We start from the raw sequence: 72,089 nt of genomic DNA, 5'->3' as shown, positions 1-72,089 counted from the left end.
AGTCCTCCTAGACTGCAGGGGAGCAGGAGCGGTCCTCCAGGAGACACAGAACAGGAACAGGAGCGGCCCTCCAGGAAAACCAGGAATAGGAGCGGCCCTCCAAGGCAACAGGAACACAGGAACAGGAGCCAACACCAAGGAACCCAAACAAGCTCCCACACTAGACCAACAAACAGACTCCCAACACGAACAGACACCCTGGCCCTGACAGGCAGGCACAACCTGCTTAAATAGGCAGCAAGATGTAAATTGCCTACAGGTGCGCCCGCCTGCAGTGCCAGCTGCACCCAATTGTGCTCAACACCACACCCTGCAGGCCAAAGACAGACACAACCCAGAAATCCCAACATAAATTGTAAGGCTGTAAGAATAAAGACCACCGCATCAACCTTTGATTGGAGTTTTGCAATGAGTTTAGGAACGTCAGGGGATTATGGTCCGAGTAGACCACTACTTGGGAACCCCCGCCCACATAAACATCAAAGTGCATCAACGCCCAAACCAATGCTAATGCTTCTTTTTCAATAACCGAATAGTTCAGCTGATGGTTCTTGAACTTTCGGGAAAAATAGCATACTGGACGATCGATTCCATTTCCATCTGCCTGTAAAAGCACCGCACCGGCCCCGACATGACTCGCGTCCACCTGCAGCTGAAATGGGTCATTCAATCGCGGCGCAGCCAAAACCGGTGCTGAGCTCAACAGTAATTTTGCATTCTCAAATGCACGCTGACATTCCGGAGACCAGACAAACACGGATTTAGCTTTTAACAAATCTGTTAATGGTGAAACCACCGTCGAGAAATTTACGCAAAACCCCCGGTAATACCCAACCATTCCCAAAAACCTCATTAACTCCTTTTTGGTGGTAGGAGGAGGAAAGGAATGGATAGCCTCAACCTTGGCACTGACAGGCCGAACTGCCCCCTGCCCCACGATTTTGCCTAGGTAGGTTACCGTAGCTTTTGCGAATTCGCACTTAGCCAAGTTGAGAGTGAGGTTCGCCGATGCCAATCTCTCAAAGAGCGCGCGCGTGCGCGCAATGTGATCGTCCCACTATGGACAATTACATCATCCAAATAAACAGCGCATCCCTCCAACCCAGCGACCACTCGGTTCATGAGCCGTTGGAATGTGCTAGGGGCATTCCGAAGACCGAACCCCATAACCCGATATGAATAGAGCCCAGATGGTGTAACGAATGCGGAGATTTCTTGTGCGCGTGGAGTAAGCCTTATCTGATAATAACCCTTTAAAAGATCAAATTTACTCCCGAATTGTACAGCACCAACCCGATCAACACAGTCATCGATCCTAGGCAAAGGGAATGAGTCTGGCTTAGTCACTGCGTTTACCTTCCGGTAATCGGTGCAAAACCGATAGGTGTTATCAGCCTTCCGTACGAGCAAACACGGTGACGCCCAGCTAGAAAATGAAGGCTGAGCCAGATTATTCTTTACTAAATACTCCACACAATCATCTAAAGCTTTGCTTTTCTCAGGTGCCACGCGGTAAAAATGCTGTTTTATTGGGCTTGTTTCACCCACATCAATATCGTGTGTAATTAAATGGGTGCAAGAAGGTGTGTCAGAAAATAAAGATTTAAACTCCAGAATCAAATCTTTTAATTCTTCAGCGCGATCTTCACCCAGATGTCCCACAAGTTTGTCTAACTCCGCCAATTTAACAGAATTATCCAACCTCCCCAGCAGCACCGCATCATCAGGACCGACCCCGTCATCTCCACCTGCCACCTGAAGAGACGGCGCCCCGCCCCCACCCAGAGCTACTGCTTTCGCTCCCCCCGAAGCATTGGAAGAGGTGTAATAAGGTTTTAGGAGATTAACGTGACAAAGCTGCGTAGCCCGCTTGCGATCAGGAGTAGACACCACGTAATTCGTCTCAGAGATTTTCATCTTGATCATATAAGGACCCGAAAACTTTGCAGCAAACGGAGACCCAGGGAGAGATAGTAACGCGAGCACTTGGTCTCCTGGACTGAACACACGGAGTTTTGATTTTTCGTCAAATCGTTTTTTCATTTGTTTTTGTGCTTCAGTTAAATTGTCACTGGCCATCTTCCATGCCAAAAATAGCTTCCGCCGAAAACCATGTACATAATCAACCAAGTTATCCGGTGAATCGGATATTTTGGTATCACCTCGTAAAACATCCAAGGGACAGCGAACTTGGTGCGCAAACACTAATTGGTTAGGGCTAAACCCAGTGCTCTCCTGCACTACACTCCTGGCTGCGAGTAACAACCAGGGTAGGCCCTCTTCCCAATCCCGGTTAAGATCAATACAGTAAACTCTCAATAGAGACTTCAGTGACGTGTGAAAACGCTCAAGAGCACCCTGGCTCTGAGGATGGTACGCACTACTAATATTGTGCTGAATACGTAACTGGCGGAGTGCATCCGCAAAAGCAGCCGACGTAAAATTTGACCCCCTGTGACTCTGGACGACCCGGGGAATACCAATATATCGCCGATATGTTTTATTGACTCCAAAATGCCCAGACGCCTCTCCGTGCGCAGTTTCCAACACTACGTCGCGATACCCTATAGGGATCACCACTTGGGTCACCGGACCTGCCACATCCGACTTCTCTGGGGGCGAATACTTGCGTAGCAGGAGACCTTGATCGATAGCGTACTCTGCACTAGAGCCTAAGGACACTCGCTCAAACAGAAAGGACAAAGATGTCTTCTTTTTGCGCCAGGCTCACTTTCTCACGCGACAGTGATGGAGGAAGAACTGGAACATATTTCCCGTTAGAGGAGCTAGATCGTGTCGACAGATTTTTAGACATAGCCCTCGTCATTGCGCACGCTGTAAAGACCTCAGGAAACGCTGTAGAACAATCGTTCTGCTGTGTGTTTGGTACTGGATTAGTTTTAACCATAGGAGGCACAGGCTCGGGCCACACTCGACCGCCTGCTAGATTGTTGCCCAAAAGGACATCCACGCCATCAATTGGCAATGTAGGACGGACACCTACATTTACAACTCCATCAACCAACCCCGAGCTTAAGTGAATTTTATGTATTGGGACTGAAAATGAATTTAGACCAATTCCACGAATTAGCACACTCGTTCCCGTGTCTGACACATCATCAAAAGGCAAAACCTTTTCACTAATGAAACTAACGCAAGCTCCAGTGTCCCTCAAAATACGGACACGGACTTTCTTCGCATCGCCCACAATTGACACGAACCCCTCCGTAATAAATGGACTGTAGTCGATATGTTGAGTTGTAGTTGCGACATCTTTGCCATTTATGTTTAGGATCGGGCGCACCGACTCACGTTCAGTTTGGGGGGCATCAATTTGAGCTGGAGCCGCACATCCCACTGGTTTAGTGCTCCCAGAACGAATTTTATTTCGAGCTGCGAGTAAAGGACATTCCTTTTTCCAATGGCCTGGCTCAAAACAATAGCGACACTTTTCACCCGAATCGTCCTGATAGCGGGCTGCATTACCATGCCTGCTCGAAGGCCTCTTTGCGCGTCATTGCCCGAAAAGAAACGGCGACCGAAACGGCTATACTCTGGTTGAGAACGATCTGGACGGCTATACTCCAATTGTGACCGAACACGGGAGGGTTTGTGAGTTAACACAAATTCGTCCGCAAGGACGGCGGCTTGAGCAGCGGATGTTACTTTATTCTCCTGCACATAGGTTGCAATCCTCTCAGGCAATATGTTCCTAAACTGCTCCAGGATTAATAAATCAGTCAATGTCTCGTAAGTATTTGCGCCCACAGACACACACCATCGATTGAAAAGGCTCACAAGTTCCCTGGCCACGTCCGTATAAGTTTGTTTGTCCGTTTTTCGCCAATTCCTAAATTTCTGTCGATAGTGTTCAGGAATTCTTTCATATGCTTTTAATACAGCATTTTTCACCGTTTCATACTCCCTTCTCTCCGCAGGTGACAACGCAATGAACGCCTCCTGGCCCTTGCCCGTTAAGACAGTTTGGAGCTGTTTATTTGGATGATGTAATTGTCCATAGTGAGACGTGGGGCGATCACATTGCGCGCACGCGCGCGCTTTTTGAGAGATTGGCATCGGCGAACCTCACTCTCAACTTGGCTAAGTGCGAATTCGCAAAAGCTACGGTAACCTACCTAGGCAAAATCGTGGGGCAGGGGGCAGTATTACCTGATCCGAAACGCCCCAGCCATGTTCAGTCGCGAAATGCTCAAATAAAGAGAAAAAAATCTCTGGATCGCGCTCATTAAAGTTAGGCAGTAACTTAACCATATTATTCACATTGCCCTGCTCACTGCGATGATTACGCATCCGTTCCATTTCCAACAAGCGCTCCTCTTCTTTAGTTCTCAACTCTAGTCTCTTCAGTATTCTTTAATTCATAAAAGAATGAAAGTGAATCTGTTGACATGAAACCAATGTGGGTTCCCTTCATCACAAGACTAAAATCATTTTAACAAAGAGCTATGTCAAACAGGATGCTGTTTAATCTAATTTTGTTACAGAATGATACCAGATCCTCCTGGTGTGAACAAACCATTAAACATGAATGTAGATTCTTAAAAGCTGTGTAATGGCTAAAGTACAAAAGCCACAAAATACGGTGCATTCATCCAGGTCATTGCGATCAGCCATTTATTTAATGCTCTTTTCTATACAGCTGTGACTCAGATCTGCACAAATAAACCTCAATGTGAGCACAACTTTTGAAAAAAGTTATCCTGAAACATTCGACATTTTTTCCATTTTGTTTTTATTTAAGCAGAGGATTAAAATGTATGATGCATTTTTCCATGCTCAGTCACATCCAATTAATATGTACAAAAAAAACCCCACTTTCTATTGACTCCCATATGTGTGATAGTGCCTCTCATGTTCAGCAAAGTAAACTGCAACCTCAATCCGAAGTCTTTCCCTGGAACGCCAACAATGGTCAGAATTCCAGCTCATGTTGTTGCTGGCAATTATAATTGCCTCTTTCGCCTTTATTGTTATGGTGCCTTAATATCCACATTGATAAATGTGTACATTCTATCTTTCACAATGTCTTTTACTGTATAGTTTAAGGTATTAATCCCATCTTTATCCATAGTCTCACGAGTGTGGGACAGTTTGTCCAGCCTCTCTGGATTGTCAGCATTGTGATCATCTCTATCATGTTTGATCATTTTGTACTTTCCTGTCATGTGATCAGGTCGATTAATGGACATGCCGTGGAAGATGATCCGCTTATACATGTCATCATCCTCACCCCCCCAGCCCCAGTAAGTGTTTGAGTAGCCGTTAACAGTCAAGAACTGTTGCTTGGAAAAGGAAGAAACGCCACCAAAGATCGTGTTATAAGGCAGCTGGAAGTTGAACTTGTCAATAGCGACAGACAAGTGTCGGGGGGATTCGAAGCATCTGTAGAAGTTCCGATCATCCATAGGGACCAGATCTACGTCGGAGAAGACAAAACACTCGTAATTGTAGTCCTTCAGCGCCTCAGCAAAGCCTACATTCATCAGTTTAGCCCGGTTAAATACGCCCTCTCCATCCTGGTTGATGACATAGATGCCATAGTCCAGCTGTTGCCGCACTAGCATGGGATGGAGGTAAAACAGCAGGTGCTTCAGGTGCTCATGCCGATTCCGATAGGGGATAATGATCGCCACCTAAGGAGATAAAATAAGCCTGATTTAAATACAAAGAATAATTTCCACTTTAGTCTTAATAAAAAAAACAACAAGTCTAAAAAAATGGCTTTCAGGATTTGCTAACATGTGGAACCTATTGTGGCATACAATCAATCAATCTTTATTTATATAGCGTCTGTTTCTAGGCGCTTTACAGAATCGCAGGGCCTGACCCCAAACAAGCGACAGTGGCAAGGAAAAACTCCCCTTTAACAGGAAGAAACATTGAGCAGGACCAGGCTCATGTAGGGGGACCCTCCTGCTGATGGCTGAATGGGTAGAGAGGGAAGAGAAGGGGGGAGGACAGGTAAAGGAGAGAATAGGTAAAGCATAATATAGCATAATACATTATATTAGCGTAATTACAGTTTGTTGTAACATATATAATGAATAAATGTTTGTGTGTAATGAAGGTAGATATAATACAATCATACAAGCAGTCTGAACTACACCAAGAATGGTCATATGGGGTGTCTGTCAAAGCTATCCATGATGATGTCCAAAATTAATACAGAAATCATATTTAAACAAGAGACAAAAAAAGCCCAATAATGTCCTCATTTTTGTGAAAACATCTCAGGATACAAGATGCCTTTTCAGTAGGTTCCTCCCTAATTTTCTCACTCACTCCAGAATTGTGGCACCTGCAAAAGCCTATTTTTTGTAATAAGGTATGACAATCACCTAGTTGACAGATGGTATAACAGTTGGCAAACAGTTGACAGATGGCGTAACACCAATACAAATTACAAAAAGCAGGTAGGAGCTGAACAGCAGTGGAAGACAAACATAGAATGACAGTGCTGAAAATCAGATTACTGTTGCTGTGTTCATGAAAAAACAAGTGAGAAGCCCAAACATTGTTTTAGGCGTGTGAACACTTCTAGCATTGTTCAAATTCTTTCTTCATTGAAACCTGCCTAAAGCACCTTCTGTGACGGGTGCAGTTTGGAGCCAAATGCAGCACTCTGGAAAGCTGGACCGTAGTAATGACTTTTATTAACACACGGGCAAACAGGAACTCAGGCAGACAAGGAAACAGGTGGGTGATCAGTGACTGAGAGCAGGTGTGTGATCAGTGACTGAGAGCCGGTGTGTGATCAGTGACTGAGAGCCGGTGTGTGATCAGTGACTGAGAGCCGGTGTGTGATCAGTGACTGAGAGCAGGTGTGGTGATGGTGTGGTGTGAGCAGGGCAGTGGAAAAGTACTGGGACAGGAGGGAACTGGGGAAAAGGGGCTGTGACATCTTCAGTGTTATTTCAATATTTAGACTTTCCATGGTAGCAATTTAAAATGAAAATACTGAAGATTAAAAATAAATACATTAATTAAAAAATAAATACAATTTTAAAATTTATATATATATAAATACTGTATAACTATGTACACACACACACATATACAGTATATATATATAGGTATTTTCATCTTCTGTAGAGTAAGTCAAGGAATGTGTGCATCACGGTTTAGCTTTTTTAAACATCACTAATTGTTTTAAAATGGTATCTTATTTTAAAAAACACATTTGTATAGCAGTGTCTCGTAATGATAAAGCCGTCAATGCCCGTTCTCAGGCTAATGGACAGGATAAATGTACTGTTTTGCACTTTTGCAGCTGGATTCATTTTATCAGTTCTACTTAATGTTTCTTCTTTAACTCTAATGAGGTTAGAGCTTTGTGGGAGTTCTTTTCTTACCTTGTGCTTGGAGACACAGTCACCTGGCTTGTGTCTTCCTCCATCTCGAAGAGAAGCACTGATTTTTCTTCTGACTTCATTCCAACTCCGGTTATGACTAAACTCCAACGAGAAAGGTCCAATAAGGTTCGGAGAATCGTCGGAGCAAGGTTTCAAACTGTTGTTGTTGCCTTCTTCTTTAAAAATTAGTGCCTCTCCCTCCAACAGCTCATCCAAATGCTTTTTTAAAGCCTGGGAAATGGACACTGTAGCATTTCCCATAAAATCTTTTGGAGATGAATAATTTAAAACGGTGCTTTGGCTGTAAAGCACAAACACAATTCCAGCCATCACAGTCACTAAAGCACACAAAACTACAAGAACACTAAAATATTTCTGCATTGTTGCCAACTCAGTGTTGCACACTGAGACAAAAAGGTTTCACCCTCTATGGATAAAGGCAATAAAACCGGTTTGTCAACCTGGTCTTCCAGGAAGATTTACAGATCGTATCACCTTATATGTTCGGTCAAAGTTCATTTGAGCAACGTCATTTCTTTTTAGTGAAGTGCTTTATTGGTTCATAAACAAAGCTTGGCAGCAAATCATACCACCTAGCTCAAAGATAAAAAGAGAGAGCAATGTCCAACTTATCACTGGATCAACTATACTATTAGATGCAACCATGAATGCAGATGCATTCACTTGTGTTTGGGGTAGAATTTCAACCAGTACCCATTACACATGTGTTTTGTCATGTGTTTTTTTTGTTGAGCTAAGTGAAAACTTTCTTTCCTTGCATGTTTTTGGTGCACACATTTAGTATGGTGGCAGTTGTGTAAATAAAGACATATTTGGCACCATTGAAACCACAATTCCCAGGTCTACTTGAAGGAACTTAAAGGTTGGATTCCAGCACAGGGAAATAGTAAAAACTACAGTAAATACCAGGGAAGACCTACACAGCCACAGACAGCATGGACGTAATATTTACATGAATTCAGGGAAATGAGCAATACAGACTCTAAGTGTAGCATTGAGGCAACAGTACAGCAAAACCCAAAAAAATAAAAAAAGACAGAAGCTGATTCTGACAGGAATAAAACTCAAAACCTTTTTGCCAAGAGGTAGCTAAACAATTGCACCCTATAATGGATTTTAGTTTATTCTCAAGCTTGAAGTTTGAAGTTTTTTGTCTTTAGAGCCCCGAATCACAAACATTGTTACCTCGGAGGTCTCTACAAGCTGCAGAGCTGTGACATCCTCTCTCCTTAGACCTTCTAACTCGGGACAAACTTGAAACCCTGATGAAAGGACCTGTATCAACTGAAAAACATGCAAAAGGAAAAGGAAGAGAAAAGAACACTCATGTGGTTTTAATATCTTGATAGCTGGTGAAATTTTCAAACATCAAGATTTTACATCAATGCTTAGGTTGTTGAGAGGGTTTTAAATTAATTTTGCAATGTCTAAACCATGAGAAAGCTTTTCAAATGTATGGAAGATGTTGAGGCCTAAGGGGAAGAAGTAAAAGATAAAATAGTTTAAAAAATTAAGGTTTAGTGAGAGTGAGGAACAGTCCAATTTGGCTTCTTTGCAGTGCACAAAGGATGGCACCAAAAAGAGGCCACATTTATTTCTCAAGAGAAACAGAACTAAAAAATTAAAAAGAAGTGATCCTAAAACTTTATAGTTAGTAGACTGTGGAATATTTGCAGTTCTCTTTTACTCTATCAGTCACATCTGATTCTAGTTTCATGAGAATGTCCCTTTCTGTTGCCATCAGCAGGAAGTCCTCAAAATGTTCCACTCCCATGCTCCTTAGATGAAGCCTAATGAACTTCAGTTTTAAGCAAATTTCTATTATATGAAATGATGACATAACCCTGCACTTTGGATAGTGGCATTAAGATATTCATAGAATTTACAATATCTTTCCTGTGTTTGCCTGCACAAGATGGTAATTAGTTTGTCGGCTAAGAAGCAGGAACACCAACAATGGTCAGAATACCAGCTCACTGGTTTTTGTTTGAACTGCAGGTAGCACTCAGTGGTGCTCGTTTGCTTTATTATTTTAGTGCCTTATTAATTCAAGATTCAAGATTCAAGAGTACTTTATTGATCCCTTTAGGGGGTGTCCACCAGGGAAATTAGCATCTCCAAAGAAACGTACAGCACTGTACAAAATTTCCCACCACCATTACACCCCATTAAACCTATTAAAGATAATAAAAATATAATAAAATAAGAAATAAAATAGAATAAATTAAAAATAGAATATGAATATAAATATAAATATAAAACTATAAAAATGTTCCAGTTCTCCTGTTGGCCCTCCTCCCCCCCTGTGAGGAGTTGAACAGCCTGATGGCTCGGGGGATGAATGAGTTCCCCAGTCTGTTGGTCCTGAACTTGGGGAGGCGCAGCCTCTGGCTGATCAGGCTTCTCTGGCTGTGGATGACAGTGTGCAGAGGGTGGCGGACATTGTCCATGATGCTCCGAAGCTTGTCAATAGTTCTCCTCTCTGCCACTGTCACCAGAGGTTTCAGCTTCATCCCCACCACCGAGCTGGCCCGCCTGATCAGCTTCTCCAGCCTGGAGAGGTCCGCTTTTGTCGCACTCCCCCCCCCAGCACACCACAGCGTAGGACAGGACGCTGGCGACCACAGACTGGTAGAACATCCAGAGGAGTTTCCTGCAGATGTTGAAGGATCTGAGTCTCCTCAGGAAGTACATCCTGCTCTGGGTCTTCTTGTACAGCTGCCTCGTGTTGCTTGTCCAGTCCAGCCTATTGTCCAGCCACAGCCCAAGATATTTGTAGGTCTGCACGCCCTCCACCTCCTCCGTTCCTATCTGAACTGGTCTAGGTCTCGGAGAACTGGTCTAGGTCTCGGACCTTACTCATGTTGATAAATATGTACAGCCCATCTTTCACAATGTCTTTGACTGTATAGTTTAAGGTTTATTAATCCCATCTTTATCTATAGTCTCATGAGTGTGGGACAGTTTGTCCAGCCTCTCTGGATTGTCAGCATTGTGATCGTCTTTCTGATATTTGATCATTTTGTACTTTCCTACCATGTGATCAGGTCAATTAATGGACATGCTGTAGAAGATGATCCACTTATACATGTCATTGTCCTCAACCCCCCCAGCCCCCATTTCCATTGATTTTCTCTGATTTAATACATGGTTGTGTGTGACAGAGGTAGATATATGACGTGTCTGTCAAAGGAAAATGATAGTTTTGTGAGAATCCTTCCCTTAACTTGTGTTGGGAGACACAGTCACTTGTTTGTGTTTCAACTGTAGTTCACAGCTTTCTGCATTGTTGCTACATCAGGGTGTTGCCCAATGGCACAAACTGGTTTCACCTGCTTTGGCCACTTTTGTTTATACTTTTATATCAGCCACCTGCTGGGCCACATTCTGAGTTCCTCTCTGAGTTCTCTGACTTCTTATCTGCCCCACACAAGGACCACAAGGTTTCAGGAAGTGAATTTAAAATCTGTGCACTGTCTGGATAATTTGCCTGATCTTTGCCTGATGTTCAGCATGGATGGCAAGGGTAACGTGGGGACACGCTTCCTCAGCCATCTCATACCACTCATTTTGTTCAGCAGTAAAGTCAACCTGCGCAGCCACACCCTCAGGCCCAACAAACAAACACGGTGATGTAATCATTCAGCAATTTCCCTGTAACTTTTCTCTAAACACATCCTGATACACCTCACCTATTCTCACAGTTCTAAAATAGGGTGACATGATAGGGATCAACTGGCGGGGCAAAAGGACTTAGCATCGACAACCAGGACCTCCAGCTCTGAAACAATGCCACAACACCGACACCAGGTGAGGTTTAAGGTTCAAGTTCTCCCCAATAAATGTCCGCCCACAGCCCCTGTTCTGGAGAGGGTGTCACACTCATACAGCAGTTCAGTTTCATTCGATTAGGAAATTGCACCACAAGACCTTTGTCTCCGCACAGAATAGCTGTTCCTGTCCTCACAAGGAGATCTCGCCCCAGCAGGTTGATAGGGCAATGTGGTGAAATCACAAAGGGGTGCAACACAGTCTGTCCGGCAAAACGAGTCACTAATGGCACAGAAAACGGCAGTCTCCCTGAGAACCCCACAAGCTCGATGGTGTCAGATGAGATCAGCTCCGGTGATAAATTCCATGAGACAGTGGAATAGCGGGGTCCTGAGTCAACCAAGAAAGAATGTCCTCTTCCCTGCACCGTCATGCGGACAAGGGGGTCTGCCAGTGCCTCGTCCGCAGGGGCCCCATCACTGCAACTCATCACAGGGCCAGTTTCCCATTGGAAATTGGCCTTGTGGAGCAACCTCAGTATTTAGAGCACGATATTGAGGTCTCTGCTTTCCTCTGCGTCCTCGGTTAGGCTGGGGCAAAAGAGGGGGGTTTGGGCAAGGTCAGAATGTTGGAACACTGCCTGGTACATCCTGATAGTTGTGATATGGACAGTCCCTTCGCCAATGACCATACCCTGTTCTGATTGGATGACCTCGTCTTCTTCTTCCATATCCATTGGATGCTGACATAGTTATTGTTGAGTGTAAGGAAGCGATCCCTGTGCTGATCCCAGGACCACCGTGTGTTTCTCCAGGGATTAATCATTATAATCTTAGCCCTGCAGAGGTTGACTCTGATGTTGAATGTGCAGCGGCCTCATTGAGAATTACGCTTGATTCTGTTGCCCCCCTGAAAAAGAAAATAGTAAATCAGAGGAGATGTGCCCTCTGGTATAATTTACACATTAGGACCCTCAAGCATAAAGTGTGAAAACTAGAAAGGAAGTCATTCTTGTAAAATAGATAGCTACCTTTTAGCTTGGAAAGACTGTTTGGTAGTTTATAAAAAATCCCATCCGTAAGGCTAGAACAGCTTATTTTTCTTCTTTAATTGAAGAAAAACAGAATTTTTTTCAGCACTGTGGTAAAATTAACCAAGAGTCATAGTGTTTTAGATCCACGTATCTCTTCTTCCCTTAGTGGTGAAGACTTCATTAGCTTCTTCACTGATAAAATTCAAACTATCAGAGAAAAAGCTAATCAGGCCATCCCAACAGCTATTGGTCCATTACCAGATGTGCCATCTTTGGGAACATACGTGGTCTCCAACAAGCCCTTAAACTTCTTAAACTTCACCCCTATATATTTTTCTGAGGCATCCTCGCCAATTCAGAAATCCAAGTCCACCACGTGTCTTTTAGAACCGATCTCAACACAAGGTTGGAGGATGTTTACAAATTAGAACAATAGAGAGAACTTTTTTTTTTTTTTCACTGGTTACATAACTGCAGCACCGATCATCCCGCAGACAGAGCTATCATTTCACCATTTTAACAAACGAGGCCATTTCCATTAATTGATGACTGGATATGAAGCATAAAGGCCCAGGCCAGTTTGTTCTCGCAGCATTAGTCAACGCCGAGCAAGTGTTAAGGTTTTGTTTTTTCCAGGACCCGAAAGCAGGCAAAACGCAGTGGTTAAAGTTAAAAAACAAGTCTATATTCAAGATCCGTTTGGCAGTCCTCCTGGACAGATGGATTCATTCAGTGGCTGGGAGTTCCTCGGGTTGGTAGCTGCCGTGCCTGCTGGACATTAGCCTGGTGTGATCGTTGGGCTCCTTGCCTCGTCAGCGGCAGAGGGATTTATCACCGAACTGGGTGGTGAACGTTGCAGCTGCTGCATGTGGAGTTTAAGGACCAAGGGACTCCGGACCCATGGTCAGACATTGGGTGTTTGAGTGTGTGAATTTGTCGTGCATGAGTGTGTGACCTGATGAGGGTTTTTATGAGAACGGCTTAGGTCAGTATTTTAATTAATTACTGTTTTAGGCTAGTTATTGTTATCTGTTAATTGGTGTAAGATTTTGTTGTTTTCCATTTCTGTATTAATAGGTTTTTATTGTTTTTCTTTCAGCTGCTGAGTGCCCCTGGTGTTGGTGTCCTGGGTGGTAACTTCTCCCCCTTCCCAGGTGAACTGTGATTTTGGAGTTTGGTTTTTATGTTTATCATTAGATTAGTTTGAGTGTGTGTCATGTGGATTGTCCTTTTTATTCTCTTCCTGTGGACTGAACACCCCATCCACCAGGAGGCCTCAGTAGCTGGAAGTGTTTTGGTTTAGTTTGTTATCAGTTGGCATTATAATAATTTGTATTATCATTTCTTTTGGAAATGCATCCCGTGCCTCTCTTGTGGAGTGAACCTGTGGGCCTTGAAATGGGTACGTCTGGAGTTAGGTTCCTTGAGGAGGCTTCTCCTCAAGGTGCCATTGTTGGGTGAAATAGGTAGGAGTGCCACACAATGATAGGCAGCTCTATTCCGGACCAGATTAATTGTCCTTTAGTGACAGGTTATGTACCCTGGTCCTACAAGATGGCAGTGATTAAACCATTGCCTAAAAAAACATCACTGGATTCGGAAACTATAGGAAACTATAGGCTTATATCCAACCTTCCTTTTGTCTCAAAAATTCTTGAGAAGGTGGTGGTGACTCAGTTGCTGAAGCACCTGCACCTGCAGAGGAACATCTTGTTTGAGATGTTTCAGTCAAGCTTTAGAGCTTACCACAGCACAAAAAACAGCACTTATTAAAGTTACTAATGATCTTATAGCTTCAGATCATGGAGTGGTTTTTATGCTGGTTCTGCTGGACCTCACTGCTGCTTTTGATACAGATGATCACAGCATCCTGTTACAGAGACTGGAACATGTGATTGGGATTAAAGGGACAGCACTAGACTGGTTTAGATCATATTTATCAGATAGATACCAGTTTGCTCATGTCCACGGCATTCCCTCTTCATACATTAAGGTTAGCCATGGAGTTCCACAAGGTTCTGGGCTTGGACCAATCCTTTTCACCTTGTACATGCTCCCCTTAGGAAACATTATTCAGCAGCATGGAATAAATTTTCATTGTTATGCCAATGACACTCGGCCATATTTATCCATGAAACCAGAGGAGACAGAGCAGTAAGTGAAGCTTCAGACCTGTCTTAAAGACTTAAAGTCTTGGATGTCCTCAAATTTCCTTCTCCTTAACTCAGAACTGAGGTCATGGTGTGTGGCCCACATTATTACTCTAGATAGTATCTCCTTAGCCTCTATTCTCTCTGTGATGAATCTTGGAGTAACTTTTGACCAAAATCTGTCCTTTAACTCACACATTAAGATAGTCTCTAGAAGTGCCTTTTTTCACCTGAGAAACATTGCAAAGATCAGGAAAGTACTAACATGGCATGACACTGAAAAGTTTGTCCATGCATTTGTTACTTCCATGCTGGACTATTGTAATTCTTTTTTTATCAGGGTGTCCAGACAACTCTTTAAGAAGCCTCCAGTACCTCCCCGAAAATTGCTCCATGTCCAGCAAAAACTGTGAACATTTTCAGTCTGTTAATGTGGCTGTGTATGAATGTGTATATCTGTGTGTGTGTGTGTGTGGGGGTAGATAAGTAGGTAGGTAGGTACGGTTAGGGTTAGTTGGCTTTACTTGGCCATGAAGTTACAGAGTAATCATCAAGAAGACCTGTTAGGAGTCCCAACTGTTTTCCCTCTCCTCCTCCCCTTCTGTGTCTTGCCTGTTTTCCCTTATTTGTCTGTTTTCAGGCTGGGCGGAGCGGTTTCCTGACTCTCCCCCGTTGGGCGAGCAAGGCACACCTGAGACCGATCTCCTCTCATTATCCTCACCTGCCGTTCTCCATAAAAGCTTGATTAACTTTCCACTCATCGCCGATTCGTTGTTAAGCCCCCGGGGTACAGTTTAGATCCTAAAACTCTATTTGCAAGTTTCTTTCCTCGAACCTGTTACCTCGTAGTGGGCAAGTGAAGCCTCATGAAGCACTGAGGCTTTCCTAACAATTGTGCCGAACAAGATTCAAAGCTTCAAGACTTCAGTGATGGTGACATCTGGTGGACAACTGAAGCCATAGCAACCTCTAAAGAGCACGACTGAAGTACTGGCACTGTTTCAATCCCATGACATCAATAAAAGTTCATTGTGTGGTCATCCAGGTGTTTTGTTCATTCATACCAAATAATGATTATATCATCTTTACAATAAAATATGCAGATGCTCTCCCTCTCTTTCTAAAACACATTCAAGATTAACCCAAAGAATAAAGGCAAATTATATTTAAAAAATATTTATATTTAGGGTTCAGTGTTGGTTAAGGGTTTATTGAACATTTTATTTAAAAACTGTACTGAAAGTCCCTAACAGGATCAGAGATCCTCCCTACTTTGCAAATGATCATGGTGTTTGAATTCAGAAACATTGTTTTTCTGTGTGTGAAGTGTTTTTAAGGAAAACCTTAAACTTGGGGACTTGTATGTTTGATTTGGAATGATTATTCACAGAAGCAGACAAGTTATTTGTCCTCACAGGTTTTTATTGAGAAATATCATTTTTTTTTCTACTGTTGCAGGCTTCAGTCTGCTCCTCTTCTGGCTGACCAGCTCCCCAGCTTTGGAAAATATCCTTTCACAGATGATCCTGGGATGCACAGATACTTGCATGCAAGTTTCCACAGCATAGGATATAAAGTCTTGCCACCCAGTACTTCAAGGGATCCTCAGCTCTTGTTCTTTCAAATATCTATGACACAGACAGGAAGACAATGAATGACTCAATAAAAAAAAAAAAAAAAAACCCTGATGTTTCAACAGTAATCAACAAGCATACCTCTGGATCTCCACTGCAGCGCTGGCAGATGCACTGCTGGTGTGGTGCTGAGACTCTACATAGTTGTCAAGTAAAGCCCACAAGTTGTAATTTTGTTCACTAGCACTGGCAGATGTTGTTAAAGTCTCCAGTGGCACATGCCAACCCATCAATAAGACTGGCACACTCTTGTGTCAGCCTTTCTACAGCAGCCTGAGCATTCCTTTGATTAGGAAAGCCAGCCTGTTTAAATCATGGATCCAAGATGGTTGCCACAGACAGGGAGTTCACCTTTTGCAAGCCACTGAATTTTTCATTCAAATTATTTTTCAAATGGTTGGCAAGCGTGGCACCAATACAAGGAGCCATTTGGGCACATTCGGCAGAAATTACATGTCTCAGCATTTTGGCGAAAGGAATTTCCTTTGACCCTGACACTCCTTTCCTCAGAAAGCTCAACAGTTGCCTGAAAGAATGGCCTTAAAACTGTTAGGCAATGGTTGATTGCTGCATAGTCATCAGCAGTGAAAGGCACTATGTCAGTGATGCCAGGGCTGCCCCTAATGGTTCTCTCTGCTCATAAAGCCTATGGAGCATGGCATAAGTGCTGTTCCATCTGGTTTCGACCTCTTGAACAAGCTTTTTTTGGGGCATGCCCATATTAGCTTGAATAGAGCTCAACTTTTCCTTTGCTTTGGAACTGAACTTGAAGTGTGCCACCATTTTGCGGGCCCTACTGCACATGTTCTCACGCTCAGATGACTGACAGAGTGATTTGTTGACAATGAGATTCAGCATGTGGGCAAAGCAATACATATGTCTAACATTTAACTGAGTTACACTTGCCACAATATTGTGAGCCCCATCAGTAACCATCCCACAGACCTTTTCAGTGATTCCCCACTCTGTCATCAAATTTGCAATTGTATCTAAAATATTAGCTGATGTGTGGGCCAATGGAAAATACTGCACACCTAAAAGCACAGTAGCCATATCTAGGCTGTCTGACACATAATGGCAAGTGACACCAAGGTACACATCCATGTTGACTGATGTCCACATGTCAGCAGTCAAACTAACAGCTGAAGTCTGCTTAATTTCTGCCAAGGCCTTCTCTTTGGTTACAGCATACCTTGCTTCCACCATTGCCTTTACAGTTTTGCAGCTTGGAATGGAGAATGATGGGTCCAGGATTTTAATGAAATTTTGGAACCTTTCATCCTCAATGATAGAAAAAGGCTGACCATCTTTAACTATCATGTCCATCAAGGCCTCATCCAGCTTCTGTTTTCTGGATGCTGCGTGGGAGAATGGTTGCTATATGAATACGATACACAACATCTACAATAAATAGACACAGTCATACATATATACAGTATATATACACGTATATATTTAGCTTACTGTCAGGATTTCCAGTGTTGAAAGGGTCACAGGTTTGCTGGGTATGATTGTCGTCATGCCGAGCACCCAAGTGTCTCAGCATAGATGATGTGTTGTTGCTGTAAGACAACACTTGTGTGCATTGCAAGCACCGCACCGACAAGCAATTGTAATTTTGAGACCCATTTAAAAATTAAAAATACAATTCAATTATGGAAACATAAAATGTATCCTATGAACTGCATTATACCTTATTTGGTTCTATGAGATCAAAATGATCCCAAACTTTAGAACGTTGCTTATTGGTGGTACTCGCCATTAAACTTGCCAAAATACTCTCACTCTCCAAATCTCTATCTCCTCACAACCCAACAATTTTGAAGCATAATAATGCATCGTATATATTCAAATCTGTCGCACCTGTCAAGCTGTCATTGGATCAGAATGCATTGAAACGCCATGAGCCAATGACACACACTGAAAGACTGAGCCAATGAAAGGCTTCGAAACATTTTGAAGCAATGAAGCGCGAAGCGAAACAGCGATGACGTTCGAATCTTCAAACGTCATTGGTCACGTGACACTGGTGTTTTGATACAAGCTCCGATACAGCGTTTCAAATCGCTCCGCTCCAGGAAGAGTGACAAAAGCGTCGGTATCATTTGCCCATCACTACTGTTACCCGTCTGGAACTAATCGTTCGTCTTTCCTGCAGATCGTCTCTCGGATGCCTGCTCGCGCCGCCCAGCCTGCTCCAGTCTGACTGTGTTTGTCTCTCACCTTCACCCTTTGGCTCTGTTCAGAACATGGACCTCAGTAAACTTGTTTTCAACCTCACCCTATCGTGTGTGTCTGCATTTGGGGTCTCGATTTGTGTCTGGAGATCCTAAAAGAACCCCCAAATCCAGTCCTGAAGTTGTAGAGTGTGGCCCAGTTGTATTACCACCCTCTTGTCCAGTAGACTGTCCTGAGACTCTAAATCCAGCAATGTTTGGGGAGAATAACATCATTACCTACGTACAATGAAGCTGGCAACCATAACTGATCAAGTGGTGAAGGTTCATCCTTGGAGAAATTTTGGCCTGTATGTACCCTGCACCCCCCTTCCCCATGACTAACAGGCCTGGTCCTTTGGCTGCACCGGTCAGCCTGAAATATGGAGGAGAGACGGTAGAGAGATAGCAATGGTGGAGGAAGTGGATGGCTCCCGACTCCCAACAGTACAAAACAAACAACATGTTTAAATGCTTACAGTGAGGAGAACTCTGGAGGTAGGTTAAGCAAGAGAGAATGTTTGTGCGTACATCACAGCAACTCTGCGCAGCATCTAGTGAATACTATTTTTGCAGTGGAAATCACCAAAAGAGTCCTGGCTTCCAAAAGTGAGTGGAGAAGAGCCGATACTGCCAGTGGAAACAGGCATTAGTGGACCTGCTGATCAGCACCTGGTCAACTAAAACCCTGCAGGATCCCCGCATGCTTTAAAACTGTCATTGACCCTGTCTTAATGAAACCAAACCACAGCAGTTCACTGCTCTCAATCCCTGACCCGCTACAGTTGTCATACAGGTTGGGCCCATCTACAGACATCATAAGCTTCTTCCTCCACATGAATACTGGTAAAGAGAACTACGCGAGAGTGGTTTGTAGTTTACTAAGATGCTAGACTTGAGCTTGCTCCTTCCCCACCCTTGAAAAGTTGGGTCTGCAGCTTCCTGACCAGTAGACCCCAGAGTGGGTCATATCACCCCATTCCCCCTAAACCCTTAACACCAGATGTTGAGGGTTCCTCTGCTGTATTCCCTGTACACCTGTGTAGCATCTTGACCATGGCATACCACACATACATATGTCATCCTTAGCAGAAGCCCTATTTCTTTGCAAATTTCTTTCAATTCAAAGAACTACACATATTGATGGGGGTGTTGATGATGAACTTTGTTTAATGACAACAGCTGCAAAAGAAAAATGCAGATACAAGAATGGATGCGGCAGCAGAAAATACCTAGTCATCCCACTCATCACTATCTCCATCTTCACCTGGAAAACATAAACAAATGGAAAAGGGGGCAAATCACAAATCAGAGTATATTTTGGTACTAGTTAGAAAAATCTCAAATATCAAAATTTCACCACTGCGCTCAGCAGAGCTTAACTGTAATTGATCAATTTAAGAAAAAAATTATCACCTCTTCAAATCATTTACATTTAAGTCATAGCTTTTATCGATTAAATATTTTACAGCACAGAATTGTTGCAGAAAAAGGCATTTAAATGTATCCTCTTACACATGCTCCAGGTGTGCTGCAGGGGGACTTACGTGGGGGACAGATGTGTTTTCGCCTCTCTTCAAGATGCTTTTTTAAGGTGTTTGTCATGACAGCGTTAAAGTGGTTCGCCACCTGGGTTGACACAAACACAGGTGCTTCAGCTCTATCGTCATATAAATAAATGGCTTGCGTTAAAAAAAATAAAAAAAATGTTATCCTTAAAAATACTGGAAATCTTTAGTTTCCATTTAGTAGAAAAAGTATTTAACTCTATACTCTGCAAGTTGTATGGGGCCTACAACCCTGCAGGGAGACTTTTTAAAGTCTTCTTCTAAAATGAATGCCTTTAGATTAACAGAAAAACCTCAGAAGGGACATCTGAACTTACCGGCTTAAGCTTAACCCCATCCTGAATCTGTTTCAACAAGGTCTGCCATGCTGCATCAATTTCTGTTTCACAAGATTGAAATTGATGTCCACATTCATACATCATGAAGAGAATAGGTGAGGGTGGAGGAGGAAAAGGAGGATCATGGGTTACGGTACTGCAACCATCTTCCATAGTTTCTGACTGTGGAGGTAAATCAGGAGGGGGAGGAGGCATTTCCCATATTTTAGTTGCAGCAGGTTCTTGAGGGTGTAGCGGAGGAAAAGGAGAAGGTAATGGTGGAGATGGAGCTCTTTGCATTACTTTCTTCTTTGTGTCAGGGTTTTGATCTTCAGGCACCTGTATTTACATAAGTACATTTGCATTTAGTACATTGCAAAATATAAATGAAAAGGTTTATGTAACAAAATTCTATTAATCATAAAATAAAATTGGCTTTATATAAGACTTTACAAAACAAGGTAGCCAAAGTGCTTCACAGAAGACATCATGGGTTAAACACAGACAATGAATGAAAAACAAAAGAAATGAAATTAGCAAAAAAGATCAAAAGGAATTTTAAGAAGATGCTGAGAATAAAAGGCACAAATGATAGTCACTTTAATTAGATACGTCTTCAGTTTTGATTAAAAAAGTCAACATCTGCGGTGGTACCTCTGCTGTGTAAAATTAAGATTCTTTAAAATGTAGGTCCTTTAGTTTTGTTTCCATTCATGAGAAAATATTAATTAAACTCTTATAAGTTATAAGTGTGTGTGAATATCGTTAGCTGAAAAGACTTCTTACAGCTTTCTTCTGCTATGTGGGCCACAGAATTTCATTGGAGAAGGACCTGGATAAACAAGCTCAATAGCTTTATCTTATTTGATTTAGTTAGAGAAGTCATATTTTCAAAAACACTACTTTTAAACAAAAAAATAAAAAAATACATATGCAAGTTCAAATGGGCCATGGACACTTTTCAAGTCTTCCTCTAATATGCATCAGCACAAATATTCTGGGCTTGACTCAGTACAAACATCTGAACTTACTGGATTAAGTTCCTGTTGGGCTGGATGGATGTCCATTTGACATCTTTGTTTTTCCACCTCCCTTGACTTTTCTAGTATTCCAACCTCATCCAGTGTGTGGAGACAATAAGGAACTTCATTCATTGCTAGAAGAATTGATGATGGTGTAGGGAGAGGGAAAGAGGGATCACGGGGTACAGTATGACAATCATCTTGCTTAGTGTGTAAATTTAAAAGATCAGGTGTTTGTGGAGGAGAAGGGGCTCTTCGTCGTTTTTTAACTGCAGCGGGTTGTAGAGGATGTAGAGTTGGAGAAGCAGGTAATGGAGGAAGGGGAGCTCTTCGCCGTTGTTTGCATACACCTTGTTCTTGAGGGTGTTGAGGAGGAGGAAGTGAAGAACAGACAGGTGTTTGCCGTACTTTGAGTGCAGCACTTCCTTGAGGGTGTGGAGAAGGATAAGCTCGTTGGCCTGTTGACCTGGAGGAGTGGGGCCAGCATGCAGAAACATATTTGGAGAAACCTGCAGGGAGGGGGAAAGAGCATATTAAGGATGGCATATCATTGTGAGCTGTTACTACCATTCACTTATGCCAACCCAGGATCCCCGGGTTGGGGAACCTGAACGCCAAGAGCTCAAAAAAAAAAAAAAATCACTTTACAGTTTATTGCTGATTTTGATGCTCAAAGTTTTTTGTCACGTGCTTTGATGATTCAATGCCACCTTCCATCTTGTACCAAAATGACATTTCAAAGCATACTTGAAAAACTGTTCCAATCATGGTTGACTGTACAAACTAACTATTATACACATGCATGTAGAACCATAATAACCACTTGTATTTTGTTTCTTCCCTCTTTATTACCTCTACTAAAGTGGTTATGTGACTTGATGACTCAGATGTGTCAGTGTTTAATTTTGGAACAAAATAACCAAGTTATAAACAAGATGATTACATTTTGGTGTTCTGCAAAGAGAGCACTGCAAACCTAGAATAACAAAAATGAGCACTGTACAAATGGGAAAAAAAAACACTGCTGGGAGTCAAATTTTCATAACTTACAGCACTGAAAGAAAGAGTCATTACATGCACCATACTCAACAGGATGCTTAGTAGCTAGAGGAGGAAAAGGTGACGGAGGAGAGATAGCCCCTGTCCATTCTTTGTTTTTTATGTCAGGGTTGTGACATTGCACCTGGATACACAAAAGAACATTTCATGTTTTGATTTTGTAACTTTGAAGTGATATTTTACTAAAATGTATGTAAAAAGGAATGCCTGTATCTTAACAAAAGATCTCACTCTGACTCAGTGACAACATCTAAATTTACTGATTAAAGTTTGACTCCTTTATGAATCTGTATCAACAAGGTCTGCCTTACTTTGTTAATGTCCAGTTCAGAGGATGGTGTATCCACCTTGTTCAAGTTTACTCCTCTTCTGCTCTCCAGTGTAATGGGACAGTATTGCTCTTCATTCAGCACTGGCAGAATGGATGATGGTGGTGGAGGGAAATGAGGATCATAGCCTATAGTAATACAACCACCTTCCCCAATATAGGTTGAAAGAAAAGTGGGAGCAGGAGGAGGAGGAGGAGGAGGAGGAGAAGGAGGAGGAGGAGGAGCCTTTCTCCTTAATTTGTTCATAATGTCCGAGTTTTGGCCATGCAGCACCTGGATACACAGAAGCACATTTGATTTATGTACCTTGATTAACGCTTTTTAGGGCGGAGGGGAGCAGGAGCAGATCTTTGACTGACTTTTTTTGCAATATCTGCTTTAGAGTGTTGAGGAGAAAAACTTTTGTCTTGTGCGATACGACTGCCAGCCGCATACGATTTGGACAAACCTGCAGAGACAAAAGATATTTTTAAGGACAACATGATATCAACCTGAGCTGTTACTGTCACTGACTTAAGATGACCCTACTAAAGACCAGGATTATCTGTACTGGACTATTCACATTACAAATGGCCAAGTCAGATGCTCATCTTTTATAAAATGTATTAAAAGCAGAAGAGAAAATTCAACATTCACGCACCAGTTTTGCATCTCAGTCGTTTTTTCAGGTGAACCCAACACTTTCTCAACCACCCCATCATAAAGTAACATTTACATTTGATCAAATTCTCCAGTTATTGATGTCATTTAATAAATGATACATTTACCCACTTGTTTGATTTTTAGTGTTTAGTACTTTGATATTTCAATGAGATGATTGTTTGATTTGTCTCCCAGCCTTTATATAGTAATGCCATCAAAGACACACTTCAAAGCTTATTTCAAAGCTGACCTTAAAGTAATTGCGGTTGATGTTTTTTTCTCCACAATATATTAATATAGACCTATAATAAATAGTAAGTAAATGTAAATGTTTCAGTTAATGAAAACAATAAAACATTTTAATGTCATGATGAGATAGATTTGCTCCTGTCCCTTGATTGGATAAAATTTTGGGTGACTGTGAAGAAAATGGAGTTTTCGGACACCTGATTTATCCTAGTGATCCTATATAACCCGATGTGTGTATGTGTGCCCGATCAGGCCCGCAAAAGGGTTTAATCCGGCCCGAGAGATGATTATGTAAAGTATAAAAATGAACTGCAATTTTTCAATCAACTGCTGTTCTAAATGCGTCCATTGGATGACGCAATAGCAATTATGTTAAGCAAGCAACCTGTTTATACTGAGGCAGAGCAAGTAGGTCAAACAAGAGCTGATGAGCTCTTTTGTGCTTTGCCTGTGCGATTTATTACGGTTTCTACTTTGAGTATTTTATGCTTTTCACCCTCACTGCCCCAAAATGTCGCTGTCAAAAAAGAAAAAAAGTCTCCTATTTTTTCGCGGAAGTGAATGGGAAAGCAGTATGTTTGTTGTGTTCCCGTGTTGCAGTACGGAAAGTATATAACATTCGTCGCCACTATGTGAGTTTTCATGCCCACAAATATGATAACTTTAAAGGACTTTCCGTTTTTACTCACAGCCGAGACATCAGTGACGCTGCGGTCAAAGCTAGTTAGCTTATTGCTAAAGAAATCGCGGTGTGCTTAAAACCATTTAGTGAGGGCGAATTCATAAAAACCTGCATGGTGAGGGCAGCGGAGATCGTATGCCCTGAAGAGCGACAGGCTTTTGTAAATATCAGCCTGACAAGAAACACCATCGCAGACAGAATTTCTGATCTTTCAATGGATTTGGACAGCAAGTTAAAAAACAAAGTAAAGGCTTTTATTGCTTTTTCACTTGCAATTGATGAAAGCATGGACATCACAACTTTAAAATAAATTGAAATGATTTATGATTAATAGCGATGTTATGTTTGCACGATTTTGAATACACTGAGCTCAGGCTACAGCTTTTTGTTTATATGTTGATGTGCTATTGTTTTTAGTTTATTTGTATATTTAACCTATTCTTGATTTGTGACTGTGGTTCTTGCAGTTTTTTTGGGCAACAGAGTTTTATCATTTTTATCTACATTTCTGCCTGAGAAATGTCACCCTGATATAGTTCTGTGGTTTGGGATACTGTTTTGGTTCTGTGAATCACTGAGACATTGTGTGTTCTCTGTCCTCAGAATTTTCAAATAACTTGAAGTGTTTTATGATTAATAGTGCTGTTGTGTTTGTCCTATTTTGGACGGTATTAAACAAAGAAAACAATCTGAAGTTGTTGTTTTTAAGTTATATACTATGATTTTGCCGGTCCGGCCTGCTTGGGAATAGATTTTCCTCTATGTGGCCCCTGAGCTAAAATGAGTTTGACAGCACTGCTCTATAACCTCGTTTATGCTTCTTCCACTAAAATGTTGTCTTAGATGACTAACTAAATTAAACAATTTAATCTCACCATTTTGATTCGTCCTTTTTCTATCTCCAACTTCTGCTCAAAGTCCAAATGTCACTCTGGCGCACTTCAGGATTGAGGTCAGAGACGTCGTCTCGGCCTCACCTTGAATCTCATGCCAACTGCATCACCAGAACAGTCTTCTTCCACCTCAAAAACACTTGTGGCTTGAAGAAGAAGAAGGCTCCACGCAGTTGTTTCTCTGTGTTTCCTTATTGAACTCCAAAACTTGAATGCATGAATTCTAATATTGCGCCAAAAATATATGGGTGCGGAACACGCCCCCCAATCCTTAATCCTCCTGGGTGAGAGGTACCTATGTGCCCGCCACACTATCCCCTTTTGCTGCAGCTGTAAACTGGAAATCAATCATCCATGATCCTCAGAAAACCTCAGTACATCCAAAACTCTGCTGCCTGCCTCCTCATCCACTCCTATACCCGTGATCACATCACCCCTGTTATACAGAACCTCCACTGACTCGCTGTCCCACAACGCATCCTGTTTAAAGTCCTCCTTGCATACAAGGCCTTTCACAACCAGGCCCATTTCTAGCTCACTGATGGACTCCACCATTACACTCTCTCATGCAGACGGCGCTCTTCTGATGCCAGTCTCCTGTCCCAACCACACACGACCAAGCACTGACACATTTCCAGTACTGCTTTTAACCAATAATTTTTGCTTCAACCTTACCTTACTTCTGTTATTTATTTTTTATTTAATTGTGTGTAAAGTGATATTTTTTTAGCTGTCTTTTATATTCCTCATTTGTTTTATTTTCCTACTTTTTATAATTTAGGTACAGGTCAGGTTTTCTCTCCTCCCATGCAGGTGAAACCATCTGAAAGAGCTGTTTGCCTGGGAGGTCACAAAACGCATCCTATATGTCATATAGGTAATATATAGGAGATTGTCTGCACAGCCACCGGTAACTAATAAGTCATGTGTAAAAATCATGAAAAAGGGAATTTTGCATACTGTGGAACCTTTACTAAAAATAATGGTCAACATATTGCATTTTTTGTAAAGATTAGTAGGATGTACGTCCCACTTCTTTTAAATCATTTGAACATTATGGACCATATTGGCAGCCTTACTGATTTGTTTGTTTGTAGACATCCTTGTGTGAATTTAGTCTAGAGTTCCATATAAGGTTTTGATTGGCTCAATGTCAAACTTACCATAATATTTTCCTATGCTGCACAGTAAATTATGGCTATTAACCATGGATATCAACTTCTGACAATCACTGAATCATCTCAGAGGGTAACCCCACTGGTTTTTATACTAGTTCCAAGGCTCCACCCTACCCCTGTTCTTCTTTTGCTTGCTTTTTACCTCCTTTTTCTGACATGTGACACATTTGGGCTCCTGCTCTCAGGGGATAAATGCCAGATTACATGTTGTAGTATTTTTATCCATAGAACATAAACTGGAGGAGCTTACAGCATCAAAGCTTGGAAGAGATCATCACACCCCTACCCCTACCCCCTCACGCACACACATGCACGCAGACTTTCAAGCTGAAATGGAAAATGTAAAGTGCCTTTGATCTTTCCTTTTCTCCTTTCCCTAATTACCCAAGTGACACACATGTACACAAAGTCACGTTGCACATATGCCCTGGCATCATCTGCAGCGTACACACAGACAAATGGATACATCCTCACAATTACCTGGGCAGCCTGGTTGGCAGAGATCACATTGTTTTCCTTGCAGAGATTTGATTCTTTTGTTGATGTTTAATGTACAGTCTTAGCACCAGACTGCATCTACAAAATGACTTGAGCTGTTTTAATAAAGGGACAATTTGCCTGATTATATGTCAGATGTCAGATTATATGAACTAAGGTTTGGGCTGCTGAGAATAAAATAAAAACACAATTCATATGATTAAAATGACTGTACAGCACTTTATCATTGCATTATGGATCTAGCTTATTCTTCCATGCCTTCTAGTAGACATATGCATGGACGTCTTTCTCTATGTTTGCCTTTGAAAGAAATAATATATTAGATTTAGAAAGTTGGTCAATTTCGTGTGGTGTACCATGTGGTGTATACAGGATTGTGTGTTTGCTCATTGTGGGGGTAAATTGTTTGTGGGGGAGAAATAGCACAAGTATTTAGTTTGAGTATTATTGAGTTTCAATTGGCTCTGTAGTACATGTTGTTCAAGCAAAATCAGTAAGAAACTTTTGGTTGAATGCTTTACTTAAGGTGTCTGTGCGTCATCCAGTAAAAGGTTGATGTTACTATATGTGTGCGATAATCATTACATTATTGCCATAAAAGAGTTTGATCTCAAATTTTTCACTTTCAGACAATTAAATGTATCTAAATATTGTGAGAATAGTAATACATTTTTACTATTACTTATAGAGAAGGGGGTAGAGCTAGTCAGTCTCACCACCTTTGGGGTGGTGGGAGCTCAGTCTGTCAGACCAAAAACTGAAAAACAGGAGAGATGCCAGAACACCTTCTGATTACTGATGAGATACCATTGAGCAAGGTACGCAGCCCCACAATGCACAGCACACCAGTGTGGGGCAGTCTACGGTACTCACTCTCTGTCGCCTCTCCCTCAATATACTGTATGTGCTTGTTTTTTTCTTGTTTGATTGGCAAATTTCATCTTCTTGTTCTTTAATCATTTCAACAATTCAGCAAAACACTGTACATGTGGCAACTTGTGCATTTTACACTTAGATTTCAACATTTTACAACCAATCATGTCATTTGTGAGTTCAGGTTCCTATTTTACATGTAAAACAATCCCCTAGTGTCAGAGAGGAGCTAAATGACATTGGTGTCTCTTCAGTATATTGGCTGAGAACCAACTTTGCATCGTAAACTTTGTTGCACTGTAGCATAGTTTCACACACATCTGTTTTCTTTGTAGCATATAATAACTAGAGGGGAGCTTAAATTAAATGACATTATGTGGAGACCCCCCCTCCCAATTACTCACAAAATCTGGATTTAAAATGACAGATTTGTCAGAAAAGGGAAAAAAAATAGCTCTCGTGCAAAACTATTTAGTATATTTTGCTAAGTTGCTCTGCGACACAGCAGGATCTGTCTGGTAGCTGGAGATGGAACACAATCATCCTAATTGGACAGGTGTTTGCAAGCCATTATGATGCTAAACTGTTGTGTCAGTAGAGGAGCTCCAAAACAGCACGATACTCCCCCGAACCCTGCTGAGGGCTTAAGTCTGTGGTTAAGATGGGCGGGCAGGCTTTTTACATGTCAGAGCTGAGAAAAATTAAGATGGGGAGAAAACGGGAGAGATTAAAGAAGTGCAGAACTCACAGTGTGTGGCAAGCTACAGTCCTCTCTTGTCAGACCCCCTCTGGTGGAAGTTTGTACCCCGAACGGAGAGACAGAGACAGGCATTAACACTTCACTCAACCTCAAATGACTCTTTCCACTGCTAGACACAGAAGAAGGTGCATGGCTTTAAGTTTACATCATTTCAAAGAGCTCACATCTAAATGCAAAAAGGTAATCACAATATTTTATTTGAGGGAAATCCTGCAATTTTGTTTTCCCTAAATTTAACATTCTGACTTCACTTCAGTAAACTCAGAACACCCAGCCATCTTTGTTGACTCTTCGCTGAGTTGGAGAGGCGAGGTATGCCCTAGACCAGCTGCCAGCGGATCACAGGCTAGCATAGAAATACCAACAACCATTCACACCTACCCTTAATTTGATATAGCCTAGCAACCTCCCACTAGATGCAGGAAGCCAGTGAACCCATGTGCAATGTGAGGAGCCTTCTTACTGAAGTCGATCACCACCTCCCTTGTCTTGCTGGCGTTGATGCGCAGATGGTTCAGTTCACACCAGGTGACAAAGTTGGTGTTGACCTCCCTGTACTCCAGTTCGTTCCCCTCAGACACACGTCCAACAACGGCTGTATCATCGGAGAACTTCTGGAGGTGGCAGCTGTCTGAGTTGTAGCTGAAGTCAGATGTGTAGAGAGTGAAAAGGAAGGGGGAGAGAACTGTACCCTGCGGTGCCCCCGTGCTGTAGACTACCACATCGTACTCATAGTCGCAGAGCCTCATGTACTGCGGTCTGTTGGTGAGGTAGTCGGTGGTCCAGGCAGCTAGGTGACAGTCGACTCTGGCTCCCTCCAGCTTCCCTCTCAGCAATGATGGCTGGATTGTGTTGAAGGCACTGGAGAAGTCAAAGAACATGACTCTCACAGTGCTCCCGGTGCTCTCTAGGTGTAAAAGTGACCGGTGCAGCAGGTAGATGACAGCGTCATCCACACCAATGCCCGGTCGATAAGCAAACTGTAGACTCTACAGTGTAGAGGGTCCATCCTGCCATCCACCAGCTGTCGGAGGTGGGTGAGAACGATCCTCTCCATGGTCTTCATCAGGTGAGAGGTTGAAACCACTGGCCTGAAGTGGTTGGGCTCCCTGGCATGCGCAGTCTTAGGAACCGAAACCACACATGATGTTTTCCACAGGAGTGGAACTCTCGCCAGACTGAGGCTCAGGTTAAAGATATGCAGGAGTACGCCACAGAGCTGATCTGCACAGTCCTGAAGTAGTCTGGAGTTGATGCCATCAGGGCCAGAAGCTTTCCTCATCTTTCCTCATCATCCTCCTCAGCTCCTTCCTCACCTGATCAGCTGTTATGGAGAGGCGAGGTGTGACTCCTGGTGAGTGAGGACAGGGGTTGGAGTGTGAGGGTTGATCCGGCAGGGGGTGGAGGGAGGTGGCATGGTGTGAGAAGAGAGCTTCTGGTGTCAGAGGTGTTACGGGGGGAGAGGGGGGATGGTGATGTGACAGCACAGTCAGGTCTGGGCTTTGGTGAGTGGGAGAGGGAGGGGCGGCACAGTCGAAACTGTTGAAGAAGAAATTCAACTCATTTGCCCAGTCCTGGCCCCTAGATTCAAGGCCCCTCCACTGTCCTTTGTGTGGCCTGAGATGGTTTTTAGGCCTCTCCAGACTTCCCTGACGTTGCTCCCCTTGAGGCGCTCCTCCAGCTTCCTCCTGTAGCTGTCCTTGCCTCTCCTTATCCCCCCTTCTCAACCCTCTTCTTCTCATTCAACAGGACTTTTAGTTCAGGGGTCACCTAGGGTTTGTTGTTGGGGAAACACCGAACCTTCCTGGTAGGCGCAGTATTTTCCACACAGAAGTTAATGTATTCCGTGATGCAGGTCGTCAGGCCGTCGATGTCCTCCCTGTGAGGTTCACATAACACATCCCAGTCTGTGGTGTCGAAGCAGTCCCTCAAAGCCATGCTGGTCTCCTCAGACCAGCTCCTTACATACCTCTTGGTGGGTGGTTGTTTATTCACCATAGGTATGTATGCAGGGGACAGATAAACCAGGTTATGATCAGAACGGCCCAGCGGGGGGAGGGGTGAGGAGGTGTATGCATCCTTGGTGTTCACGTACATTAAACCCAAAGTTCTATTGTCTCTTTTGTGGCATTTTACATACTGGGTGAAGGTTGGGAGAGTGGAGGACAGAGAAGCATGATTAAAGTCACCAGAGATGAGGAGGAGGGACTGGGGGTGCGATGTCTGAAGCTTTGACAATATGGTGTGTACGGTCTCACAGGCAGCAGCAGCAATAGCCAATCCTAATTATATAACATGTTCAAATGTGTCTTTATTTGTGGTGGGTCTGTTGGTAAATAGCACTGTGGATAATTTTGATCCATTCAATATTTTTGTCAGGTTTAAATGTGTCTCTGTGTGAGAGTGAGTGATACATCACTCTCCAGTCCAGGCAGAAAAAAGGCATACAGAAACACAGAAGACTATAGACAAATGAACATTTCTCATGCATGCAACCCCCCCCCCCCCCACACACACACACACAAAAAACACATGCACAGACACATACACACACATTTGCCTTTTAGCCAAAAACACTCCTATTTTCGGTTTCCTCTTGAGCATGATTGGGAGAAAGAGGGAGAGATTTGAATGGAGATATGAAGAGCAATGTCGCACCAGTCACACAGCACTTGGTCTGACAGGAACCCTTAGGACATGGCACTCGTTTCAAGTGGGGACCAAATGGAGGTGGCACCAGGCTGTCAGTGCTCTCCAGTTAATTAAAAAATGTTGCCATTCTGGCTCATAGAGTGCAGTTGGAAATCACAGCCAATTACATCCAGGTTAAAAGAGGAGATTGGCTCTGCAGGCCAACTTGTCACAGCTTATCTGATGCTAACTGTGAGGGCCTTGTCTACAGGCGTTTATAGATATATCCATACGTATGTATTTATCAAGAAAGTGTATAAAAAGGATTATTCTAATGTTGACATGATTTTTGGTGAAAACACTTCATTTCTATTTATCAGAGATAAATAGTGTCTAAAAGCAATATGGAACGGAAGGATTTGTTGAAATGGTTGAACTTAGTGAGGGTACATCTTTGTCATTATGTCAGCACGTCCTGTTGGCCGATTGCTTGGCAGTTATTATTATCAAAAAGAGTTCGCTCCATTTTTCCTGTTCTATTCCAACATCAACACTATTAAAAGAGTCTTGTAGCCTACAACATCTTCACTATCATTGAGCACAGTTTATGGACTCCAATTCAGGAAAATGTGCCGGCTCCCATTACTTCTCTGCAGTCTTAAACTTAAGCTTCAAATTTAAATGGAAAACATTGCAGAGAAGCCAGAACTACTCACATAGAAACTTGTGTGTTGTTTGTGAAGTTGTTCAGAGCCGATCTGTTTCTTCCAATGTGAAAACATGCATGAAATTTCACATCTGGCCTTCCCAAACAAGTTCAGGGGAAATAGTTCTACTCTATATGCAGACGCTTTCCATAACACATCACTGGAAAATCAGAGTTCTTGATCTCCATCTCTTCACACAAAAGGGAATACCTGTCAAGTCTAGAAAGAAAGTGTGTACCTACATTTGAAAATCCATTAGGCAAGGTGTGGAAGGTGGAATAACAGAGAGCAGTGGAAGCAGATGAAAGAGGTGATTGGATTAATGGCCCCGCCATGTGTTTTTCAAGATGGGATATAGGCTCTAATATGGCCAAGCGGGTAAAAACAGACATGTTTGGAGACATGCGGTCATGCTTCTGTGTTGGCATTTTGTCCCCATCTCCTGTAAAATGAAAGCCAGTTCTTGTCTTCCAGTGATTGTTGCCAGTTTCTAGTGTCTCCCCGTGTTTTAGGCAAACCCTATTACAAGAACGGTGCGCCTCAGAATGAAAATCAGGTACTTTCTGTTTCCAAGTACTGCATTTGCTCTCCCCCGTCGCACTTTCTCCATTTCATTTTGAAAAACAATAAATCTATTCTTTTGACATTTTTATTCTGTGAGGGTTGAGGAGCTCATTCTCTTTCAACATCACTTTACACTTGATTGTCATTAGAAGGATTGGGGAATTTGAGATATTTATTTTGTTATATTGGTCTCATCTGGTGTTTTACTCCTCAAAAGCACTCGAAGCCTGATCATATGAGCTCAAAAATACTTCCAAATTAACAGAGGGGAATAGATCATAGACCTTTCATCTAGCACTTTGGAACATTCAATAATGGGTATTTGGACTATCTGCATTTGTGGCTAATAAATTAGGATTTTTTTTAATATGCAAAAGCATCATCACTAAATTATAAAAGGTTCCGATTCCTTTCTGCGAGTAAAGACAATGAGGAATTCAACAACGTGCATGCTGTCAGACAGACATGCTAATTTGAATTATGTTTTATGTTGGTGGCCCAAATGCATCTCACAAACATCAATTGATTTAACCATGTGTTGAGATTGTTATAGCACGTGTCACATGTCATGATGTAATTTGCTTCAGTGTAACTGAGCCCTAAAAGTCTAAAAAGTAAACTTACATAAAAGATGCATGATAAGGCTTAAAATAGCATTAAAAATATATTTCTAGACATATTTAGGGCACATTATCTGCCCACACAGCAATCTCTAATGTAAATGCACATTAGCATATATTATGATTTGCTGAATTATGCTAATAAGTGGCCTTAATTAGGGATAAGGAGTAATCTTTGGCTTTTAAGCAAGTTTTCTCCAGGCAAGTGGAGTGCTTGGCTGTCAATGGGGAATTAACTAAACAAAAGCTCTGTGGAAAAGCCCAACTCTTCCTCATCTGACTAATTCTCAGTGTTTTCTTGGTTGAAAGTGTCATGATTAGTCCCTCACTCGGTGATCTCAAAGCTCCTCAGCTGTGGACTGTTAGCAGCTTCAAACACCAGCAGAAACAGAAAATGTGATTGGACATTTCTGGGTTGGCATGTTGGATTTTGTTGCTGTATTAATTACACATTAGACAATCTACAGCTAAGACTAAGGCTCTGCTTTGATACTAAGCTTCATTTCTACATTGCAGGAGGAATCCAGAAAGATGTATTAAAACAGAAACATCTGCATTTTCATCATATCTAAATATAGCACATCTGCGGTACACCACGGAGACAGAACTTCTGAAATTCTGAAAGTTGTACTGGCTTTCGTGACTGTTAGATCTTTCCTTCACATAATTTCTATAAGGACACAGTACCTGTTGGTGTACTTCAGATGCAGACTTTATTAACAGTTGAATAATTTGGGATGTATAGTAAAACCAAATTTTAGCTCGAGATGGTCAAGATTACTGTATATGTTTCTATAAACTGATCAAATTAAATTATGAACAGACAAGATTACCTCAGAACACACACTTTTTGGAACTAACCTGAAACCAGCATACAAACTTTTTTTAAAAATATAAAAATTAAACCTATTTTATCCAGCTAAGGAACATATTTTTTTGTGAGGTCCGTACAAGATTAAACTTATTTCTGGTGGAAATAACGAAGCTCCAACAAGCAATGACTGAAGCAGAATCCCACTGGAAACACTAGGAAATGGTTTGCATGGAATATCACGTCCACCTGGGCCTTGGACACTTCCATCATGGAAAGCCCGCCAACTGGGAAAGGAGTGTGGATGTGAAGAGGTCACACTGGCTGTGGGGGGAAGAGAGTCCACAGCCAACAGCTCACAAGTGCGAGACAGAAAGGTCCATTTCTAAGGTTTGTGTGTTTTTGACTGCATTTTACATAATACTTTTGATTCAATAGGAAATTATCAAATGTACAATCACTAATAACAAGAGTATGCATGATTGCACAGATGTGCTGCATCATAAACATTTTGAGCTTCTTTACGTCTGGTGACCATAACGATTGCCGATACCCACCGTCGTCGAGGCTGCAGTTATTTCTGTGTGTTTGCTTTTGAAGTAAAAAATTCACAGTGATTAATGGTAAGAGCAGAGATTTGGTCCTGTCGTGACTTTAGTCACCAGAATTTTTATGATGATAAGGTTTTGGTGCCCTGGCCTAATTCTTCTTCTAAACTTGCCCATATACGCTATATGGTAGCCACACAATGTCAGCAACATGAATCGGCCAGGCATACAGCACTGCCAGAGAGTCAGGTGTATATCAGCTGTACCTATGTAAAAATACAATATCCAGACAATAATTGCTGCATCATCTATGGTTACTTGGAGCAATATACTGCAGTTCTCCTACATTGTCCTATATTTATAGTGCTGTGCCAAAATCTCTGCCCAATTCCTACGTACAGTTGTTGAATTTTGGCTTGTGCTAACCATCATCATATCAAAGGGGCTGTGAGCTGCATTTGAAAGGCCGCCTCCGAACATCTGGAGTGTTGTAAAAGAGAGTCTTTCTGTGGTAGTGTGATGTGCAAACACAACATTTTCAGATCAATATTATCATGGAAACTGTCCCCATCAGAAAGCCACCTGGTCTGGCTCCTCTAGCTAGAGAGGAACAGGAGCTGCCCTCTGAGCCCATCCTGAATGGCCTAGCCTAGGCCTAATCTCAAAAAGAGAACCCACCAAAATCACTTTGGTCGCTTGTTCTTTCAGTCACTAGCCATGGATCCACAACCAGGGGGGAACGTAGATCAACAGGTAACTCAAGAGCTTAATGATATTTACATTAAAAAATACAAAATCACAAAGTTAGCCTACCTATACTGCCGTGTGTGACAGTTACCTCGTTTTGGTCCAGAATTGGCCCTCGGTGCAAATGCTTCCTGTATGGTCACATGATTTTTTATTGATTTCTCCCCCCTATTTTTAAAGCCACTGGCTGCTGTGTATCACCTGGGAATAAATAGTGTGTTTGATTTCATGGTGTTATTAGAAAGACACACACACACACACACACACACACACACACACACACACACATGCGCGCGCACAGAGTTACTTGGTAGGGGCTGATTGTTTCAGATGATGGATGTCACACTCTCACCCGTCAACATAGTGCCCCTGCTGCTTTTAATTGCCCAATCAGAAAGCTGGAACATTTGTTATTGTGGGGCAGTTAGGGCAAGGTGGCAAACAGTACACACATTCAGGCAGACTGGTGCACATTCACATGAACGCACAAACAAGCATCGCTGATGTTCATCTAATCATTGTTTGATCCTAGGTGAACAATGACTAAAAGACACATGCGGCATGTGTACGCAGGATCTTGATGACAGTGCCTTGTAGTTGTCACAACACATTAAAATAATATGACACCTGTAAGTACATGCACTCTTTTTAACAGTCTTCTTTAATCTCAAGAACAACACGCGGGCTTTAGCAATGACAAGTATCAAGAGGGTTGTTGTGCTGACATGAAATCATGACAAAACACCACATATTCAGGAAGATAAAAAGGCAATAAATATAGAGAAAAATAAAATTTAATCAATGTTGCTCTGCTATCACAGACTTTTCCTCTGTTATGACTGCCTGCGTTTGAGCTTCATGACAAGATCTTCCTCTTGGGAAGTCAATAAGCTCAACCAAATCTAGTTTGGAATGTCATACACTGAACTCAAATCAAAGATATAATGCTCTCATGATGTGTCATAATGCTTGTGTCTGTTCGGTTATTTGGAGTGATGTTTGTTCGAGATGTGAAAAGCAAAGGTCTCTGCCAACAGCTGACAGCGGCTGTTGTTGTCTGCACAGCCAGCAGGGGGCAGTAAAATACCAAAGAAGAAGATTTCCAGTCCCTCATCGTTTCATTACCTCCCCCCCTTGCTTTTCAAAGACATCTAGCCTCATCTTTTTGTATGCCTGTCTCTGACTAGTTTTACACCCATGCATGATAACACACACACACACACACACACACACACACACACACACACACACACACAGAGTGTGTGCAATAATCTCAGTGATACACCCGCTCAATTATGAGCTACAATGCGTGTAATTAGAAAAGAATGAAATGCATTTCATTTTTCATTAATGATTTTCATTGATTGGTTCTGTCTCTTTGTTCCTTGTTTTGATGAAGTTAACTTTGATGGGAATAAACACAACATTTCCAGTCCAATCACATGAGTGCATGTGCTGCTATGCGTGGCCTCAGCCCTGTGTTGGCTTTATCGGATTCTGGTTTGGGGGTCTTTTTTAATCTGTCCACAAGTAATAAAAGCAATAATAAATCACAGAATGGGATGGAGCAGAGTGGTGGAGAGTCACTGTTAAAGCAAAGACAAGAATAAGAGAGGGAAAAAACATAATTTGCACTGTGTGGGCATATTTGTGCAAGACTTGAGCAGGAAAAATCTGAGATCACAATGAGACCAATGGTTCCAAAATAACAGCACCCGTATATATTTCAGACTCTATTGTATATTTTTAAATGTCTGATGGTCAGAAGTTCTTTCCGAGACTCTGCGTATGTACGCGTGTTTCTTTTTATAAAATTGACCAAACTTATGGATGGGTGCACTCCAGACCTGCTCCTTTTTGTTTTTATGCATCTGCTCTGCATGTTTGTCACACGCTTGTGCGTTTCCCTCGTATTTTCTGTGCGGCTGGTGGAAAAGAAGCATTGTGTCAGCAGTAGTGTGCTCTAAATGAGCAGGCCTCTAATTACAGTCTAAGGTTTCAGCGTTTTACTCCGTCCATCTCCCTGTTTAAACCCCGCTAAAGCTGTCAGGCCCCACTGAGCCAAGGTAAACCATACAGCTAATTAGACAGAGCTGCTTCCATCTCAGGACCAACTGGGGAGGCGGGCGTGTGACTGTGGTGGTGGTGGTGAAGGGGGTGAACAGTCAGAGAGGGGGATAAAGTGACTCCTGGAACCTGAGGGATCAAGTGCGAATGTGGAACGAGGGGAAAGTTTTGGGAAAAGAAGGAGTATCTCAAGAAGAAGTATCTCATCTCAGCGTCAGACATTAAGAGTGTAAAGTTGCTACTGCACAAGATTTTAAATTCAGCTGCATAAACATATGCTGCAGCCAGTCAGCAGATGGCAGTCTTGAGCATTTGTGATGTCATTCATCTTCTCTCCCAAATTTTACACTCTTGCATGTGAGGTGGGGGGAGGTCACGCAGGTTTCTCGGTAGTATAGTGTTAGTCTAAAGGTGTTTTGACATCCTCAGGCATGTTTCTGAACCCCGAGGTCATTTGCATACTGTAAACAAATGTGAGCTGGAGGAGAAGGTCGTTGGTCAACCTAGGGTACGCTCATTTGCATAATTGGCTCCGGTGGTTCAAATTATAGCCTGCTGCTGCATTGCTGTGAAAGAAACCAGAGGGGGAGAAAATAGAAGGGGTGCAATTATGGTCATTTGTGCCCAGCGAAGAAAAAAAATCAGCATTTTTATTTTTGTAAATTTCTGCAGCCGTCACTTCTTCTGACCGATGAGAAAGCAATCACAAATTCATCCTGCTTCTGGACAGCTACCCCCCCCCCCCCCACACACACACACACACACACACACACACACAGTGCAAGACAGGGGAATGGAAAAGTGAGAGAGACAGGAAATGAATGAGAGGAAAAAGGGAGAAAAGACGAAGAGAGTGAAACAGAGAGAAGGGGGTGATCTAGAACTGCCAGTCTGGTCGGCTTCCAAACGAAATGTGAGAATGGAAGGAGGAGTGAGGGTAAGGAAGAGAGAAAAGGTGGGAGGCAGACCTTGGCTCTGGAGAAAGAGCTCAAATGAGAAGAGGACAGAGAGCGGAGAAATGGAGGGGAAAATAAGATGCTACTGCAGTCAGAGATAGGGTGACAGATCTCTTCTCCCCACACCAAACACCATTTTCTCCCAGCTGTCCCAAGAGTGTGTGTGTGTGTGTGTGTGGGGGGGATCCACATTTGCAGATCCCACCTTATCACTGAACTACTAGAAATCATGTGTTTGTATTTGGCCATGTATGTGTGTGTGTGTGTGTGTGTGTGTGTGTGAGGGAGAGGTTGGGTAAGGGCACAGTAAATAAATCATGGTAGGGGGGCTCATTGAAAGAAGGTCACCGGCTGGCCCCTGCCTGTGTGCACGCACACAAACACATAAAACCACGCACGCACTACCACATGCATGCGCGCTGACAGGCCCTTGCCCCTCATTTCGGGGTGCTGTGGGTGATTCTCAAACTGTAATGGCTTCTACCCCATTTCCAGTCTCCTGTCTGAAAGAAATCACACACAGAAGCTTCCAACAGGCGCTCACACACACTGATGTACACATACCTGGCCGGTCCAGCTTCAGGGAGAGCCACTGGATGGAAACACCCAGGTAAATATGTTCTATTGTAGATGTTTTCTGTTTGTCTGCATCAACGTGTACAATGAATCCTTATCTCTAATTTCCTTCTCCTTTTATTGTCCACATTATTGTGTATTTCCAGTCTTAGCTGTGCGGTTTTGTTCGTGTCGGACTGCAAACATGCTTTCATTCTTCTGTATGTTTAAAGAGGCCCCTGCTTGAGTTTGGTCATCGAAGGTACGGCTCTAACTCACACACAAATATATATATTTTTTATTTTTTCATAATGCTGCTTTTGTCAGGGAAAGAGCTCAGTCAGTGCGTGCACAGATTTGGCGGAGCTGCAGCCAGACTGAATACATCGTACGGTGAGGTGAGCTGTCCTGTCAATTGGGATGTTGCAGGAGCAGTTAGATGGATTTTTTCACCCCCGTCTTTTTTCTTTAGCAGTTACTTGTCACACGTTGAGGCTTGTCATGGAGGAATGTTGACACCGTGGGGGATTAAAAAATGGCTGCGCTGACTTATTGAAAATTCTCATGGTCCATTGAGTTGATTTATTCATGCAGGTCATTTCTTGTACTCCACAGAGTTGACGTTAAACTTCTCAGGAAGCCGGATGTCAAATATCATTGTTTCTGCTGCCGGCCTCAGTGATAAATTAGAAGGGGGTATTTTTAATAATACATCAAACTCAGCAAAGTTTGCACGTGCGAGGGGAATTTTGAGGCCTGTTCTGCATAGACTGAATGGGATACGTGCATTTTACTGAATGAGTGAACGGAGGGATGGAGGGAAGAGGTACTGAGTGAAATGTAAGGAAGCAGGGAGAGGGATGCATATGTCTGTCTGAATCCCTATCTGTCTGAGGAGGGCGGCGAGTGGGAGGGTCTATCAATCATCCCCAATCATTTATATTCAGCTGCTCATATCACTTCACCTCAATTGGCAAAGGGAGAGAGTCTGCTCATCTGAATTGGGACGAGTAACTGTTGAAAAGCTGTCAGTGCAAGCAAAATATACGGCCGCATTGATGTATACACTTGGTGTTTCTGTTCGGAGTGAGGGGCTGGGGATAAATGCACGTGTGCTGTTGGCCGCTGCGGTGACGGATGTGATCTCAGTGTCATGCTTGGAAGGGAGGGGATTTTAAAGAATTTCTGTCTTGCTTTTCCTCAATTTCCGGCCTTTCGGTGCCGCACGAAGAATTCTCATTGCAGCGTTTCAACAGTTTCCTGCCAAAAAAGAATTTAGTGTGCATGCTTAGTGCTTTGAAAAATAGTACAATCAGAAATTATGTTCTACATGCATAAGAGGACATAATAAATAACTATGAAATTATTTCTTTCCCATGGAATGATCAGCTTTGTTTTTTACATGTAGGTAAATTTTATTAGGATGTACATTGCAATAACTTTGACTTGCCTTTTAAAATATTATATAAACCCACGTATTATTCTCTCTAATATATGTAAATACTTAATATGCATTTTGTGTTTATATGTTGTAATAATGAATAATCTTTTGAGGGAAGGGGGGGGGTTGAACCCCATCGTGTCCCGGCTGCCTCTATGGATACGTCACAATTCTGGCGCGTGAGGCAAATATGTGCATCATCTTCCTACCTGACAAACTGCTGGCAAGGTGTATCCTGTTATCTACTTCATAAAATGTCTTCTAATATAATGTAATCATGCTACACCTTCCCTGTGTGGGCTATTCATTCACAGCTCAACGTGTCCTCCGTCTCAGGCTGGCTCTCACTGTGTGACCTTGTGTTCTGTCTGCGTTAGTCTGTGGAAATTGGGCACACCTAACGACAGGGGCTTAAGTATAATCATGTATTTAGCTGCAGAAATGTACTGACGCACAGTTCCTGCCTAGAAAAGTCCAAACATTAATTGAGGGATATTACCGTTGGGATCAATTTCCATGTTCCTGACAGTGATATTCATTCCCTCGGACCTGAGCAAATATTTATGTATGGTTAAAAAAAGCAAGAGAGAAAATGACAGGAGAAAGGGTGAAAATATATACAAAAATTGCACTTGTTCCTTTCAATTCACACTTTAGTCTCACTTACCTAAAATTATAATTAAAATATATACATTATACTGTCCAAATTCTTGTGAAACAGTTTTTTCTGTTAATTTATTTTTCTTATCTAAATGTCAAAGAGGTGACAAAGGAAAAGGTGTAAATAACAAAATAAGATTGAAGTCAGTAATTTGAGCTGTAAAGCGATAATAAATGTAACATTATATATTAACATTATAAATCCTACTAGGTGTTTTTTTTCCCATCTGAATGGAGGATTCAGGATTTTTCTCAGGAATATGGCTGCCAATAGGGGCCAGTGTGTAACCAAGTATCAGGCCAGAGTGAGGCCAGTGTTTATTGGTGGAGGAAAAAGCTGAAGGCTGGGGGGGGAGCAGGTGGGGAGGACTGGGTCTGTGTGTGGGGGGGTTATTGTGTGAGGGGCTATTGTGAAATAGGAAACAGCAAACAAGGCGGTCTTTAACTCTGCTTGTGGAATATGTTAAAGTGATGTCTGATGTGCCTGCGTGTATCATTTACCTCATCATAAAGTGCCTTTATGACACACAGCCATAAATATGCATCAGTACTAGTGTTTTTAACACTCAGCCTCTCCTCACTCTTGTTCTCTTCCTCCCCCTTTTAAAACCTCCCTTCTTCTCTTTTTCTTTTCTTTGCGCTAACGACACACCATAAAAGAAACAACATCTTTAAAATGCAACCCTCCAGTGGATGTTTTGGAAACACATCCCTCCCTTCCTGCCTCTCTCCCGGTTGCTCTTTCTCCCCCTCTTCTCCCCTCCTCCCCTCTTCTGGAAAATCTGCTTATTGTATTATAATATGGGATGATTAGAAAAATGTTTTGAAGTCACAAAGTAATTAGAAAATTCCAAGAATAATGGCAGTACTACAAATACACATATTAACTGCTCTCTCTCTCTCCCTCTTTTTTCTCATCTTCATCATCAAAAGCCTGTTTCTAATTTTTATGGATTTCCTGCCAGCAGCAGCCACTGTGATGACCCCCTTAAAGCGGACATATAATGTTCTTAATATCGAGATTAAAAAGTTCTTCTTTAAGCTCTTTTTGTACGACATGTGAAATTATTTCTGCAATCAACCACAAAGCCATCCCCGCCCGTGCCTGTTGGTCTTCCCCTTGCCCCCCCTCGAACGTGGCCGGTCTGGCCTCTACAAATACGGCTCCTTATGCAGATGCTCTGAATCCACCCACCCTGCCAACCTCTCTCCCATGCCCACACCCACCCACCCACACACACATACACACACATACACACCTCCCACTGCTCTTGTCTCTTTGCAATTACTAAGTGAAAGGCTGCAATAAAGGTGGCGCTGTACAAGGAGGGCAGTTAATGAAAGAAAGGATTATGGGTAAAGGCTGCATCAAGGGGAGATTAGGAGGGGACGACCGCACTCGCTGAGACAAAAGATCCCACTGACAAGAGCTGCTTCCAACACGCAAAATACAAAATACAACAAAACAAGAAAAAACAAAAACAACAACCCATATACACCAGCCATGCACGTGAACTTGTGTGTATAATTGTATCCAAATGACCTCATCTGCAAACACAGCATAAACAGGCACACAAAGGCTCCATCAGGCAACAGCCTAGATGTGACTTCTGGATTGATCCTTTAGAGGAAGTGTCACACTTGGAGATCCAAGGCTGAATGATTAAACCACTGTGGTGCCACATGTAACCCGGTTGAGGAGGTTTCTTAAGTTATTTGTTATTATTTTCTGACATTCAGAGAGCAACATCTGCAGGTGGAAGATTTGGACATGCCAAATATTGGCAAGATAAACGAGCATAAAAAGGTCCAACCACCTTAACCTGCAGTAGCTATGAGCACATTTCAATGCTGGTATTTGTTTGAATAAGAAAGTCTTGCAAGAGTGTTTTCCAAGGTCTGTGGAACACTGAGGGACAGCTTTGTCTGTCCACTGTTAGACAGGCATACGGTCTCTTTAAGTAAGTGATAAGCACTCGGGCCTCGATGCTGAACAGGGAGCAAATTGAAAGTGAAGATTGCCTTCCCATAGACTTTATCTTTTCCCACTAAAACAGGCAGCGGGCAGCTACGACTACACCTATTGATTTTGCAATTTCAGCAAATTAAGAAGGAGACAGCCAGGCCTATTAGAGGTCTTTCTGTGGCTTGGACTAGCATGGCCACTGTGGTCTATAATGGTGAAGCCAAACGAGAACCAACATGTATCTATTTTGGGTTGTTATCTAATTATGCTAACTTATCAGGATGTGCTATATGTAAATGTCTACAATAGATGTCACTCATCCATTGATTTCATGGTCTATAATCCTCTACAAGCAGCTGCTGCAGGAGGCAGGCAGAGGCATATTGCACCGACATAAATATAACACAAGGCAATCAGGATGAACGAATTACCTATGTGCAGTATCTAGCCAGACGCACACGTTAGTAATAAAAAAAGCTAAAGGCCAATCTGTACTGCTCTAATATCCACAGTAATATCTACTGCAATATGAAGAGTAATGAGAGGAATAAAAATTTCTATAAGGACAAGCCAAAGAGGGTCAATTCAATTATATCCATCAAATAATGCAAGCGTCTATACATGCACACTTTAAGCCTGTTGTTATCAACGTAACAATGAGGTGGTCATGAAATACAGGCTGCTCAGGATGACAATACACTGTGTAAATAAAGTTTATTGCAAAAATCAAATAATATATGTTGTATGAACTTGATATAAAGTATTAGCAGCTCACCTGTCTCAAGTGCAACAAGAGAACGTGCATGGCTTGTTTACCGACCCATTTAGTTGGCTAGCAACCATCCAAGTGCGCTAATCCACGATATACATTTATCGGCTTGAGGTGAATTTTTCTCAATTTTCAATCTGATTGTGTTATCAACCTATATGACTTTCATATTGGAGTTTTAATATGGGAAATTCAATAGGAAGAGTGATGGATGATTTCTCTGCTAAAGTGTGCACATTTTTCATACTGATAGCTTTTTGGGGTCTGCTAAAAATTATGAAATATGAGGGCTTTTTTTATTGATCATTAGTCTTTGGACTTGCACCTGCTTCACCAATTTATTTCCAATGAAAATTGGCATTAAGATTCATATTTGGCATCGCAGGGGCAACATTTTCTCATTATTCATTTGATAACGAGCAGGAATTGCAGAGACAAAGAGCAATACAAGACACCCAATTTGTTCAATTTCCACCATTGTGATTATGTTTTTATGCCCCCCCCCGCCCCCTTTGTTCCTTGCTCTGTTTTACATTGAATTTTTAACTCTTGCCCTCAAGCATTAGGTGTGTGTAGAGGAGAAATAAAATTTCTGACCTCTTTGCTAACTGGAGGTGCAAAACGTTTTCACGAGCCTCCTTGGGATATCAACTCAGCTAATTTGTCCACGTGTGAATTAATTCATATTGCCTCTGTTGATCCTTGTTCTATAAGTATTTGTCTTCAACTGTGTGGTGTGTGTAGGCGTGTGTGCGTGTATGTGTGTGTGTGTGTGTGTGCACGCGCATTGCGAAGACTGAAAATGTGTCCAAGCATAATTGGGAGAGGTGATAAGAGTGTGAATGGGAGGGCTTGTGTGGCAACTTAACATGGGAATCACAAGCTAATTCATTGATTGCTTCTTGGAAAAGATGGATGTTAATTGTTAGGTAATTAACGTGGTGAGCTGTAATTATGGTCGCCCAAGGACCCGATTAGTGTTTCTGCTTGTCTTATGGCGCTGAGGGGCTGTATCTGTGTGTGCATGTGCCTAAGCCTATCTGTTGGCTCGAGGACAGATGGCACATTGTCAAAAGCTGACATGTTTTGTTTTCCCTGATGTGTGTGTGCGTGTGTGAGTGGAGAGAGAGAGGCAGAGAGAGAAAGAGCAACGTACATAGAGTGGAGGGGAGCTGCACCCTGGGACTTGTTCTTTTGTTTCAGCTTTGTTAATTAGGTTCTAATTGAGTGTAATTATTTACATCATCACACATGGTAAATGGAGATGTCAAGTGGCTGCGGCACCAAAGCGGTTGGTGGGAGGCTGGCAGCTGAGAGCCCACAAGCTGTTGATGCCTGCCTTGTTACCAACCTCTGGCAGCTGAATAGAGCCACTCACAGAGAGCTGAGCTGCAGTCGTAAAACTGGGCACATAAACGCGTTTATACTTGAGACGTTCGGCCAAGCACGACCGATGATGCACGCAGGTTTGATTTGTGAAGCAGAGTTGGTCTAAATGCATAAATTCCAACTGGAGGAACAAAGATCGCCGCGATGAGAAAGACAAAGAGCCAAAGAGTGACAGTGTCAGTCAGGAGGGATGGTCGCAGGCGGAGAGAGATCCTGAACCAACCGCATCCAGAAACACTGTATTAGTGTTAGTGTAGAAGCTCAGGTTATGATGGTATTGATGAACATTGTTGCTAGTTGTTTTCTACTCACTGTAGTGAAAAGATTCCCTTAACTGCACATCAGTTGTTTGGTGATGTTGCCTTGCTCAGATTGTTGTTAGCCAAGTTATTTGGTTGCTGCTTTAAGCCTGACGGCATCTCAGCTGGGGATTTTATTTCGTTCGGACTATGTAATGGCAGCTGCCAATCGTTTGCTGCCGTGACCTCTGAATTGAAATGGTCCCTTTAGTTGCTTTGGAGGCTTTAGGGATCATTCCCTGCCTGGACCACTCACGCTCCATCCACCTGTCTTGAACACTGACCATCGTATTTGGCCTTTTGGACACGTTGGGGGTGGCTCTCAGCATTTCTGATTCTCCTCGCTGTCTGCCCTTCCTCAGTTTTCCATTTCCATCCACTTTGGCATTCATTTCCCACACTTAACATTATTCTAAAACTCCTTGGGAGCAGCACTGTGTATTTTGGAATGTGAATGCTTCGCTCTTCTCTGCCCAGCTGTGGTTTTAGGCTTGAACTGCTGCCATCTATGGTATTTTTTTTGCTCCTCTGTCTGTATCTTAAGGTGAAGTCGGATGCACATTGCTATTTACAGAGGTGTGTCAGCCTTGAAATGTTCAGCTGCTGCTCCTCTTTTCCTTTTTTTCTTCCATGCTGGCGGCCCCCTCCCTTATCCAACAGAGACCCACAGCCTTATAAATATATTTTCTTTATTTCTTCAAACAGAGATTTTAAGTTCCTCCTCGGAAGTTCTGGGATTTCTTATAATGACCAACAACCTTCAAGGAAACAAGCAAAAACCTTGTTTTTCTGTGGAAAAAATCAAATGAAATTATCATGAAACAGTGACGAGATTTGCAAATGTTGGGCATTTATCTTCTTATGCAAATAAAATAAATGTAATTTAGAGATGACTGGACAGTGGGGCTGATTTAAGCAGACCTCAGAGGTGAGTTGAAGACGGAGACACGCTCACAATGTGCTGCAAACGACGTCTTCGCTCACTGAGCGGAGGACTTTTTCCATGCAGACATTCCTTTTGTGGTTAATGTTTCCTTTCATTTCAACTGCGACAAATATGGGAAAAAAATGAATTGGAAATGTAGCAGATCGGTAAACCAAGCTGGAATCTTAATCTCACCACACAACACTAACATCCTCGATATTGTAATCAGTAAATCACTGGAGCCTGAATGATATTTGGCAGCTGCAGCTGGACTCCTTTTCTCCGGGTTTGTGAAGACAAATGATGGGCAATGAATCTTGATCATTTTCTACCTTTGTCTATGCAAACACTCCCGCTGCCAAAGAACGCAGAGCCCGCGCTGCTCCGATGATCCCGCGAGGCTCAAAGAACGTGGAAATTTGAATAGCTGCGACCCCTCGGTAACAAAGACAAAGCGCGCTCCGGGACAGCAGAATGAATGTCACTTAAATGCGAGTTAACAAAAGGTCACTTAACAGCCAGCCAGACTAAAACCGAACCCAAGGGTCTTAACAAGCTTGCTTCATGCACAGTTTTCAGAACTTGGTGTTTATTTGGAAAAATCACAGTCAAGTATCTGTGACATATTGCTTTTTTAGACTTTAAATGTATTAAGAAGAAGCCAGCCTTTATCGATGTTGTAAATCAATATTTGCTGCAGTGCAAGGCTAATGCTGTGGGATCAACTATTCCCTTTACAGCACACATATTTTTAGAAGCATCATACTTTTTCCTGTGGATACTTTTAGTCCAGATCCAACATTTTAACAAATGTTGCTCGGAACATGTAAAGTTTCTCGTCTGATTAAGTCACCAAACACACTCGCCTATTTAAAGTTCACCTTTTTTTTTATACAACTCGTCATAGTTTGCGAGGGAAAAAAAGAGGTCACGTTTAGCTTATCTGTCTAATTTAAATGCAATTTGCAACTTGCGCAGGAACTTTTGGTGATTTCAAAGTTGGGTGTGATTACAGAGCTATGTAAGGGAAACGCGTGCACGTTTCTGCTGTCTGACAGGCTTGTGATCAAGACTGAACAGTGAGCCAGCCGAGAGACCAAATAGGGCCGTTCCATATTCAGAACGCGTGCATGCGTGCGCCACTCTGTATGTACGTGTTGGTGCCTGAATGTGTCTTTTTGTGTGGTGTGTGTGTGAGGGCTTTAGTGTGTATTTTGGTGCATGTGTGCATGCAGAGGGGGTTACGCAGTGGGGTATTCTCGCCTTTGGTCAGAGGTGGAATTAATTTTAGCTGGCAGTCCCACGCTGTGGTCATTTGGTTTAAAGGGAGGTGTTATTATTCTGATTTGGCCGTAACGGCTGGGGATTGGATGCCCCACTGGCAGCCAGACACTCTCCTTTAAAGACAAAAGAAGTGGAGCCTTGTGTTCTTTTACGACTAAGGAATAAACACACAAGTGGAAAACCATCCAAACAGAAAATTAAAACTGAGAATAGGATATTAAACTCCTCTGGATAAATTCATCTGTTTGCAGTAAACTACAGACTGCAGACTTAATTATGTATTAAGAAAATATGGTACACCATTAACTGCAAACAGGCAGCAAGGAAATTGTGATTAAGCTCGTGCATGTGGGTCAAGTGTTGCAGAAATCCTGCAGAACTGAGGCAGACACGTAAAAAAACACACAAACATTGCAGCCAAACAGACACACACATGCAATATACTTACTATAATCATAGATGGCAGTTGTTATCAAGTAATTGTATTGTATATTCTTCAGAATGAGCTTAATCCTCTATTTCATTAAATCAAAGAACTATCTCATGACAGAAATAGCCAAATGACCAGATAGTCCATTTAAATATCAGCCATCTGCCAAAAGGGACCTTTTCAGCGGCCCCGTCATTTGCATAAACAGAAGATGATTTTTTTTATTTTTTTTTTCCCCGTTGAAAGTTGAAATGACTGAATAATTATAGAGAGGATTAGAATGAGGGGAAAACAGGCCTTGATGTCAGAGAAGATTGCTGAGTAGTCGCTATAATCGCCGCTTAGGTTTTTAATCAGAGTGAAATATGGGCCATAAATTATTGCCTTTCATGCAAACTTGTGTTTTTTTGCACCAGCCCATCACAAATTAAATTTTTCAGCATTTTTAAGAGGCTTAAAAGACAGTTATTTTTGTTCAGCGGCTCCGGATGAAAATGCTGCGGTGCTGAAAAAGATTTTTCTTCTCAGAATCTCTGCATAAACTCCAAACAAAATCTCTGGCTGCCACACTGTGACATGAAATACATAATTGATTCTATTGAGTCGCTGCTCATATTACGCGACACCTGGATGCCTTAATCTTAATATCTTAACTGGGGTTTCTTTGTAAAAATGGATGAAATACATCCATTTGGAATACAAAACTCATAAAAGTAGAAATCTCAACTATATTTTGATGTGATACTCTGCAGCGTTGCTGTTCCGAAACAACTCATGCATTTATTTAAAACAGCTTTCAGCCCAAACTTGAGGGATCGTTTCAATATTACAGGAGGCTTCAGGGTTTAGACGCCGTGGGGCTGGAAGCAAAAAACAAGGGCTTTATCTATGAGGGGCCCAACGCGTTGTGGTACCTGCGCAGCCCTTAACAAAGCAGCACAGCCAATCCATTGTGCCTGTAACCAATTCATACATCCATATCGACACACTGGGAAAGGAGACACCCAAGGAGGGAGGTGGGAGGGGTAGAGAGCCTCTGATGTGGAGACGGAGGAGCGCATCTCTCTTTCACGTTTTGTTTTTTGGAGGTGTCGGTAATCAAAGTCTCCCCTCAGTCCGTACAGCTGCAAATTGGTTTGCCACCTCTTCCCCAGCAGTCTGGCCTGTCAAATCCACCCATGATGTGTCATTATCACAACTTTGGGTAGAAATCCATAAGAATCAATAGTTTTGTCAGGGAAACTCATGCCTGGGAGTTCACTGTACACTGTGAGGCTTGTTCATGAGCTGGACCGGCCCATCCTGCCACAGGCGATGGAAAAACAAGGCAATAATCCTAAGCACGCTTTTACGGTCATGCACTCATGCAAACACATCATGAGTATACATATATATATGTCCATTTGTCTACATATATGCCTGTCTCCGTCTAGCTGTCTCACTGTATCTGTCTGTGTTGCACTTCATTAGTTGAACTGGTCAGCAGGAGCCGGACAAACGTCTCTTCCCATGTAATTACTGTCTGGTAAACAGGTCAGAAGGGTAGAGTCCAGTCACAGCTGCTGCAGCTTTCAACAGCTCACACACACACACACACGCACACACACACACACACACAGGCTGAGAGACACATACAGGCTGTGGGTCCGGAGCTTTCAGAGTGGTATTGATTGGTTGGGCTGTGACATCTCCTAAGCCATGTCACCCCTGTGAAAGAAGCCTCCAAATTGACCAATAATAAAGTGGTGGAAGTTGTAGTGGCACTCTCGGGGGAGCTGTCCATGTGGACTGTTTCACTATGCCTCTGTGTGTGTGTGCACGCGCGTGCGTGGGGGCAACGTGTAGGTGGGTGATGCCTTTGTATACGATTGAGTGAGTAAGTGAATATTTATCTGCTCTGATTTGAACACAAATGCTGACTTTCTCAGTGATGCCCACACTGAACGTTGAAGGAGGAAAAGTTAAAGCAGGGAGAAACGATTATCAATATATTAGAAAATGTAAGTGTTTTGATCTACTTGTGTAATCAAAAACAGATTAAAATAAATCATATTTATAATACAGGCTTCTTTTTTTAGCATCCTTCTCCTTTTCACTCAATTTGTGGTGCCAAAGGTTCCATTTTGAAGCATTACTGGTTTGACACGGGTGCCCAACTGGCTGCAGCTTTGCAACTCACACACTATGCAAAGGTTTTCACGTCTGAAAAAGGTTATATAATCATATCTAAAAAATACAGCTTATATGATTAATTGGCAATAAGGTTTGAGTCTATGTTCTCCCCAGTTGAGGACTGACCATCAATGAGAGCGTGACAGCTGTTTTTTGGCCTGTTTGTTAAACTTAATACTCAAAAAGTTTGCAAATCTAATTTTAGTTTTTTACATTTTATACTAAATAAAGCATGATTATGATACTTTTTTTTTTATACAGTCGTAACGCTTTTCTTAGGATAAATACATCAAAACAGTTTGTGATGGGGGGCATTCTAACACCAACCTCATTATTGCAGTGCTTTATGCACAAAGACGGTGGGGTCACATTGATTTAATTCCCTAGTGTATTAGCATGGATTACAGCAGTCAACAGGCCTTCATTGATGTTTATCGGTGTGTGTGTGAGTGTGTGTGTGTCTGTGGTGGGTGGGTTGGGGGGGGGGGCATTGAGGAGCAAGTAAATACAAGAGATGAGACAGATGAACCAAGGGCAATTAGACCATATAGTTAAACATGCGTTGATTTTACCATTGTGTGCATGTGATTGTCTGTGTGTGTCTGTGTTTATGAGAGAGGATAGAGAGAGAAAGGAAGAACAAGTGAGACAGAGCAATGGAGCTGCATTGAGTCTTCATTAAGTTTTTCTATTAATACAACCTTGCTTCAAGTGTTAGACTAAGTGTGTTTCATCGCTATGAATTAACACTTTGATGTGCATCTACTGTAGGATTGTGCGTGGGTTGGGGGCACAGGGGGGTCGTATTGGTCGACATTAGCACTTGTGCGTGCTGCTTTGTGTTAACTTCTGTGCGACATGTTGAGTGCCTGCACTTAACGGCTGTGGATGACTTCAATTCTGTAAGCGTGTCCTCACTTGTAGTTTGATGTATATTTATGTTGAAAGAAACATCCATGTACAGATTTAACAGCATCTCTCTCTCTCTCTCTCTTTGTGTGTGTGTGTGTGTGTGTATGTGTGTGTGTGTGTCTGACAGCCATTTCAAACACTCGGTGGATTACTCATTAAACCATTTAGCATAACTTTGAAGCATTAGCATTAGCAAGGCAATTACAGTAATTAGCACGGGAATCTCTGTCAATGGGGCACAGCCACGAGGCAAGTGCAATTACAGCTATGCAAATTAGGCTTTGATTAAGCTTTTAAAGAACAATCGGCTTATTTAACTCAACACATTCAAGAGGCTGAAGAGACACTGAACACTCCCGCATGTTAACCCACACACACTCCAGCTTCAAGTACTCTCACGCACCTGCCAGGTAGCTTGAAACATCCCCATACAAGTGTGCAGTTATGTAAGTATACGCATGCATATGCCCCAAATGCATCAATGCAGTATGTTAAAACACCAGGTGTGCAAGGTTGTGGATGCACATTGTACCACGACTCCCTGTCTCATCTCCGTATGTGTACACTACAGACAAGCTGGAACAGTCATACAAACACACACATCCCTGGCCTTATGCACACACATGACTGAACACCCACTGTCTCCCCCCTACCACCCCCCCTCCTTTTGTTTTGTCCGCCATTCTTTCTTCCCAGACAAGAAGACAGGATGTTTTTTTTTCCCACTGAACAAGAACAATTTGCTGTCTGATGTTAGAGGCCTCATTGTAGTGACGGGGCCTAAATTAAAGTGTGGGCTTATTAAAGCTGCTGCTCTGTGTGTGTGTGTGTGTGTGTGTGTGTGTAGGTTTGAGATGTGTGCATGTACTCCTGACACTGATCCACCCAATAAACTCACTGTCCGTGACTAAGAGTGCGCTCGCAGCAAGACAGACACAATTGCCTGTTAAGTCAGTGTTGCTTTTATTGGGCCTCCCTGAACAATTCCTTGATGTGTGTCACAGCTCCTACCAACATCCAGACACGCTGAGATTATTGTAATGAATTAAGGTGGCCTCCTCTTTGCTGTGAGGGCATTTTCAGGTTGGTGATTAATGCACACCCTGGCAAGAATATATCCTATCTTTCTACTCCTTCTACATTTAGTGTTTAACTGTGTGCATAAACTGCATGTGATGATGTTTTTAATGGAAAATACCAAATATCATCAGTGGTAAATAGATTTTGAAAAGAGAGCAATGCCTGTTTGCTTGAAGAGAAGGAAAAGATCCTGTAGATCCAGTCAGATCAGGAGTTTGCCTTTGTTTCCAAGGAATTCTGAGCTTTTTTCCTATAGATGGATGAGTATTTCTCCTCAATTTGCTATTTTTACTGCTATAACTTGCTATTTTGCTACTTAACATTAAGCATTTAAAGTCTGAATCCATGAAAATCACCTCTTATCTTTCAGCTTTATGTCTTTTCCTTAGCTGTTTACTGCATTGTAATAGTATCTTGTAAGTGCCAAATCTCCATCCAAGGACTAAATAAATGTGTATCAAAAGTTCTTATCAGGACAGAAAGCTTTAGTCACTGAACAGTGGCTTAATAAAATATAGCATATTGCTACTTTTGCAAACACCAGCTTGGTCAGACTTAAATGCCTTCAGAGGTAATGAAACAAAAAATCAGCTGGGTGCCTTAAAAAACAGGAATCCTGCTTTATTCATCAGATCTATGTTTTGAATTGTCATACAAATAAATCAATGTATGAAAAAAACAAAGTCAAATTAGTGTCAAAGTGCCTGGCTCAGGTTTTGGCCCCATCTGGGTCAGGTGGTCGATGAATGTCGCTCAGCACCACATCGGGGTCAATGTAGAGAGCAGAGAGGTGTCTCACGTCTGCAGGAAGCACTGACAAGATTAGCGCTGTTTATTTGTTGTGATGTACAAACACATTAATGTGACTTTGGCTGGAATCTAGTTTTGTTCCAAGTTTCCTTTGAACGTGTGTTTGAGGGACCTCAGCCATTCTGAGCATGTACATACTGGTTTATGTGTGTGTGTGTGTGTATGTGTGTGGTGGGGGGCTGGTACAACTCTCATCATTATCTTAGTCAATACCCACATGTCCACGTATTGATCACGCTATCAATGAGCAATGAAGTATCTCAGGCTGCGGAGAGCCTTGTGGATCTGTTTGGACTTTTCCTGAGACCACACAGTGAGATCAAGTATAGCTGAGCTACCTCCAGGGCAAGATTATTGGCATTATTGACAGCTAGACAGCTATACAAGCACCATCAAATACACAATAAAACTGCACATTATTTTATTTCTTTACATAAACACACCCACACCCACACACACTCGAAAAAAAATGTAGTTAAAACCTTACAACCTCTGAAAATCTAACGGCAATTAACTTACCAGCAGCACACTAAATCAAACATGCCTTCAACGCAAGATTTTTATTTAAGTTATTAAGTTCTTATTAAACAAATATCCAGGGCAGTCCTCCATAGGAAACATTTATATATAAAAAAGGCTTTTTTTGGATGGCTATTTCAAGACAAAAATAGTTGAAATCATTAGTGGAATAAACTGAATAATAGGATAGAACCCACACGTAGCAGTAAACACCAACATCAAGTTTGACACTATTAAAGTTGTCCTGTCAAAGGTGCAGCGGTGACCAGTAATACATCTTTATATAAATACACACATTTATATGAATTTATTTGAATTAAGAATATTTTCGAGCGTTCAGACAACAATTAGGGCGGAATTGAAACCAAACACAACAATTAATATTAGCAAAGTGTTCCAAGGTCGGAGACGTAAAAAAAGAAGGAGCTAGAACAGAGGGAGGGTGTGAAAATGTGTTTTTGAAGGCTGGATGGGAGGTGAAAGGTTTTCAGTTTGGTATTAATTGCAACAGTTTGATGAGTGTAGTTTTCAAGCTGCTTTGAGATTTGAAATAAGAGAAATAACTGTTAATTATTATGTGCACGTGGGTTGCCTTCCATCCAGCTTTTGGAGGATATTATTGTGTCTGCAAATGCGCCTGATTCTTCCACACAGGTTACATGAGGCTTGTTAATCAGAGTTAAATTCTATGAGAATTGTGGCATGATGAGCGTCAACACTGTCAGTGTGCTGAACAATAAAAGGGAAAAGAAAAAACCTCAAGGCCTTTTTCTTCTCTTAGCTTTCAATTTCTGACCCCCCCCACCCCCCACCTCATTCTCCTTACCATCACTTTCCCTTCTCCCCGATAGACCCCTCCTCCTGCCTCCCCCCGGGGTGTCCTGAGACCCTTCATTACTGTTGCCATGGCAATGCCTCAATCATCTGACAGTGGTCCCGGACACTGTTCCCCCCCACCCCCCCACCCCGTCATGTCTTCCTGCCCTCTTTTCAGCAGCTGCCCCTCCCTCCTGCCTGCTCTCTCTTAAAACATGGCTTCCGGACAAAAAAAAATCACCAAATCACAGCAGCAAGTGGGCCATATGATGATGGGACGACCCCCCGAGGTTTTTCTCCTCTCTCCCAAAACCCCTTAAATGGCTGCAGCAATCATAACGTCCTAACACTTTGAAGTCACGTCCCAATTCCACTCTTTTTTTGACTTTCTAGCTGTCTGTCCGTCCGCCTGTTTCTTACATGCTCGTCTCCAGATTTAAATTGGCAGGCGTGTGGGCCTAGACTGCCATGAAAGAAGGACAGCGTGCGGGCTATTTCTGGACCAAATCAGCCGGCATCCAATTAAACACGGGAATATTGATCTCACGCCTCATTTCTGAGGATTAGTCCTCCCTTTGAAACATGTTCTGTTTGAAACACGCCTGGCGATGAAAACTCCCACATACAAACACGTATGATACACATGCTGAGAGACGGCGGCGCTGTCGGCCGTCAGCCCTCCAGGTGTGTCGCCTTGATCGCGCGTCATTACGGGCTCGCTTTCACACTGGCAGCCGTTGATGGAGTCGGTATGAGTCTTAAAGGCACCTCTGTTGCCAATCACCAAACACACACGGCCACACACACACACAGGGTCGTATGAGTTCTCGCTTGCTACCTCTGTGCTCTCTATGTTTTAATCATGATCTGGTTTGTTTGTAATTATAAACACTCTAAGATGCTCATATCAAAGAGCTTTAAGGAATTCAGGCCTATGGGTATCGCTGCCTGCTTTTGAAATAGGCTGCCCCCCCCATCCCCACCCCTCACACATCCACATTCTTACAAACACACACTCACACACCTCACTTCAAAAGCAGTCCTTCTTTTTTCTGCCGTCTGCATGGCTTCCCTATACACCTTTAAGGCCTTTTGCCCAAAGATGCAAGGTCAACACACGTTGTTTGTGCGTGTCGTGTTGAGTTGTCCCCTGGGCTCATCTGCTTCTGAGGCCAGGCCCTCTCCTTCTTCATCATCTTCTCTTTTTTATCTAACACTGCAGATGCCCCCATCCTTCAAAGTCGACACTCAACATACGAGAGAAGCAAGACTTTGGGCGCTACCGTCAATGCAAATTAATCAAGCAACTGTATATTAAAGGAAACATCCTGAACCTTCTGCATGAAGACGTAAAGTTGGCAGCTCTTTGCTGTGGGTCAGTTGATGCTACACAGTGATATAGAAAATCAGAAGCTTGCTCTCATCTGACAAATTTCTAATTTTGTTGTTTACTGTTCTGACTCCCCACAAGATGGAGGAACACGTAGGCTGCTACAATAATCACGACATCCTGTAGTTTAACCTCCTCTCTTTCAGCATTGAACCCATCAGCCTGAATGTCCACATATATTTAACATTTTTTCATGTTAAGACGCAGTTACTTAATCTTTAATCCTAATAATAAAATACAAATATCCAAAATCCTTACCTCCTCTAACCTTAGAGTGAAAAAAAAAATAATATCCCGATATTGCATTGGCCAGAAGGCTACCTGCAGCAGTGCACATGCATTTTGGGTAATTTTTTTTTTAAAGAAAAGGCCTTTATGCACGATGATAATCACAACCACAGATTGATTTTACAAATGAGAACTCACCAAACACCAGCAGTGAGCATGGGAACTTGTTGTAAGAAGCACTGACAGCAATGGCAACATCAAAGCATGTGTGCAGAAACATGCAATTTGAGTCCGAGCATTAAAAAAAAAGTTTTTTTCAGTAATTTGCATGACTAAAGCTACCGTGTTTACCTCTTGTGGGAGTTCAGCTCACTCAAATTTCAACATTTTTCTTTCTACCAAATTGACCCTCTTGCTTGCACACCTCCTCCACTGCACCTTCCAACTGTTTTTATATTTTTTCGGATCATCAAGTGACAAAGATGGTTACCGTTATGTTACAACACAGTGATCAGGCTGGACTTCCTGCTGCGGGAGGTGTAGGTCCTCTGACTTCATAAAAACAAGGCATTTTACCGGACTGCTAGAAATGCAACTTAATTCCAGCTGTGCTGCAACCAGGACAAGCTGATGATCCCACCAGTTGACTGTGTCTCAACCATAAAGTAATGAAAACATAATAGTTCCTGGAAGATTAAACCTTTGTGTGTGTGTGTGTTGTTTGTGTATTATGCAACTAATCAGGGACTTTGTAATGAGTGTGTGGTGAGGAAAATGGGTATTCACTGGCACTATTGCATAACACAGAAACTTTTCTGTTTCTATTGCAAAGCAAAGTTGTTTGCTGGCCAACAGGTGTCATTACCTGTCTCCTGTTCAAGTAGTCATAAAACCAATTGCCATGATTTTAATAAAACATTTAGAAGGGGTCCTGGTTCAATTTGAAGCCTTCGATGTTAACTCCACCATGAATTATGAAAGGTGTCTCTTTGAAAATGACCTTGTACTTTCACTTGAGTCTCTGTAAAGAGCACAAAATGAAAGAAATATGTGTTGTTGGTGGAAAAGGAGTGCATGGTGTCTCCAGAGTCATTTTCATTCACAGATAAACACATGGCAGCATCAGTAAACAAGATTCACAGCCAAAGAACGAAACACATTTGATAGTCATAAAGGTTTTTTCTTTCCCCTCGACGAGCAGAGTTCAAATAAACTCTGTCTGTCTGAGGTGCCGTGTAGCCTCGAGCAGTTGAGCATAAATTTAGAACAAATCTCGTTTCTCTTACAGGGGTATTAGTTTAATTTCTATGCTTGGGTGGAAAAAGGAAATATATTGTGTGAAATTGGAGTATAACATGCCTTCTCTCTTCACCCATACCCTCTTTACGTCATAAAATCTGCTCCACACTGGTTCAAGTTGTCACCTCACATACCACCTGACCCTGTAGCTCCCTTGGAAAACTAGTTTTGTTTCAAAATGAAAAAAGCAATTTTCCTTGGGTTTATAATCTTCAGTAATAGTCAACCATCATTTTTAATCTTTAGATGCATTTTTAATCCAAGCTGTAATGTCTTAACTCTCAGCCAAGGTCAAATATCTTAGCAAATAAGGCTTAAGCTTTGTTTTATATGAAAGAATTACATGATTAATACCAAAGAATTAATCACGTACTCTTCAGATCTCCCAGATTGGGTTTGTGCTAAAGGATTATGCTGTCCTACTTTTTCACATGGCATAAATTGACATGGAGGTTTGTTTAGCAAAGGACTGCTAAATACATTCTTCTTCTTCAGTGCAACACAGTCAGTGATTGTTTACTGCAATGTGTAAAAATGCAATTTACTCAAATAGGTTTTTTATTAATGAATTTTGTAAAACAGTGATACAAAATGCAAAACCTGTAGCTTCCAGATGTGCATGGTCATTACAAAAAACAATAAAAACACTTCCAGGATTTTATAATGTGATGTTCAGTAAAAGCTTTTTTCAGGCTTTTTGTCTTTTGACTCCATATATTTTGCAAATTGTTTAAATTGGTATATCTAATCCTTCATATCTTATCTTACATCAGGTTTTGAACAATCTCTCACGACTGTTGTGCTGAAGTCATCAAATTTATGTCGGCTTTCTCTCAATTCCGGTTTCATCATTGAGCGATACATTTTCTAAATGCTCGAAAGTATTTTATTAATCCATTAAACTGAATCCTGGGAAAAAAAGCTAAAAATGACACGTGCTTGAGTCAGACTAACCAACCTAAAGCTTTCTGCATGCCGTTGTCGCCAGAAAGAGCTTAAAGGCAACTTTTTGATGAAAACAGGTCAATCATTACGATGGAAATATAAGAATTTACTTGTATTTGCAGGACAAGATATGAATGACTCTTGTTGTATAAAAAAAAGCGTGAATTGTCATTCTCTGGCCTCCCAGGAATGCGGCTGATTTTCTCTCAGTCCGGATTTGCCAAAAGAGGCGATTTACCTTGTAGATGATACTTGAGCTCTTCCTTCTGTAGGATCATCATACTTCATATTTCCAAACCCAAATCATTGGCACCCCCTCCTTTTTCTGTATTTACGGCTACCCGGGAGGACATTTCTTTATTATTGCACACTTTTTATAAACTGGACAGCAGGTTCACTCCTCAACCATGTCCTATACTCCCAAACACACCTTGATTTATAATTCCCATGATTTACGATCTGTCAGAATGCCGGGAGTGCTGCCGTCAAATGCGCTATTCATTTATACATGTTCCCACTGCAGATAAAGTAAAAGTAAATGTAGATGCATTGGATGATTTTATTCAAAACCTGCTCATGTGTTTATTATGCACAATAAATCTAAAACCACTTGGAGTGTCAAAGCAATCTGTTGCCACCGCCGCACTTTTATAGCAGGGCAAAATGATAAGTTGCTTTGTAAATTGCGGGGATAGAGACACATGCATATTAATGGGCGATTTTGGATGTCCCAGCATTTTGACCGATGCAACATGAATAATTTCTGACTGTTTCCAGGCAGCACTTGTACGGCACTTATCAAGTATGCTACAGATGCTTAAACAACCGGTTTATTTGACACATTTATTTTGAATACTTATATGTGGTCTCACGTGTAAAGTTTTTTTACAGTACCTTCCTTTTGCCTTCAAGGCAACAAATAGGCTTTCATAAAGCATGTGATAAATGCATGTGTTTAAAGGTTCTATTTGACCCTCCTGAGTCGGTTTAGTGCCCTTACTCCCCTTCCATTTTGTTCTGGATCATCCTGTGTATCACCTGTCTGGGACTGTGAGTTTAATGAATGCTGATGTCTCTATACGTGGCGGGTATTACACAATAAAAATGTTTTAGTAAAACTCAGTATGTGGGGTAATTGGTTCTGTTTAAAAATGCATCAGGTTCCCTGTAGCAGGGTAGACATGCGGGCACACGAGCGAGTGCACGCACACACTCGCACGCATAGACACAATTGCATGCCGAGCTCTTTCTGATCTGACCCGTCAAAACTCATTAAGGCTTAAAACATATTTCCAACTGACACCCAAAGTCTCCATTAGAGAACCGCCAATTACCGCTGAAAGATATACCCCCACCTGTCTGCCACATTTGCATATGATTGGAACGATCAGTTGAAATGAGAGCATTTTGGCGCTGCTCAAAAATTCACAGTGTGCTGCCAGATCAAGGGTGGTTGGGAGTGGGAAGGGGGGCGGGCATGGTAATGTGAAGTCAGCGCTTTTAACTGGATGTTTAAAAGTTGCAAGGACTGCAGGGGTGAGAGTAGGGTTACGTCCTCAAAATCGCGCTTATAGGTTTAAGTTGGGTTCCCGTGCCCCTGCTTTGAGCAGCTTGCAGCATTAGACTGTTTTGCCAGCTCAGAGTGGATCTAAATACCTCTCATTTAAATACATTTGAATACAAGGACAGGGAATAATAGGCACTGAACATGAAGCTCTATTGTCGTGGGAGTAAAGAGTGCAAGCAGTGCAGTTTTTGCACAATTACGAATGTTCTAATGGCGAAGTTAAATGTGCGGATTTTTTTTTTCCTGCGGTAGTTTAGCAATGTGTGTTTGCAAGTACGTGCCTGAGTAGACAAGCGAGGGAGATTTAGGGGTTTTGCGTGGCAGTTTTTCCAGATAAACAGCACTTATAGCCATTACAATCAAGATCATTCATGCTAGCCCATCTTCGGCGTGTCCCAGTCTGTGTCTCTTCTCTTTATTCCTTTGTCTCTGTCCGTCAGTCTGATTGTCTGACCATTACTGCCTTGATAAAGTTGTCGGGAGATGAGAAGTCAAGTCTTCAATCAGTGCAGAAGTAGGCCAATAGATGTGAATTCAAGCATATGTCAATCAGGGACGCAATCACCGTGCCGCTGGCTGAGGTGGGAAATGTAACAGTGGATTCTGTACGGATGAACAAATCCACATTTACCAACACACACAAGGGTCTTAATACTTTCACATGCATGAAAGAAACCAATGTAGGTTTTAATGTATTTCACAATAAGTTTCTGGACAGCCATAGTTGGAAAATGTATGAGATGGGTGGTTATTACTGCAAATAGCCCCATTTGACAAACAGTATCCTGTCATGTGTAAGAGGCCCCATCCAAGAACACAGTGTACGTGAACTTCAAGCGCCGCCTGCTGCTGCGCACATTAAGCTGTTTGCAAGAGCTGATGTCACATCATTGTAATCATATTCATGAATGGGGCACATTACATAACACAGCACATCAAAAACGTTACTAGCGTGTTCCACGTTGGGTCACAATGTTCCTCCACCGGTACTCGAAAACCCTGAATGTGTCAGCTGGCCACGAAGAACAGCTCAAAACTGTTTCCCTGGCAGAGACTGCAGAATCGCAAAAGGAAATATGACGGTTCCGGTAATGACAAACAGGTCTATAATTGCCTATTAATTAAAGAAAAAGATTATATGCTATCACCCTCTGCAGCCCAGACCTGAGGAGCGCTGGATGACGCTGTCATTGCTCAATGTGTGAATATTAAAATGTAAATTTAATAGCTTGAGATAATGTGAATTGGGATATTACCCTTGGGGTGATGACGCTGATTGTAAGGTGTGACATGTCTTTTTTTTTTTCCTGTGCAACAGACAGTAATGACCATCCCGACGGCAGGCGGATCATTACCGCCATAATCATCATTGGTATAATCAGGACTGTTTTCAATGGGAGATTGCTTTGAGAGTCCTGTTGGTTGTTCTGAGTGTTCTAGAGAGAGCCCCCCCCTCCACACACACACACACATACACAGATAAACCCAGCAGCACTAAGCGAGGCTCTTCATTGTTTCCCATGTGATTAAAACTGAGTGCCATTGAGTCTCTTATGTTGTCATCAGCCTGCTTTTGTGATGTGTGCACTATTTGCGTGTGCTTTGTGTGTGTGTGCTTTGTGTGTGTGTGCACGCTTGCTCCCCCTGCAGTGGCCCTTCTCTAAATGAATGTCAGCTTGCCTTAGTCCAAGCATGGGCCCCAATGCGGTCGATCGATACTTCATTAGGCTTGGATTGTCTTGTGTCCATGCAACCTTGAAGCTGTTCCTTAATTACCCCGGCATTAAAGCCCTGGATGGTGCTACAGACCACGCTATGGTGTGGATAGCCAAACCCAACAAAGCACACCCTACACCCCTCCTCCATTTATGCTCACCTGTCACACCCTTTGCTTTCCTGCATCACATGCCAAAATGCACACAGATAGACGCATATACACATAGACGCACACGGACATAAATCTACACACATCCATTCATGCGTAGATGCTGCTCATCCCTCTCTCTCTCTTTCTCTCCCCCCCTCTTCCTCTGTCTCTTTCACCACCTTGAGGCTATACTGGTAGGCGGGGATTGAGGTGGAGACTAAAGGGGGAGTACAGGGTGAGAAAAGGTGGGTGGAGGATATTGTAAGACTGGGTGAAATGAGGGCAACAAGGAAGACTTTCTATTTTTCTAGCTGTCAAACCCCAATCAAGCTCTCCGAATAATAAAAACAAAATGGCCGGCAATGATAATGTTGCCACTTGCATTACTGTCATCTCTCTGAAGATTAGAAATGCACTGTGCACAAGATAAAAATGCTGAAATGTCAGCAGATTTGACATTTTGACATGCGTGTGCAGGTGTGTCTTTCTATTAAGTGTATTTACGTCCTTCATTTCGGTGGCTTCGATTTTGTCTGTGAATTTGGCAGAAGAGAGATGATTGTGAAGAGAAGGTGGAGGAGGAAGAAGAAGTGGGAGGAGTGATGGAGATATGACGTTTGGACAAGGAGCACAAAACAAATGATTTAAATAAGGCTCATCCCTTTCTTCGTGTGCGCTGAGTCAGAAAAGAGTGAAAATTGGGTAAATTTGGAATAGCAGCATTGCTGCCAGTGTATGTCAAATAATTACGCATGAGAGGGTGAAAAAGATGAGAAATTGTGTCTAAATAGAAAAAAAGGAGAGAGGTTACACAACTGAGGTAAAAGAGGAGGAAGTTGAAGCACAGAAGAAAGGGTGAGATGTGGATGAGGAGGCAGATGGAGAGGAGGGGGGAGGAAAGGGGGTGCAGTCAAATGGCACTCATGACAAATGACATCCCCTGTCTCCCAGTCTCCTCTCCTCAGCACCATGATTTGTCATCTCCACTTCTGACATTTTTCATCGCACTATCAAATCACCCTGACAGAATGATATTTTCTAATTCTCCCAGCCTTGGAGCACACCAAAAATAATGGCCTCCACATGCTATCTGTGCTCGTTCTGTTTCCCTGCCTCACTCTTCATTTTCTATTCCATGTATCGCGTAAATATCCAGTGATTTTTTTTTCTCTTTTTTTCCAGTCATGAATATGCGGCTTTGGAAACACATTGCTGGTGGGACCATGGAAGCAATCTCTGTCTCAGCATCAGTTAAACTGTCTGGTTCATGAAGAACGCAACCTGTTTTCACTCCCCACCCATCAAATAGGCGAGCGAAGTGAGACCCAGCTTCTGAGACAATCACGGCTACGCGTGTGCCTACTGCTTCGATGTTGAAACATTGACGCCACAAATTCATGACAGCGTGTATGTCACAGTAATTAAGTCACTTTTAGGTGCAAGTTGGTTAAAATCCACCATAACATATTCTAAATTATCCTTTTGGGAGCTGTAACTTCAGCAAACTTAAGATATGATGATGTTTGGTCTGCTACACTGCCATTTATATGTAAGCTAATATTGGAAGGTTTAAGTTAACGTGCTGGTTATAATAGTGTTATTTAGCAGCCTCATGGGCGTGTGAATGTAGTGAAAGAACGATACGTTGCCAATATTTTTTCAACATGCTCCAGCTTTTAGACTGGAGGTAGAACAACAAACTGGAATCTGAAAGAGTCTAGATGGAATAAAAATGATCCATCCAAGAAAAATATATATATAAGTCGCACGGGACTATAAGTCGCATTTTGGAGGAACATTTATTTGATAAAATCCGAGACTAAGAACATACATTTCATCTTGAAAGGCAATTAGCATGGATTAGCAATAGGGATGCTAACATAACAAATTCAGTTACATGACCCACAACGAACTGAGTATGTGTCTGCTTTGTTAACGTAACATAATAACAGTTATTTAGATAATTATAGCATAAAGAACATCGGAGCAGGTTTACCAAACAATCAAGTCTAACTCCATAGACGAAGCACCGCTTCTTCTTCTGTGTCTCTAAAGGAACTTGTTCCTCAGGTACACACGCCTAGAGCGCCCTCTTGTGGTTGTCAGTGTGAAAATAACGAACATGTGAAATTCCGTAATAATGTATTTATTTAAGTCGCTCCGGAGTACAAGTCGCACCCCCTGACAAACTATGAAAAAAAGTGCGACTTATAGTCCAGAAAATACGGTAGATGATAAAATGCACCACCAAAGACTTCCAATATACCGCCCGGTTTTCAGCTTGCCTTCCTTGTTTCTTGGTTGTGGTGATGATCACCATATTAATCACCGTAGTAACCCTTTATCTCTCTCAACACAGATCTGCCAGAACAAACATATTACTTTCCTTCACGCTATTGAATATTGATAAGCACAGTGTCCTCTGTCTTGACCCACCTTTCTCATAATCTAGGTCAGGGCGCTGCGGAAGAGTTTATGGTTAATTCCATCCCAGCGGGAGATCACTATCACTGTAGCCCACAGGCTTAAAAAGACAGCGATCTTTTCAACTTCTAGCTTTACTGTCTGATCAACGCTGACATGCAAATAAATTCAATTGCTCATATTTTTGAACAAGAGTGGTGTCCATAAGATGTTGATCATAGGGACATTTTGAAGGCTAAGTGAGCGGCCATATCACCAAATACAAAACAATTAACCTCAATGTTATTTGAAATGAATCGGGTGTTTTTCATACCTAAATAAAGGTCACAGATTCAGTAAAGGTAGACTCATATAGCTAAAAACATGTGTCCCTGTTTATTTCTTAATCATTTATATCAAATGTATGTATATATGTGTGTTTTGACTCATCATTCTATTAATGTGTGTGCTGTTGTCCAACATTTACAGTGTCTAGGGTAATAATGCATCATCCAAAGAGGGATCAGTGTCTTGCTCTAAGCAGTGACCGGGTGTTGTTGTTTAATGTAATAAATGTCATGTATGCATGGCTTCACATGCACTTCGTTAGCAGTTTAATGCTAAACGTTGAGCATCACCAGTGCCTCCCAGCTATGAGCCCACTTCTGCTAATGACACCAGCATTTTAGCTCAAATGATCATGCACAAAAGGATACGCAACTCACAGAAGGCATTTCCAGGGACAACAGTAATACACTGATAACTAATATAGTATTTAAAACAAATTCTTGCACATCTGCACTACCACAAAGTAGATACTTTTGCTAAAAGTATATTATCCAACATATTGTGGAAATTGTATAGTTTAAAGCATTTACATGGAACTCAGAAAAAGAAGTTTATAAAAATAAAAAAAAAGTCAAAATAAAAATGAAAGGAATTTCAACTTGATCTTTTCTTATAGCTCTGCTGTTGTCAGACAAAGAACTATACCAGCAACTTGCTGAAACTAAGGGAATATTAAAGCAATTTCAGCTCTGCCTGCTTTGAGATTGGGTCACAGTCAAAAGTAATACCAAAGCAGGAGAGATCAGTTTTCTATCATCTGAGAATTCTCCAAAGATGAAATAGGCCTCATAAATGAGTCTCACGGATAACTGATGTATGGTAAATGATGGAGAGAAGGTAATATAGGAAATTGGGTGAATAGTGTCTGGAGACTGAATCAATCCATTTTCGAAGTGGAGCTCTACTGTGGGCTGTTCTATTCTTTTAAGGAACATTCTGCGCTTTGCTGCAGATTTCATATTATCTGACATCATCATTTACACATGGAGGGGAGCAGAGGTTGGTTAGGAGGTCTGGGCGTTAGAGGCCTATACAACACGTCCATATAGACGCACATCATTTACTTAGTTTGTTTTTCGGTCTTCTTCGGGAGACTGGCTGTGAAATCCTGGGGAGGCAAGAAAAACGGGATGGAGATAAGCAGAAGTGATGGAGGTAGAGGAGGTAGTAGTGAGGTGGTGAGATTGATTGGGCCAGGAAAGAGATGACTGCCGATGAAGGCCTCTCATTGACAGATGGATACAGAGTCAAGTCCCAGCTCCAATAAGCCCTCGGCCTAATCCCCTTCAAATTTCCCTGTGATTGCTTCTAAATTGCCTTTTCCCATAGTTTCCTGCTGATCTCTCACAGTCCTTCCCTCCCTGCTCGTCTGCCACGTTTCACAGGTGAGCTCCTTCCTCAGGTTTTGACTAAAAACTGAGTTCAGTATCAGAGGGTGTGAGGGACGAGGGCTCCTCTGCCCTTGTGTGTGTCCATCCCTTCATAAAACCAGTCTCAGGTCTCGCCATTAAAATGTATTATCATCTCACTGTGTCAAGAGAGGACACAAATAGTCCCAGTGCCTACCATCTCCTTGTGTCATTCTTATTCTCACGTTCATACGCTCCGCGACTCCATCTGTTCATCTGTTTTTTCTTGCCCTTGTTTCATCTTTTAATTTGATGTTTCTCCTTTTCCCTTCTGATTTAATTAAACTGCCATTGTTTCTCCCTCTTTTCTGCAGGCAATTAGCAAACAGGCACTCAGTGTGGACAGACTGTTTTTGAAGCTATGTTTTCAGGAACTGAAATGCATAATTATTCTGTTTTTGTTTTTTTTCTGAAATAGTAAAAGCTGCTGCATTAACCTCATGATTCCATATCATATATTCATAAGGTGGTCATTGAGTGATTTGAATGGGACAAGAAATTAAAAAACAACAACCTTAACTTAAATGTGGTGATTACATTGCATAAATAAATGACAAATTTGAGCTAAAAAGAGCTGTGATGGCTGTGTCACATCCTCTGCAGACTCCTGATATAATCTGTGCTAAACATTGATGACCACATGCTAAGACCCTAAAAGGAGGGTAACCAATTATTGTATTGACATGATGTTAGAATTGTGTTTGAAAATCATCCTCAATTAAGGATCAAGAATTGCCAAATATATTATTCATATCAAAATTTAGATTACAACCTTTACATGTCAAGTGTAAAGTGTGGCTTTATACACTAAATCAAATCAAATCAAATAAATCTTTATTTATATAGTGTCTTTTACAATCAAAATTGTTTCAAGGCACTTTCCAGAATCCCAGGGCCGAACCCCAGACAAGCAACAGTGGCAAGGAAAACTCCCCTTTAACAGGAAGAAACCTTGAGCAGGACCACGCTCATGTAGGGGGACCCTCCTGCTGATGGCCGGCTGGGTAGAGAGGAGAGGAGAGGAGAGGAGAGGAGAGGAGAGGAGAGGAGAGGAGAGGAGAGGAGAGGAGAGGAGAGGAGAGGAGAGGAGAGGAGAGGAGAGGGAGGAAGAAGGAAAACACTGCACTACAGCACTGTAGCAGTTGGCCAAATTTGTGTAAAATGAAGAAGATCAAACAGAATTTACAAGGATTTCCTTAACTTGTGTGATTTTGAATTTACAATTTCCTCAATTGACTGAATTACAGTTTCTTGTCAATTGAGGCTCCTCCTGTAGTCCAATCTCCTGGGATTTGTGTACCACTAATTTTCATGTGACCTTTTCCCTGCTTTTTATTAAGAAATCTGGGGGTGCAGTGAGGACAGACATATGGGGAAACACAACCAAAACCAAAGAAGCATACATTCAGAGAAGCAGAAAGAAAGGTCAAGACACAAACAAGGCAGGAGGGAGCTTTAGTAAGGATGGAGGGAGACTGACGAGAGCAGAGGAAAATTGAAAGAGAAAGAGAGAGATAGTGGGGATGGAGTATGGAAGATTGCATTTTAGAATTACTGGCCAACACCTTAGAATTTATACCCTCATGCAGTGCTTGGCAGCAGCTGGAGCCTGCCTGGGGTGTGTGTGTGTGTGTGTGTGTGTGCGTGTGTGTGTGCGTGCATGTGTGAGAGAGAGACTGAGAGAGGATAAATCCAAGTTAGAATAGATACAATATTGTAGTGAAGTGACATAGATATTAACAGCAAGCAGGTATCAAGATCACAATATATGATTCTGTTAACAACACTCACACCAACAGGATCTTGTAGAACAAGCACCATTTCACAAGAAACTGTGTTGTATAGAATTAAATCAAATAACTCTTCTCCTTGTCCCACCTCTTGACTGGACGATGAAAGACCATGTAAAACCAAAAAAGTACATCTAGAAAAATCCATGGATGTAAGAAGTTTTTATAACCTACAGTTACAAATGTAGATGCTGTATGTCTGTTCAATGGTAAATTGTGGATATTAATGGGTAGCAGTAGCAAATGAAGAGTCAGAATGTGACTGGAAATCTCAACTCAACCACTAGGGGCGCTAAAGCTGTATTAGACACCACAATGGACTCCTGTGGTCTTGTTGTATTGAGATGGTTTTGGATGGTTGGAAATAATTAACAAAATTATAAATACTTGGGAAGAAACATGTAATGAGTTGTTCTGATGGATGAGGCTAATATTGCAATAATTCTTTGTCAGTCAGATCGTTATTACCTCCAGTTCAGCTCCAGACACTTTTATCAAATCCACAAGGCCTGGCGGAAAAAGTAGAAATCCTGGCCAAAACTGTGCAGGCCTGCAGGAATAGGGACCAACAGAAAGTGTTTGTGGCTTGTGATTCATGATAACAGGGGGGGGTCTTCATCCTTCTGGACTAATACAAAGAGTGATTCTAAATTCTTTGTTAGGATTACAATGAGATTCTCTTCCCTGCATTACAAGAATGTGCACAACAAATACACAGACATGCACACAAATTCAGGCCCCATCATCCCCTGCCACAGCAAGCACAGCGGGCAGCAGAGGTAGCGGCGCTGACTGGAAAAATTAAACCATCCTCGGGGAACTCTATGGTGAGAATATGAAGAGAAAAATGAAGGTGACATTTGAGAGAAAGAGAGGGAGGAAGAGAGGTGTTCTGGTGAAGGAGGGAGGGGGGATTTAATAGGTCCCTGTGACACGGAGGGTGTGAGATGAGATGATGAAACCGGAGGATAGGAAGGAGGGAGGAGAGCGGGAAGGGGAGAGGGAGATTGTGTGTCAAAATGTGGATGTTTGGAGATTGGGCTTCCACCCTGCCAAATGATTAGAATGTTCCCTCTGACATTCATATTCCCCGATCTGGAATCATGCCTATGTACAATGAGCCACGCGTGAAGAATTGTGGAGTCAACATATAGGAAATGATCTGAACAACAGCCGGAGACACAATTCAGACAGAAGAAGACTTTATTAAAAATTGGGACTATTTTAATATATAGATATTTAATTAATTTCATTTAGTATATTCAAATAGAAGTGTAATTGTATAATTATCATATATATGCATATACCTACAGTATGGAGTCTCTCTCTCTGTCACACAGACACACACACATACACACAAATGCCCTGAGCAAATGCACAACACACTGAAATTAGGGGGACCTCAGACATAAGAATCTCCCCAAGTGAGTCGCCATCCCTTTCCCCTCAATGCTCAAGAGATGAGGGTTGTCATGGTTACGGGGGCAGGAAAAAAAAATCACCCCCACGGCCCACCCTACCCTCCTTCTTTCTCACACACATGTACACACCTCCACACACATATATTATATTTTTTCACCCCCTTTCAGTCATCCAGGCGCTGCCGATGTCACCAGTGGAACTATGAATTTAACATACAGGTCAGGAGATTCATATCTGGCTGTGGCGAAAGTATCAGGAGACGTAAGGACGAAAAGCAACATGATGGCCCGCCGCCTGATGGCCGCACCAGCTCAACGCCCTTGAAATTTAAAGGAGGCAGGACTATATTTTAAAAACAAGAATATTCCATCTCTCTGTTTACTACTCAGGATGTTTCTTTGCTCCCCTTTGAGTTGCAATTAGAGCCCCTTTTCTCTGGAGGGAAAAAAATGAAGGCAGGAAACAACCTGATTGAAGAGAGTGAAGGAGGAGGAACAAAAATGATCCTTTGAAGGGTTGCTTTTGTTATTTGTTTTTCCTGCTTTCACCCTGCCAGTGGCATTAAAAGAAGAACTTCACTGAGCACTTAGAGGATTACAGCCATGATGAATATCCTAATTTCGATGCGATTTTTAGGCCATCAACATAATTATTATTTTTCATTTTTCTTCCACATTCCAACATGTTTTTAATGAAGATCCCTTTCAATAAACAAATGGATATGCATTAAGGGGGATGATGGGGCTTTCAAGTATAAACCTCTCATGTCTATTAAGTGCTTCCATTACACCACATTTCTTCAGCAGCCCCCACTGCTAAAATGGCTCTTTTTTTTGTTCATGAAAGCAGATCTGTGAGATCTGTAATTTTTACAAATGTAAAGAGGCGCCGCTCCGTGTTCCATTTTTGCATTTCTGATGTTTGTTGAGATGGAAGATTTAAGACAAATACGGAAAATCAAGCTTGTTTTTGGACTTGAATGCCAGCTGAAAACATCCGTCACACACCATGCAACCAGATGTGTTTTGGACTTGTTAATTATTGTGCATGGAAAGATCATTTCATTAATTTGCATTCAAATGAAATGATGAATTAAAAACATCCCTGATAAAATAAATGACGTTGCAATGCGGTAGCCATCTGCTGAGGAATAACAAATGCAGGGAGATAAATCAACGGACTACGTCTGGATATTGTCCTCATATAATTGGTGTTTGATAACTCTGATTGACTATTGATCGACACTGAGTTTTGACCCCAACAATAAATCCAGAACCCCGGTGGCTGGGATGCTGCATCGTTGAATCTGAAATATTTTATCTCCGGCTTAAGAAGAATAGCCACTTATTCTCCCCGTGCACACGTTTTTCTTTTTTATGACAGCAATGCTCTCATCTTTCCTCTTAAGTTTTACCCTTTTGTGACCTTTTGGGGAGACCAAACGTGTCTGTGTTATATATGGGCTGTCCTGCGATGACGGGGGCGGCTGGGGAGGTTATGGAGGCGGTGCATTAGCTCCCCCTCACCAACACCCCAATCTAACCCACCATGGCAAGAGTCCCCAACCCCTACTCCGCTTCACTTCATTCATTTTGTTCGTCCCCTGCGGTCAGCCGGCAAGGCCTCTAAATCCTCCCTTTATTGTACACGGCGCACACAAAGGCTCGGCCCGCTCTCTCATTTCCTTGATGTGCCTTTGGACAGCGGCAGTGGCTTTGTAGGCATCGATACAAACATTAGCATAAAGCAGCTCCTGGGGACCAAAGAACAATCAACTCAACTGTTTTTGGTCAATTCAGAAGACTCGCACATGATGTGTGACAATGGGAATTAAATACCTACATTGTGGTAACTAAGGTTTCATTAGAACCCAGCTGGAAATGTTAAAGCTGAGATGCCTGCTTAGACAAGGAAAGAGCGATGACCCACTTGATCTTTGGTGAGGTGAATCGCTCCCTTGGCTTTGGTCTAACCTCTTTCACTCCTCTCTCTCTCTCTCTCTCTCTCCCTCCCCACTTTCCTCTTGACAGCTACAAAAGTGGGATTACCCGGAGACACAGAGAAACTTAAAAAAATAAAAGAGGTTATGGTTTATGGCTGAGCTTTTTGAACCTGAGAGTTGTCATTTGTTGTGTCCTAAAATAGTTAAATGGCTGCTGGTCATTGACCACTCATAGAACAACACACTTCCTCTACTGCCACTGTCATAAAAGACCAACTCAGGGCAGGTGTCTCACCTTTTATATATGTATGAGTCCCAATGTTGAGCAACTCATGGGAGGAAATCAGTGGTCGTTGCTTCAAAGATTTTTTGCCCTGCTTATATGACCTGAGGAAAATTATACAGATTGTTCACACACATGCGGCTGCAACTGATAAAAAAGCCAATACTTTACAATCAATGTATTGTATTTTTATTCACAGATATTCACACATATTTTTAGTCATAACACTTGTTGCAAAAATAACCTGCAACACATTATTTTAAACAGCTCGAGCATAAGTAGGCGGAATGTACGTTTTTGAAATGTGTCTGCCGTGGGTAAGTTTTCAAAATCCTCAATTTTTTTCCCTGCTTGTATTCTGCAAAAAAGAAAAAGAAAACAAAATAATAGCAAATAGACTGTGTGTGTGTGTGTGTGTGTGTGTGTGTGTGTGTGTATGCCAATATTTAATGTTTAGAAGCCCCTAAATTCAGGAAAAAAAATTGCAGTGTAGTTGTACTTGTATTTATGTGCAATTCAGCAAACATTTCTCTTTTAATTATCCCTAAATATTTATATAAATATAAATATGGTATGTAAAACTATTCATTAATTTGGAGGCTAAACGGTTACATATGGAATGTTTATTTTCTTCTTAACGACTAATAAATGTAAAAATGACTCATGTGTGTTCCTGAAATCAAACCTATTTCATTTGTTTTAGTTGTAAAAACATTCTTTTTGCTGTGGATATTCAGACAGTAAAATCATCACTTATATTTGTGTTTATTTATTTGTATTTCATTTTTGCCAACGTTTTCTTTGAGCCTCTCAAAAGGCAGAAGAAACTGCTTCCTTCTCTGCCTCTCAGTTTCCAAACGTCCATGGAAACAATGAGAAAAGCGCCACGCCATTATTCATAGTAGATTTTAGCCGTGAGACACGGACGCTTCCTCCGCAGAGCAGCGGTGGGTTTATTCCTGCCCATCAGGTACTGGGGCGTGACAGAAGGAAGTGCTGTTCGGACTGTGGTCCCAACAATGTCCCCTGATGTGGACACACATTATAAATGACACTGTCCAATCAGATGTGGAGATGGCGACTGGGGGTTGTGTGTATGTGTGTGTGTGTGTGAGGGAGACAGAGAGTGGGAGGGAAAAAGGGATGCTGAGGGAGGAGAAGATGAGAAAACATGGGGAGCCTCATTTGAAGCAGTTAATGTGCAGATTTATGTAGAGGGACAGTGGTCAACATTCATAAGATCTTCCTTC

The 72,089-nt window shown here is 42.0% G+C and overlaps 2 protein-coding genes across 2 annotated transcripts; both read right to left on the bottom strand.

Moving 5' to 3' along the window:
* Nucleotides 1-4,618: 4,618 nt before the first annotated feature.
* On the bottom strand, nucleotides 4,619-7,811 carry LOC101063106 (beta-1,4-galactosyltransferase 1-like). The gene is made up of 2 exons (XM_029842994.1): nucleotides 7,374-7,811; nucleotides 4,619-5,654 (listed from the first exon to the last, which is right to left on the bottom strand). Exons 1-2 carry the CDS (start codon nucleotides 7,752-7,754, stop codon nucleotides 4,992-4,994), a joined length of 1,044 nt encoding a protein of 347 aa, XP_029698854.1. The 5' UTR covers nucleotides 7,755-7,811; the 3' UTR covers nucleotides 4,619-4,991.
* An 11,538-nt stretch (nucleotides 7,812-19,349) lies between these two features.
* On the bottom strand, nucleotides 19,350-25,514 carry LOC115251341 (WAS/WASL-interacting protein family member 3-like). The gene is made up of 9 exons (XM_029843151.1): nucleotides 25,338-25,514; nucleotides 24,175-24,238; nucleotides 22,853-22,941; nucleotides 22,476-22,766; nucleotides 22,156-22,288; nucleotides 21,115-21,614; nucleotides 20,084-20,422; nucleotides 19,746-19,827; nucleotides 19,350-19,465 (listed from the first exon to the last, which is right to left on the bottom strand). The coding sequence occupies exons 1-9, from the start codon at nucleotides 25,512-25,514 to the stop codon at nucleotides 19,431-19,433; spliced, it is 1,710 nt and encodes a 569-aa protein (XP_029699011.1). The 3' UTR covers nucleotides 19,350-19,430.
* Nucleotides 25,515-72,089: the final 46,575 nt, after the last annotated feature.

The sequence above is a fragment of the Takifugu rubripes genome, chromosome 10 (assembly GCF_901000725.2).
Source record: "Takifugu rubripes chromosome 10, fTakRub1.2, whole genome shotgun sequence".
Taxonomy (NCBI): Eukaryota; Metazoa; Chordata; class Actinopteri; order Tetraodontiformes; family Tetraodontidae; genus Takifugu; species Takifugu rubripes.
The sequence above is the reverse complement of the archived record's forward strand: the minus strand, read 5'-3'. Positions and strand labels throughout refer to the sequence as shown.

Excerpts from the sequence above, each read along its gene's own strand:
- LOC101063106 (XM_029842994.1), bottom strand. The coding sequence starts at position 7,754 with ATGCAGAAATATTTTAGTGTTCTTGTAGTTTTGTGTGCTTTAGTGACT. Across the intron at positions 5,655-7,373 it reads ACTGTGTCTCCAAGCACAAG|GTGGCGATCATTATCCCCTA; the intron begins GTAAGAAAAGAA and ends TTATCTCCTTAG.
- LOC115251341 (XM_029843151.1), bottom strand. The coding sequence starts at position 25,514 with ATGGTGGAGTCCATCAGTGAGCTAGAAATGGGCCTGGTTGTGAAAGGC. Across the intron at positions 24,239-25,337 it reads CAGGCAGCAGAGTTTTGGAT|GCTGATATTTACAAAAGCCT; the intron begins GTACTGAGGTTT and ends GTTTCTTGTCAG. Across the intron at positions 19,466-19,745 it reads AAAACACATCTGTCCCCCAC|GTGAAGATGGAGATAGTGAT; the intron begins GTAAGTCCCCCT and ends TATGTTTTCCAG.